This window comes from Bidens hawaiensis, unplaced genomic scaffold, assembly GCF_021521415.1.
Source record: "Bidens hawaiensis isolate Kalapana, Puna unplaced genomic scaffold, B.hawaiensis_p1.1 tig00005587_1, whole genome shotgun sequence".
Lineage (NCBI taxonomy): Eukaryota > Viridiplantae > Streptophyta > Magnoliopsida > Asterales > Asteraceae > Bidens > Bidens hawaiensis.
Window position 1 is genome coordinate 828,868 of NW_027491361.1, and position 72,089 is coordinate 900,956.

The 72,089-nt window shown below is 38.1% G+C and overlaps 1 pseudogene; it reads left to right on the forward strand.

Annotated features, from left to right (window-relative positions):
* Window positions 1-25,283: 25,283 nt before the first annotated feature.
* On the forward strand, window positions 25,284-39,833 carry LOC143630165 (THO complex subunit 6-like; annotated as a pseudogene).
* The last annotated feature ends 32,256 nt before the right edge of the window (window positions 39,834-72,089 follow it).

Here is a 72,089-nt window from a genome sequence, read left to right on the forward strand (position 1 = left end):
TAAAAGATTAAATAAAACCTGTTATGAACTTATGCATGGTAGAAAGCCAAACTTGAAGGGTCTTGAACCTTTCGGGTCCCCATGTTCGATATTAAAGACTAACTCTAAATTTAGTGAGAAAGCTGACGAAGGAATCTTAGTTGGCTATGTTGTTGGGACACCCAACAGAAGACTCTTTAATCTATCGAACAACAAGGTTGAGGTGGTCTGTAACACTAACATTACTAGTTACAAATCACCAAGGCCTAGCATGGGACCGGCAGAGGCTTTCGACTATGATAAGCTATTCAAATCTTTTAATGTGCCCTACTTGGATTTTGCAGACATTGATGAGAAAATGGCCTCACAGATACTGTATGACGAAGAAGAGACCATTGTGCAACGACCACAATATGATGAATATCAACCAACCTCGTCAAGTGCGGTTGAAACTCCTGTTGTCTCGAATGAAGATGAATTCTACAATACATTTCACACTCAACCTCAGTCTCACACTGATGAACTCTCTTCAAATCTTGAGAATGATCTGGAATTCGGTCCGGTACAGTTCACCAAAATTCACAAGAATCATCCTTTGGAGAATGTGATCGGTAATCCTTCTGATGGTGTACGTACTAGAAGAAGTTTGGATGAACACACATGTGTTTATGCAAGCATTAAAGACACGGGTGTTATAAATGAATGCTTGTACACCTGCTTCATCAGCCAGACTGAACCAAAGAATTATCAAATGGCACTGAAGGATAGCTTGTGGGTTAAAGCCATGCAGGAAGAACTGGCACAGTTTGAGAAGATGGAAGTATGGCAATTAGTTGAAAAACCGCAAGAAGTGAACGCTATCGGTACAAAGTGGGTTTTTAAATGTAAGAGAGATGAGAAGGGTATAATCAGATGCAACAAGGCAATATTGGTAGTGAAAGGGTTTAATCAGCAGGAAGGAATCGATTACAATGAAGTGTTTGCTCCTGTGGCGAGATTGGAGGCAATTCGACTGTTTTTGGCATTTGCTGCACACAAAGGGATGGAAGTGTTCCAGGTAGATGTGAAAAGTGTCTTTCTTAATGGTAAAGTCGATGAGGTGGTATATGTTGAGCAACCTCCGGGTTTCCCTGACCCAGATTTTCCTGATCATGTGTACAAACTGAGCAAAGCATTATATGGGTTACATCAGGCACCTCGTGCCTGGTACGCAACACTGTCAGACTACTTGCTAGATAATGGGTTCGAGAGAGGAAAGATTGATAGTACGTTGTTTGTCAAGAGAAAAGGGGGAGATTTTCTACTCGTTCAGGTTTATGTGGACGACATCATTTTTGCTGCCTCAAGAGTTACTATGTGTCAGGAATTTGAAGCAGTCATGAAGAAGAGGTTTGAGATGAGCGCCATGGGCGAATTAACTTTCTTTTTGGGATTGCAGGTAGATCAGAAGAAGGATGGCATGTTTATTCATCAAACGAAGTATGTCCATGATGTGCTCAAACACTTCAAGATGGATAATAGTACCCCATTTGACACTCCAATCTGCGTCAACCACAAACTGGGTGCTGATTCCGACAGTGATGAAGATGTGGATCCCACTCAATATCGGGCAATCATAGGTTCTTTAATGTATCTAACTGCATCTAGACCTGACATTATGTTTGCAGTTTGTCTTTGTGCTCGTTTTCAGGCAAACCCGAAAGAATCACACATGAAGGGAGTGAAGAGAATCTTGTGGTATCTCAAAGGAAAGCCTAAGTTGGGACTATGGTACACGAAAGGGGGAGAACTGGATTTGGTAGCATACACCGATTCTGACTATGGAGGTTGCAATCAGAACATAAAGTCAACAACCGGTGGATGTCAGTTTCTCGGAGGAAGATTAGTGTCGTGGCAGTGCAAGAAGCAGACCTCTGTAGCCATTTCCACCTGCGAAGCAGAGTACATGGCAGCATCAAACTGCTACTCCCAGGTTTTATGGATACAACAACAAATGCGCGATTATGGTCTGAATTTCACTCAAACTCTTATTTGCATTGATAACACTGCTGCTATCTCAGTAACTAACAATCACGTTAAACACAGTAAAACTAAACATATTTACATTCATCATCATTTTATACGGGATTGTGCTGAGAAGAAATTAATTGTGCTTGAAAAGGTTGATTCACTGGATAATTTTGCCGATCTTTTTAATAAAGCGTTTGACCGATCCCGTTTTCAAAATCTTGTTGAGATTAATGGGATGATCAATCTCGAGTAACCTTGTTTTCTATATTTTCGTATATATATAAAAAAACGTCACTATCGCTTAAAATTATGTCGGTTGCTCAAGTTTGAAGGACATATCCAAGGATATGTTTGGTCCTTACTTCTACATGTAGATTATAAGGATAGCCATTAACCAGATGACTGAAAATGACCGGGGCGGTTTATGATGGGTTTTTATTCTTTTGCTTAAAATTAGTCGTTCATACTTCGTCAGAAGGACACATACTCGTGTGTGGTCAGTCCGGCTGATCCATTGGATCTTCAGGATAGCCGTTTACCTAAAGACTTTGACTTGATCGGGGCACTAGAATTTAAATTTTTTTAGGGAGATGATATAATTTTTCAAGTCTATAACTTCGTAAGAAGTTTCAATACAGTGTTTAAAAGAAAATTGATCCAACCTTGGAAAGTGATAGATAAACTGATTTTTTGTGCTTAACTGGTAAAGTTATTAGGCCTAAAAGACTCTAGAACAGTCATTGTATGTTATGGTAGCTTTCTATGGTGCGTAAAAGTAGAAGTGATATAAACTAAATCTTCTCGATTTACTGTGGAGAGTCATTATGAGTTGTGCATGTCTCCACATACATCTTTCCGGATGATAGGTAGAAAAGTGATTACCCAGTCATACACGAGCCCGGCAGTGTTCTGATTCCAGCGAAGATAGTGTTAAATAATCTGCAGTGATCCAGATTCGGGACTTGCAGTTGTCTTTGATTTGCAGATGTATTATTGTCTTTAATAATACGGGTCGAAGTGTGATCATTGATTAATCAGACACTACGGGTCGAAGTAAACTCTTGGTGACTTGGGGAAAGCCAAATACGCTTTGAGAATAGATAGGATGCATCATAATCTCTCATGTGATGTCCATCTAAATTTTGAGCTTAATTGAACCTAATCCGTATCACAGAAGCGATGAAAACCATACTAAGTTTTATACCTGCCTACAACCTGCTTCTTTATGTCATAATACCACTGAACATGGATCTGAGTAACAGCACTTAATCAGTATGATTCCTGTTCGGATCTTTTCTAAAACATGCAGGTTCTCGTCAAGACTGAAATTTGATCCTGTTTTTCTAATATTCAAATTTTCTTTATGTATTTCGTATTATGGTTTAAATATCTAAACTTTTGGTTACTTGGTTCTTTGATCGTTAAGCTTAAATCTTTTTTTGGAGAAGTTAAAGGCGAAGTTGACCTTTGGTCAAATTTAAGTGTTTTATTTATATGTTATATAATGGGCGAAGTTATCTTAATGGCGAAGTTAAATGATGAGCGATGTTACCTATGGGGCGAAGTTAACCTCACTTCGCCTCCTGGGTTTTTCTAAACTATATATATTTGGAACAGTGGTCAAACTTGGTCAAATTTTTCCAAACTCAAATCCTATGCGAACTTATTCACCTGAATCAAAAACCTTTATAATTTGTTTTTCGTTTGTATTAAAAGTTCGTAGCATCATTGTGTCTCATAATTTTTTTTATTGTTTGTTAATCTGGTCTACAATGAACGGTTTTGGACTCGTCTTTCTGAAAATCCTATCAACACACGGTTGATCGATTGGAGGATATGTTAGTAATAATGAGTCATCCATCATCTTAATCGCATTCTTATCCTCCTTTGCTTTCCCTCGGATCTCACCGTGTTTTGATGAATCAAAAGTTTGATGTCTTTGTTGAACACGGGCGATGTTAGGGTTAGGCGAAGTTGATCTTAACTTCGCCCACTTTAAGACTTGTCATTATTGATCCTTATGTTCAATATGTGTAACTTCGTTTGGGTAGTGTTGAACCTGGTACATTCTATATTTGATTTCTCCTAATCCAGCGAAATTCTTTACCCAGCGAAGTTATCAACTTCGCCACAACATAACTTCGCTCCTGGTAAACGGCGCAGTTACGACATGTTGTTGCACTGATCTAACTTGACTCGTTTGTTTTGCAGAGATGGCTGTTGTGGCAGGTGCTGGTGGCGCTGGTGGTGATGAAGGTGGAGATAATAACAGACAATTTTTTTCGGGACACAACATGTATATCACTTTGGATCCGGATGCTCGTGGAATAGACGACTATCGTGAGATCATTTCATTTCTCGTTCGCTCACGTATTTTTCATGCCATCACTACTACCCTTCCCATTTCACTACCAAATATTGAAGACTTTTGGAGAACCGTTGAATATGACTGTCGGGTTGATCCTCCGGTTATGCGTGCTATAGTTAACAATCAAGTGGTACAGTTCTCGGCCGATCAAATAAGGGTAGCCTTACAGTTTGGGGTTGAAACTACTAACGATCCTACCGAATTTTCGGCCACTTTTCGAAATGGTGCTTTTGTTCGTATGGGGTACTCGGGTCATTTAGAAGATTCTCAGAGACGAAAGGGGTTTCTGTTAGATCAGTGGAGGTTTCTGATGCATGTGATGATAGTGTGCATATCTGGTCGCAAAGCTGGTACAGATGGAATTGGGGCGACAATGCAATCGGCTATGACTGCTTTAACCTACAACAAGCCTTATAGTTTTAGCTAGATGATTTTTTATGAGATTGATCGTCAGAGACGTGCTGTTGCACGGGAAAGATTTTTGATGTATCTGAGATTTATTCAGATGATTCTGAATCATGTAGCTCCTAATCTGCCACAACGTCGTCCTATTTCGTATGTGGAAAATGTGTCAAAGAGAATCTTTACGCAATGTAAGTCGTCAAGTGCTCGTAGCAAACCTGACCTTCGTCCGAGGCACACTGCCTTATTTTGTTTTATAGTGAACCTGGCATATGTTTCTCCTCCGGAAGATGAGTTTATGGATCCTCCACCGCAACAGGCTAATATCCCTCAACCACCTCCTGTGGTTCAACCACCACCCGTGGTACAGCAAGCACCGCCTACTAATCCTGTTGCAGCTCCAGAAGAACAGGTTGATCTTGAAGATGCCTTTGGAGGAAAAGGGTTCTTTGATATGGAACGAATTGATCCAGCTGCTGAAGTTCAAGCCTTAGTACCTGAGGTGTCAGGTGTGAATATTTCCATGGTCGCTACCTTTGTGGCAGATTCTGAAAGAACTGACTCTGACTCCTCTACTGACGATATCGTTGAAGCACAACAAATCCTTGCCAGACAAGAGAGGATTCATGGCAAGCGAAAGAAAGACTCAGATGACAGTGAATCAGATTATGAGGAGTATCTATATTGTCTGGTACGACGATCAAAGAAGGGAAGGGTTGGTGAAAGCTCTAGAGTTGATGAAAGTTCAAGAGTTGTTCGTTTTTCCCCACCATCGTTATCCGATATGACTATGTTACCTGCTGCTTCAACTGTCACACTGCCGATAACCTCAAGTGTTCCTTTGGTAACCACGTCGTCATCTTTTGGTGTTCCTCCAACAACATTTCAGTTTAAAGCTCCAGAGATTGTTTCATTACCGCCTCCGACACTTACTGCTTCAGAGGTGGTTGCTAGGTTTGTTGAATCCACTGTGGTAGCAACTGCTGGGTTACCTGTCACAATACCACCCACGATTACTTTTCACCCTACCTCAAACATTCCAGCCACTTTGGGAATTCCACCGCCGCATGCTCAAGATATTTCCCATATGCGGTTTGATTTTGATGCCACTTTGTCTGACTCCGAGAGAATTGCGGCTCTTGAACGGGTAATTGCTGAACAATCACGTATCAACCTCATCCAGACACAAGCTATTCAGCGACTGGTGGCAGAAAATCAGATACAATCCTCACTCCTCGTTGAACACGGTAAACTTTTTGATTCTCTTAAACAGTTCTTAGCATCTCAGGGGGAGACGAGCTGCAAGGGTTATGAATTGAGAACTAAAAAGAGGCAAGACAAAGACGATGATCCCAATGCATCGAAAGATGCAGGTGGTAAGTTGCCAAGAACTGAACAAACTCTTGGGACTTCCACATCTCAGGGGGAGTTTGCTGGTCCGTCAGGCGGTACAGGTGGTGAGAATGTGGTGGTTGTAGATGATGAAGAAGTGTTGGGAAATTATGATGATGAGTTAATTGATGATGTGTTAACGGTTGATGAGATTGAAAAGATTGGGGAACAGATAGAGATTGATAGTGAGTTAGAAGAAGGGGAGATTGTTGATGATGGTGTAGAGCATGATTTTCCAAATGTTGATAAGGTGAACTTGAGTCAAGATGCAAATGTGCCAGATGAGTCTGAGTGGGAAGAACAGCCGAGATGGAAAGAAGGCTGTGCTCAGTGGTTCTTCGAGACAAAGAAGCCCGCGGTACCAACAATGTTCAAGAAGAGTTACAATATCAAGGGCTACGCTGAGTCAAAGAAAGGTATCATTTGCTGGTTGTATGACGAACAGTTGAAGTTGTTTGTGATAAAGCGTTATGATGGGATTCAGTACTTTAAGAAGGCTTTGAGATCGCTTAACACTTTGCCTGAGTGTGAGGTGAAATATTTGGCTCGCTTGAGATTGATTAATAGGAGTGATGACAATATGGCTAGAATAATTAGAAAGATAGTATGGAAGGAAGCTATTAAAGAGAAAAAGTTTGAACTTCTAAAGCCTCAAAAAGGAAAGTTGGTTGAAGATAAGGAACGGGGAATGCGGGCTGACGGCAAACCCTGGATGGTGATGAAGTATAAGCCGATTCGTTGTTTGAAAGAGGTGCCGATGAAGATGAAGCCCAAGGATGTGTTAAAAGATCTCATGTGGTGGTATGTTGACTGCCAGACTGCTGAAGCTGTTATGGAAGATGAGGACGAATAGGAGATTCTGAGAGTGTATGATCCCATGCACTTGGTTAATTTGTCTCAAGCTGATTTGCAGGTACTCCATGATAAGAAGATTTTCTACATTCCTGCGTGGAAAGAGGAAGCTAAGAAGTACCAGAGGGTGGTCTCTATCTGCGTAAGATAGGGTGTTCATGCTTGAAGACGAGTGGTACGAGATTTTTGGATTACAAGACACGAGAAAGAAGATAGAGATATGAAGCTACTGCCAAGGGGGAGTCTGTTGGTGCACGATGTCAGTAGTTCAGTATCTTGTGTTTGTTTGTGTTTGTAATCGTTTAGTTTGTTTGTTTTGTGTTGAATAGTGTTTGTTATATGTTCGCCATGTGTTGGGAGAACTTGAAGGACAGCGAAGTTATGACAACATCGCCTAGTGTGTTAGGCGAAGTTGTCGAGTATTATAAACCCATAACTTTGGCTGAGTTGGTTAACTTTTGAACGATTGTTTTGTGTGATTCTCTGTATCACGTGTTGGTCTTTGCAATATATCAAGTGTTATCCTATGTTCTTGTGTGTTTGCTTAGATTCAACGTACTAATTGTATTAACACTCGTATCGTATACGTGGGGATTCCGTACCCTCGTGTTATGAGATACTCCTGTATAGATCCGGCTGGGAACCTACACTAAGCCATCTATACGCTTTCCTTGCATGTCTTTCCAGCTTTTGTCCTCGGTTTCTGCATCCTCTTGCTGCGTTACTACCGATTTCACCTTCGTAACACTTGCGGTTGTTCTTGTCTGTGTATGCAAATTATCCTATCCTTCCACAACTATCACATACCATGAACTCATCTTCACTTGACTTCCACTTAAGGTTTCAGCTTTAATTGGTATTTGCCTTATTGTAACTGACATCTTTCCTTTCGAAGCCTCGATGTAAACCGAGTATCTAGACTCATGAGCTTTATCTTGGATTTGGCCTCAAAGATCTCCATGACGTGGAATCCTCAGGCGACCAAATATGAGTTTTCACATTATAAGTATTATCTTCCAAATCTAGGTGTAACCAGAAAATTTTTATTTCTTTTTCATCTTGCTCTCATCCCTTATAACATCTATTGTGTCTCGTATATCTCGCTCATGAAATCTGAAGTTCTAGCTAATTTATACAACACAATCGTCGTGATAATCTCTCCACCTTTATGACTTAGTGCGTCAGTGACCTCGTTAGCCTCGCCAGGATAATATTTGATTTCACAATCATAATCCTTTATCAGCCTTACCCATCTTCTTGTCTCATATTCCATTCTTTCTACTTGAAGAGATATCCAAACTCTTATGACTTGTATCAATGGTACACCTTGAAAACCTAGCATACGGTTACTCTTTCTTCAACGTCTCCAAAACTTCTCTCAAGTGTTTATCATGGTCGGACTTATTCCTTGGATATGTCAAGATTATCATCAATAAAGGCAGTGACAGATTTGTCTAAAATCTGATGACATACCCTATTCATCATAACCATAAATTTTGCTGGAGTATTCTTCAACCCCAATGATACCACGAGAACTCTTAGTGTTCATATTGTGTCTGAAACGTTGTCTTAGGGATGTTTGCCTCTTTCACTTTCAACTAATGATAGCCTGCTCTAAGGTCTATTTGCGATGACCAACTAGCACCTTGCAACTAATCTAAAAAATCGCCAATCTGTGGCAATGAATATATATTCTTATCTGTATGCTTAACCAACTTGCGGTAATCTAGACATATTCTCATGCTTTCGTCTTTCTTCTTCACGAACAACACCGGTACACCTTGTGGGGAAACACTTGGCGTTAAAACACCTTTGTTGAGGAGTTCTTGCGGTTCGGACATTAACTAATTCATCTCAGACGACGCCAAGCGGTAATAAGCTTTCACGACGGGTTGTGCTCATGGTATTACTTCTATCTATAATTCTACTCCTTGTTCCAGTGGTAACCCTGGAGGGCCTCTGGGAACACTTTTGGATGGTCACACATTACAGTAACATCTTTCACTTCTTTCGTCTCGGCTGTAGCTTCGACAACATACACCAGGTAGGCATTGCACCCTCGCCTTAACAAACCTTCGGCTTTTATCATCGAGAGGTCGTTAAGCTCTGAGCTTTCTTTAATACCATGAACCGTCACTATACCGCCATCTAAAGACTTCAACCTTATCAACTTACTCTTACATGTTGTATGAGCCTCAAACTCAAATAGCAAATTCATTCCCAAACAAAATCGAACTCTCTTAAGGTCAAACATAAAGAGTAACGAGGAACTCACGTCCCTCTAGTTCTAATTTACAATTCTTAATCATTCTCATACTTTAACGAAAGTATCGCTAGTGGTGTCTTCCATAAAGTCTCAGGTACACAACTATATTATTCTTAGCATCTTCCTTTCATGTTCGCTACACTATGTAGTCTCATCCTTTCATGCATGTTCCATTAGGATATCTTGATAATAACCTGTCTTTCTCTATCATCTCTACTTTCTCCTCGTTCTCTTCGTTGCTCACGATCCCAACAAGTTCCCTTATGGAGTTAACTATTGTAGCCCTAATTTCCCAGTTTGGGCTGCCTTTGATGCTTCAGCGACTATTGAGCAACTCCCTTAGTGTATTTGACTACAAGCTCCAAGTGTGATCCTTCTCCACTACTTTCTACAGTCGAAGACCTACTGCTTTCGTATATCTCTTTGTCACACCTTCTTCAAAAAGGTGTCTGGTTGGCACGTGTCTAACCACATCTACTAGTACGACCTCCTCACGCTTGTGATTTCTCTTGTGATAGTTTCTACTTCTCACACAATCATGTAAACATGCATATAACCTACGTTCTTATCCCTAGAAATTAAGCTAGCATACACATTCTTTTCCTAGCAATTAAGCTAGCATACACATTATTTTCCTAGCAATTAAGCTAGCATACAAACATTCTTTCTTTAGCAATTAATCTAACATCATATATTATTCCACTTTCATTTAACATGCATGTACATATATTTCTAAATCTTTACATGAACTTAATCATGCAACTTATCGTTACAGAGCTTGCTTGAGCGACACATGGCTTTCTTGAATTGGCATCTTCTTTCTTTTCTAACTTAAATCCCATTCTATGTTCGAGTCTAAGAATGTAGGATGCTTAATTCTCTCAAACATATGCTCTTATACCAACTTGTAAGGGCCCGATCCATGTGCCCTATTTTAGCGTCAGATTTACTCATAAACACAGTTCTACAAATCAGAGTTAAAAACCTTTCGCGGAAATGTTAACTTCAATAATTCAATACAAAATATCCAAATATTGTCTTTAAACATAACATAAAACATCGTAAATTTTTTTCATTAGATGCTAGTCAGCTCAGTCCATGCCATGTGTTCCCCTCAAGCCAGCTCCATCGTCCTATTCACCTGCGTGCATACTAAAAGTAAGCTATGCTGAATGAGTTCTAGTTAATCATGCAACATAAATTACATTCTCCTAAATACGTATCCGAAGATACATATTCATACTTAATCTGAGTTCCAGCTTTAATCTTAACACTTCACAACTTTTATAAATATCCATAAGAGGAACGTTACATAATATATGTTAAAAGAACATTTACTATTATCCATACGAGGAACACTATATACTATCCATCAAAGGAACAACATGTATATTATCCATAAAAGGAACACTATATATTATCCATAGAAGGAACACTGTATACTATCCATAGAAGGAACATGTATATTTTCCATAGAAGGAACACTATATATCATCCATAGAAGGAACACTGTATACTATCATAGAAGAAGCATCTATATATTATCCATAGAAGGAACACAATATATTATCCATAGAAGGATCTTCTATATATTATCCATAGAAGGAACACTATATATTATCCATAGAAAGAACGCTATATATTATTCATAGAATGAACGACATTTATTATCCATATAAGCAACACTATATATATTACCCATAGAAGTAACAATGTGTATTATATCCATATAAGGAGCACATACTTTATTATATAATATCCATCTAAGGAACACTAATAGGGTCCACAGTCCTTATCTACGTTGTTACATTCCACGTCTATGTCCAAAGGAAGTTAGAGGGATTTTCCATCCTAACTTACTATGTCGAACGTAGAATGTACCCACGTAAACAATCATACCACATCATAATATACAGACGCATTGGGCATCCTTCACATAAATCTTCTAATGATCACCTTCCCTGGCAATACGTACAATATCCGAAGATCGTTCACGTACTGACAAGCATTCATTTATATCTTCAATAACTTTCACGTAAATCATATATGGCATACACTTACCACTTAAGGTAAGCATATTAACTAATCACATTGAGTATACACACAACCCTAATAACATAACAAGGAAATGGAGCTAGAAACTCACTTGAGTCCTGCTTCTTTAGGAATTGATTGTAACACATTTCTTCATTTGGGCACGGCTAATGGTGTAATAACTATAAATATCAATTATTTACCTCTAACTATATCATCTAATCGAATCACCATTATAATCGCATCACAATTCTAATTGAATCGCAATTCTATTCGAATGGCATATTCTAATCACATGACTGTTCTAATCGAATAACCATTCTTATCGAATGGAAATTCTATTTGAATGGACTTTCTATTCGAATGGTAGATTCTATTCGAATGGACTTTCTAATTGAATGAACTTTCTATTTGAAGCGGAACACACATTCGATTCGATCACTTCCCCATTCGATTCGATTACATTCCTTTGATTCCGGTCTCCTAAGGACCCAGTTAGAATATGATTAAATTTTCATCACTTTCCAACCTTTCCTTTCGTCTCGGCTTACCCGTTTGGCATAAGGAACTAGCCTTGGTCTATAACTACCTTGTTTCCTTGTGTTAACATGGTCCAAACGTCTCCTGTTGGTCCCGTCTCATTCCAAACAACTTGTTTATGTTCAAGTTTACATTTTTCTCACATAATAAGGTCCGATTTACTATCCTACTAAGTTTCATGCAAAACCGACTTCGTTTACCCGTTCTTTTAACAACCAGAACACGACTCGTTTTACCTAAAACGAACCAACTAACCCGTTTACTCACAAGTTCATTACTTTATCAATAATCATGATCCGTTCTATCATCTTATCAATTTTCATGAAAATCCGTAAAAGAAAAGTAAACCTTTTGAACAAAAATGTACCTTTGAGGTTTATGTTTGAAATCACTCGAATAGACAAAAACCATATCAAACGAACTCGGAATTGAGTAATTCAAGTGGCCACGGAACCGTCTCGCCCCGATCTACAAACGCATCTGCACTCTGTCACCGGAAAACATATGTACGGTGGCCGGAGGAGCTGAACAGTCGCCGGAATCTTCGTTTTTTAGCAGCTACGGTTTTGCTGATAACAATCGGACTTCCCGACCTCTGATCGAAGACCTGATAGGTGAAAATCTTCATTTGTATGCCTTGAACAAGTAGTTAAAATTTGGGATCAATCCAACAGTTAGTGTCACACCCAGACCAGCGGCGGAACATACCGGGGCGTAACGTATTGATTGGACAGTAGCTCAAAAGAAACTAATTAAAGCGACAATAATTATTTAATTTCATTAACATTAAAACAAGTACACAAATTCAATATACATAATAAATACATCATACTTTTTGTGTTTAGAATAAATATCCTAAGATCAAACTATTGTATTCAATCTTAAATAATATCAATTACTTGTACCTGAAACATGAATGAAAATAGAGTTTGTCAACACGAATGTTGGTGAGAATACATAAGTTTTAGTTATATATATATATATTTATATATATATATATATAGATGAATCACAATTCATATGTAAATCTTGAGTATTACAATTCTTATGAAAATGTAAACAACTAAATAGATGTGGACCCGTACTTATTGATACGAAATGAAAGTACTTGGGTAAATGTATGATCATACTAGATGAGGATAGATGAGGATGAGATACCAACCACCAAACATAAAATAAACAATTAAGCACATAGTACATTATCATAGAGCATGTATTAATCACACATAAACATATATTGAATTGTGTTTTGAATAGATGTGGAAATAAAAATGATGAATTTAAATAGGGTATACATGTCACCCCCAAATTTAAAAGATGAAAAAGGGGGATATGTAAAATCACCTTGGAGGTAAGGGAGAAGCTAACGAGGAGGCGGTTAAAGCAACCAAGTTAGTTAGTTCCACGGAGAGTCTCAACAATAAGTCTTAATTAAAGTTATAATTAAATAAGCAATCTAACGACACAAACGAACAAGAAAAATACATGATGGGTTCATAACGGATTTGGGATCGATAGGGCATTAATTATATTATACGTTACCTTTATAGGAGTTGGATTAAAAGCGTAAATAATATAAATATTTACACAGGCTACTTATCTATTTTTAGACAATAATTTGTTAAATTATTATCATAGAAGTATCATATAATTATTTATATACATAAAAAAAGGAAAAAAAAACTCATTTTGTAAGTTTTAGCGACGATAGGTATGCTTAGACGAGTTACTTTATTAATTTCTTTATTTATAAAGTTAGGTTAAGTCGGAAACTATATTGATTTTATAATTACATATGTGTGTGGACGTGAGTGTGTGTGTGTGTGTGTATCTTCATATACAAAAAGTTCTAAATGAAAAATTATTTTATAGTTTGGTTGGTGTCCGGATCGTTAAAACGACTAAAGAAATATACATATTAAAATAATAAAAACAATAGTTTAAATAAAGAAAAAAAAGAATCTAAAAAAAGAAGGGTTGCAGGGACTCGAACCCGGGTCTCTGGGTGGCTGGGTTTTAACGGGGTGCTCCAACCAACTGTGCTAGTGGCTCACTTGATTAAAGTGTGAAGCAACAAAATATTTAAACAAACACTGAAACAGATCCCAAATCCATAATAACCCTAAATCACTAATTCCCAATTGAAAATCAATTGCCCTTTGTTAATTAAAACTTATATAGGGTTTTGATTACTCGCTTAATTCCAAACCAGGAGCACACGAGCTTATAAATCACTGCTGCACTACTTCTGAGTTACGATTGGTTTTTGGGGTTGCATCAGGCAAGGAGTATGTGTGACGAGTTAATCGAATTATAGGTACGTATTTATAGCATTACGAGGTCTAGGTCAGCCGCGATTTTTAACACATTGATTTAGTTGTTAATTACGTGATTATGGTATGATTCAGACGCGTTTTTGACCAATTAACAATTTGGCAATAGCAATTCCATGATTTCTGGTGTGGATTACGAGTCAAGAAAGCAAAGGGGGGGGGGGTTGTCTTGAACGCCGGAGGGAAGAGCGGGAGAAGAGAAAGGGAGAGAAAAAAATTATATAATATTTATACTTTACATATTGGTCCTTGATATTTGAGTGTGGAGATAGAAGTTGCAAAAACAAATGTTAGGGGTGGTTTTTCGTACTAGTAAAATAGTTATAACGATTTAATAATAAACAAAAATCAAAAACGAGTGTCGGAATATAAAATGATTAATAAACTAATGATGAATAACAATAGTCCGGGTAATAATAATAGTATATATAAAATAAATGGGTCGGGTTTCGGGATTGAAATCTGACGAATGTTATAGTTGGATATTCGGGAACGTCGTGTCTTCATGGGTGGCTTTCTCGAAAACGGGATTTGGGTTAAGAATGAAGAAGTGTGTGTTTTTTAAGTTGTAGGCTCTGGTTTAGAGATGGATGTAAATGGAAAGGATTAGGGTTTAAGCAGTATTTATCCTCCCTTAAGCCCATGGACCTTAGGACCATCTTTCCCTTTTAGTCCATATTTAATTTCATCTTTAAAGCCTACTTAACCTTCCGTCTTTATTATTTTATTATCTCATTTACTAACTCAAGTAAACTTTTCCACCAGAATTAAATAATATATTAAATATCATTTCTAGAAATTTCGGAATGTTACACAAAAAGCAAGAGTAAAGTGGGCGGTGGACTGGGACGATACACCGCATACTTCCATGGTATTCTAAACGTGAATCTTGCATCTGACAGGATGTATGGATTAATGATGGATGAGGAGTGGGTTTCTAATTCAACCATTGTAAAAGGTGTGGTTTTTTTTTAACTTTTTTCCAGAATGTTTTGTGGAGCCGATAGAAAATAGGCGAACGATCGAATGTCATTAAATTAATTATGTAACATTTCGTAATTTTCATACTAGTATACGTTTGCGTTTACCCGATTTATGAAGGTAAGTCAGATTTTTCGTATTAATAAAATCTTGAAAGTTTTATATTAGAGTAAAGTGTCATTTTTGTCCTTGTGGTTTGACAAATAATGCAAATTTAGTCCAAAAAGTTTATTTTTCGCATATGGACTATATACGTTTCCCAGTTATTTTCCAGTTACATCCAAATCACAAATCACAAAACCCGGGGGTAGACTTGTGTTTTCACTCTTTCTTTATTATAATTCTTATTTAAGTGAAATGCGGTTTTTGTCCTTATGGTTTGTCAAAATCTGCGGTTTAATTCCAGTAGTTTCAAATTTGCAATTTTCTTCCCTATGGTTTCATTTCACTTGCAATTAAACCCTAATTCACTAATCTCATTATATCTGGTCATTAAACTCATCGGTGTGTGCCTTTCACGTGAGGGGTAGATTTGTTCCTTCTTTTTTGTTTTTTCCTTTCTCTCGAAATGCACTCAACCCCTCATGTGTAGGGGCTTGCAAATTAGGACTGAGGTTTATTTGGGAAGAAAAAGGACAAAACTAGTCGTCACGAGAGGGGCACGCAGATGGGTTAAGACCAGACTTAATGAGGTTAATAAATTCAGGTTTAATTTCAAGTGAAATGAAAATACAAGGATGAAAATTGCAAACTTGAAACTGTTGGACCAAAACCGCATATTTGGACTTACCACAAGGACGAAATCCGCAGTTCACTAAAATAAAGAAATAGTAAAAAGACATGTCTACCCCTGACTTAATGATTAAATTTAACCGGGCTAATGATTGGGATGTAATTGGCAAGAATTGGGACACGTGGACGGCCCATATGAAAAAAATAAACTTTTTGGAGTAAGTTCACATTATTTGCCAAACCATAAGGAAGAAAATGACACTTTACTCTTTATTATATTGCCATATACTCATTATACAATCCTCAAAATCATAAATTTTATGTTATTATTGCATTTAACCAAATGTACAGGAACAAAGAGTGTCAAAAATGAAAATATGAAACTTAGCATTTCCTCATGTGTCGCTACGCCTGAGGCTCATTCTCTAACGACGCGCTACAACACCCAAATCAGCAAACATTGCTTTTGTTCGTTTATTTGTTTTGACCCTCCAAATCTTTTCCTAAATGACTGAAATGGCATGTAAGCTCCAATTAAATATACCTAGACTTACTTTAACTCTCTAACTCATTTTCTTGTTAAATAAGGTTGAACCTTTCGGGTTATTGATTTATTTACATCCTGAACGAGCCCGTTTACCATATAAATGAATTATGAATTTATGGACTTAATTATTTAAACTAACATAACCTAAAACCCTAAAACACTTCTCCAACTCAGCCTCCATCTTGAAATTTTGATCATATAATGTTTATGGTGCTTTTCTTCAAGAATCTTCATTATACGGTTTGACTTTCAAGCTTCAAGACCCTTTGATTCGTATTTCTTCATCGTTCCTTTATCTTTACGGGTAAGTTGCCTTCTGTGATGTTGTATGTTTTGAGTCCTTAAAAAAAGCCCTAAATCAATTTCAATTATTTAGGGAGTTTGGTTAATCAATTTCTCTCTGACCCCTTTAGGGTTAAAAAAGTTGATTTTGGTACTTTTTTAATTACAATACCTTTTGTTCAAAACTAGCTTTTGGGCCAGAAGAATTTTATCTTTGTTTTGATATTTTGAATGTACTGGTCAGAACCCGACTCCCTATTCGAAGTCCAGATTCTGAACTGTACAAGCTCGCTTAAACGTTAAAAATTTCATATCCTGAGTTTTATTTAGCCGCTTGACTTGATTCCAGCGACTATGTGTTCATTTTTAATTCTACTTTACTATATCAAAGTTTCAGGTTCATTCATTTTAGATCAGTTAACACGTTAAAGACTCTAGCTTCGTTTAATCTTTATTTTATTATCTTTGTCTCACCTAATTAATAAGGTGAGTAATTACTACCCTTATTTTACTGTTTTTATACAATTCTGGTGACTTTATGCCTACTTATTCATATTTTCATACTACATAATAACCATAAGTTACAAATCATGACTATTGTGTTGTCACACCCTCAATTTTTTACATTCGGGGTTTTACCGCGATGTGTGTGACAAACTAGGATCTTAGTCATTAGTTACACCAAATGACATCTAAGTTTATTTAAAAACCATAACTTGCCCAAAATGGAAAAATAGTTTTCATAGTTTAACGTTTAAGTTGTGGAAGCATAACATATGGGAATAAGTTTAATCGCAAAACAAACGTGTCAAAAAGTATACATGTAAGGCCCCAATCCCGGTGTCCTACTTTTGCGTTGGATTTACTCATAAACACAGTTCTAAATATCAGAGTTAATTAAAACTTCGCGGAATAAATAAAACTTCAAAAAATAGTTACACAACATTCAAACTTGTCTTTAATACATAACATAAAATAGTTTATTAAAACATCATTCTTACTTTCATTCTTTATTTCTTTCATACGTTCATAGTTTATCTTACTTTACATACATACATATACGTTCTAAAGAGCTTTTAGCCTTATAACCTCACATATATTATTAGTGTCTGCCACCCTTAAAGAGCCTTTCTGTCACACCCCCATATTAGGCCTAGGGGTGTGATCAATAGTTGGTACCACATTTGTGAATAAATCTGAGTAGCGGGTTAATGCGAAAGACTTATAAAAACATGTGGATTGATATTATAAATATTTACAACAAAAGAGACGAGACAAAAGCCTTGTTTAGTATTTACTTGTTTATATGTTTTACAAAACGATCATATTTTAATATTCAAACAAAATTATCCGAGCCATCGGATTCTTTAGCTTCTTCGTCTTCACAAGCTCTAATCTTGATTACCTGCAAAATGTATTAAAATACGTCAACAACGAATGCTGGTGAATATGCTGACGCTAAAAAATATTTTCTTTACTTAATTACTCCTCGAGACCACGCAAGCCTCAGCCCATCCTGGCTTAGGAATAATCAAGTTAAACTATCATTATAAACTCGAGTCTCTACACTAGGTCACCTCAACAAAACACCGCAGCATTTTGACGTACTTAGGTACCATAAATATACACAAGGTCATTCTCATTCAACATACTTTGGTTCGGCCCATCGTGGCTGGAGGTCATGACCAAGCGTGGTGTGATGTGCCCACGGCGTTCCACATATGTAAGGATCCAGACAAACGTATATCACAGCCTGAGGGCTAGGCTCATACTCTTATTTATAATGTTTTTAGAGACACTTAGTCTTATGTAAAGTTTTACACATAAAACGTTTGTTTGTTTGAAAACAAATTTGTAAAAGTGGGGCGTATTCACCTTTCAAATGGGATCGGCTTCCAACACCGTACGTGAGTCTTTCTCTTGCTATCTCGCACCTATAGTACGAGTATAACTTTTGTTAGTTGGATACACGATCCGTCTTAAGACCTTTAGTCTTCTTTTATAATCTTTACCTCGACGAACCTTTAGTTCGTAAATATCTTTTACTTTAAAACCTTTTGTTTTAAACTTAATTTATAAACCTTTAGTTTATTTGTAAAACCCTGCGTTTCTTCTTCTTTAAGAAACGTATTCCTTTCTATATTATTTAAGTACACTTATTATACTTAAATAATATCTATAACAAAGAATTTAACACACATATATATTTCTTTTCTTTCTTTTCTTTGTTATATATATATTTCTTTTATTCGAGGTATCGAGTATAATCTCGACTTAGGGTATTAAGTCTTTATAATATTTTATTTGGGCATTATGCCTACCTTGGTTGGCTTATAGAACCCTATTCACTTGAACAACACTTTGTCGCCTCTTGATCACTTACTCTTTCTACACTTGGCACGCTTCTCAAGGCAACAACACTTCTCGGCACGTACTTCAAGATGATCGTCGGGACGTCGGGACAGCACCTCCTTCTTGTTTGGTATGTTTTCGGGAATTGGCACGTTTATAGAGTTATAGCATGTTTATCGAGGAATCGGGCACGTAAAACGAGGTGGATCGAGGGCACGTATTTCGAGGTAGTGAGAGAAGTTAGAGAGAGAGTAGTATGTGTATTTTGGGTGTGATGGGAATGAATCCCGTGGCCTTCCTATTTAAAGCCAAAATTGGATCCTGTCGTGGTACGCGACGGGCCTTGGCTTAGCCTGTCGCGGTACGCGACATAGGCATGGCCAGTCACCACTAGACCTGCCACGTGGCGACACGTGGCAGGTGTTGCGCGACGTGGCGACATGTGGCGGACGTGTTGCCACGTGGCGGCAGACATTGCCACCATTTGCTACGTGGCACACGTGTCACGTTGTGTCAGATACCCCATCGCGGTAAGCGTAGGGGCGCTCTTCAGGATATTCAGAATTTTCATTTTAGCCCTTGTAGTTTGGAAATTGATAGTTTTGGTTCCTTGACTTTGATTCTTGATCATTTTGGCCCGAAATTTTTCGTGATGTTACATCCTCTCTGCATTGAAATAAATCTCGTCCTCGAGATTGCTTACTAGAACTAGTGGGGGTATTTCTTTCTCATTTCGGACTCGAGTTCCCTAGTGTACTCAGGTCCTCGTCGGGAATCCCATTTCACTTTCACGATTTTCAAAGTTCGTCTTTTAAGTTTATTTAATATTGAATCTTCTATTTGTATTGGACGTTCTACGAATTTTAAATTCTCGTTAATTTCTACGTCTTTTAATGGCATCGCAAGAGATTCATCGGCTAGACATTTTCGCAGAATTGAGATATTGAATACGTCGTGTATCCCTTGCAATTCCTCGGGTAGTCGCAATCGATATGCAACAGTACCAATTCGTTCTAGTATCTCGAAGGGTCCAACGAATCGAAGACTTAGCTTGCCTTTCTTGCCGAAGCGGACTACGCCTTCCCATGGCGAGACTTTCAAAAGAACTTTGTCACCAACATTGAATTCTAACGGCTTACGACGGACATCGGCATAATTCTTTTGGCGATCACGTGCCGTCTTAAGTCGTTCTCGGATTTGAAGAACTTTGTCGGTGGTTTCTTGGACTATTTTGGGTCCAAACAATTGATTATCTCTAGTTTCAGACCAGCACACAGGCGTCCAACATTTTCGACCATATAACGCCTCGAATGGTGCAGCTTGAATACTCGTGTGATAATTATTGTTATATGAAAATTCCATCAGTGGTAAGTGGTCATCCCAACTTCCACCTAAGTCAATCACACAAGCTCGGAGAATATTTTACAACGTTTGAATTGTCCTTTCACTTTGCCCATCAGTTTGCGGATGATAGGCGGTGCTAAGGTTCAACTTTGTACCTAACGCTTGTTGGAAGCTTTTCCAAAAGTGGGATGTGAAACGACTGTCTCGATCAGAGATTATAGATAGCGGTACTCCATGCAAAGTAACAATGTTGTTCACATAAATACGCGCTATTCTATCCATTGAGTACGACTCATTGATAGGAATGAAGTGAGCGAATTTGGTTAATCTATCAACAATCACCCAAATAGCATTATGTTGCCTAGTCGTCTTCGGGAGTTTAGTTATGAAATCCATGGTTATTAACTCCCACTTCCATACGGGAAGTTCGGGTTGCTGAAGCAGTCCCGAAGGCTTTTGATGTTCAGCCTTGACTTTCAAACAAGTTAAGCATTTAGCAACATGCGAAGCAATGTCCTTTTTCATCCCATTCCACCAGTAGTTCGACTTAAGGTTTTGATACATTTTGTCACTACTGGGGTGCATCATGTACTTGGTTTTATGGGCTTCATTCATGATTTTCTCACGTAAGTCCCCAACGATTGGTACCCAAATCCGGTTTCCCATTCTAAGTATACCATCGTCACTTATGACTAGCGAGTCAATAGTGCCGTTACGTTTTTCGTCGGAGATCTTGTTTTCATTTATCGCTTGTGTTTGAGAAGATTTGATTTGGTCAATAAGATTGATTTGAAATTCTAGCCTTAACGCTCGGACTCTTTATGGCTTTTCGAGCTCTTTGCGACTTAAGGCATCAGCCAAAACGTTGGCTTTGCCTTCATGATAAACGATTTCACAGTCGTAGTCGTTAAGAGTTTCCATCCAACGTCGTTGGCGCATGTTAAGCTCTTTTTGATCAAAGATATGTTTCAAGCTTTTATGATCAGTGTACACGATAAACCTTACTCCATAGAGATAGTGCCTCCATATCTTAAGTGCAAAGATTATGGTGCCCAACTCTAGATCATGGGTTGTATTGTTCTTTTCGTGCACCTTGAGTTGACGAGAGGCGTAGGCGATTACTTTATTTCGTTGCATTAGTATACATCCAAATCCGGAATGGGACGCAGCACTAAAGACAACGAAATCCTCGGTACCTTCTAGCAAGGCCAGTATAGGAGCTGGGGTAAGCTTTTGTTTTAAGTATATCGAACACCTCTTGTTGCTTTGTTCCCCATTCATACTTAATGTTTTTACGAGTTAAAGAAGTTAGAGGAACATCGATTCGGGAGAAGTTTTCGATGAACCTTCGGTAATAGCCGGCCAATCCTAAGAAACTTTGAATCTTAGTTGGCGACTTTGGGACTTCCCATTTAGATATAGCTTCAATCTTAGCGGGGTCCACTTGAATACCATTAACATTGATGACGTGACCAAGAAATTGCACCTCGTGCAACCAGAACTCGCATTTCGAGAACTTAGCGTACAATTTCTCGGTCCTAAGGATTTCAAGTAAAGTTCGAAGGTGATTTTCATGATCGTCCTTAGACTTAGAATAAATTAGTATGTCGTCGATGATGATGATAACAAATTTATCCAAGTAAGGCTTAGAGATTTGGTTCATCATATCCATGAACGCAGCTGACGCATTAGTAAGTCCGAATGGCATAATGGTGAACTCATAATTTGTTCGAAAGGCGGTTTTCGGAATATCTTCGGATTGAACTTTGAGTTAGTGATAGCCGGAACGAAGATCGATTTTTGAAAAGAAGCTAGCACCTTGAAGTTTATGGAATAGGTCATCAATTCGAGGGAGTAGATAATGATTCTTGATTGTGACATTTTTGAGAGCTCAGTAGTCAATACACATACGCATGGATCCATCCTTTTTCCTGACGAATAGTATCGGCGCTCCCCATGGTGATGAACTCGGTCGTATAAAGCCTTTCTCAAGAAGCTCGTCCAATTGTTTCTTTAGTTCCTTCATCTCGGTTGGCGCGAGGCGATAATGAGCTTTGGCGATTGGAGTAGTACCAGGAATAAGATCAATCCTAAACTCTATTTCACGATCGGGAGGAATGTTGGGGAGTTCATCAGGAAAGACATCGGCATAATCGGAAACAACAGGAACATCTTTGATTTCTTTGGGTTTTGATTCCTCGGTGACGTAGGCCATGAATGCTAAGAATCCTTGATTTAAACATTTGTTAGCCCTTAACATGGAAATTAGGGTAACTCGGCCAGCGTCTTTATCCCCTCCAATTCGAATGGTTCGTTTATCAGGGGCTCGAAGTTCAACGGTCTTGCTATTGCAAAGGATATGAGCATGGTTGTCGGATAACCAATCCATACCCAATACAAATCAAAACCAGCAAGAGTCATAGGTAGAAATTGAATAGGTAAAACATAACCGGTTAATAAAATTTTTCCGTTTTCTAAGGCTTCGGTGATTTTAACAGTTTCGCTATTAGCGGTCTCGACGCTTAGAGTTTTATTGAGTTTGATTAAAGGTTATAATCTATAAAACTTAAATTGGCTCCTGAATCAAACAAGACTCTAGCATAAGTGTTGTTAACAAGGAACGTACCGGTAATGGTTTCCGGTGCGTCGGCCGCTTTCTTCGTATCAAGTACGAAGACTCTTGCATTGCCCTTCTTGGGCTCGTTCTTTTGACCGCTACCACCCGCACCACCAGTCGCGGGCTTGTTCTTAGGGCATTCAAAGCTGAGATGTCCCATCTCCTTACAGTTGTAGCAGGTCATCTTCTTCTTCCAACAATCGGCCGTAGCGTGGCCGGGTTTGTAGCATGATTCACAAAGACATGGAGTTAAATGGCCTTAACCCCTATGATACTTCTTACCGATCTTGCATTGTGGGATGCCAAGGTTGAAGCCTGACCTTCGTTGGTCAACTCCCTTACCCTTGAAACGGGTATTCCCTTCCTTTTTCGAGTCTTGTGTCGTCACGACCTTCTTATCTTCTTCTTTATTGCGGATCATTCCGCCCATCAAGTATCCAGCCAACTCCATCGCGGAGTCAGCGGTTTGAGGCAAGTGTGACCTCACCATGTCGTGAATCTCTCGTGGAAATCCCCAAATGTAACGAGTAACTTTGTTGGATTCAGTGGTAACCAGCTGGGGAACCAAACGACAGTATTCGTGGAATTTCGTGTTATACTCACGAAGGTTCGTTCCAACAACCTTTTGAGCCAAGAACTTAGTTTGAATTTGGTCCGTTTCATGCATCAGACAGAATTTTGACATCAACAACTCCTTGAACTCGTTCCAAGACTAACTATACATCACCTCCCTTCCTCTACTCATCATTAACGTGTTCCACCATTCAAGCGCTTCGCCTTTGAACATCAGGGCGGAGTATTGAATTTTCTCCTCATCAGAACACTTGCTAGTAATCACAATAGTCTCCATCTCTTCAAGCCACCTCACGGTTGTGATGGCTCCCTTGTCACCATGAAATTCTTTTGGCTCGTAGTACTTAAAGTCTTTAAATGAACATCCTCCTATCTTGAGTTTCTTAAATTCTTGTCTAACGCCTCCATCGGCATTTGACTCATGAACGCTTTCTTCTAGATGAGAGGGTTTCGGACGAGACTTAACAGATTTTTGAGAAGGGTGAACAGATTGGGAATGTTTTGTTTGTCTAGATTGGGATCTGAATTCAGATTCTTCCCTAACAGCCTTTTTAATCATTTGTTGTATTTGATTCATATATTTGTTGGGAATTGGTTCCACTTGTTCTTTCTCGAGACCTTTCCCTTTTTCTTCACGTTTATCGGCTTCCTTTCGGGAAACCTCTCGATTATCACTTTGTCTAGACATTCTTTTATTTTATTCTTTTTATCTGAAATTTAACATATTTCTTTTCTTAATATACAAGTTTATTTATTTCATATACATATACATATCATGAAATGATATGTATATTATTTACAACATGTTCATACATTGTTTTTTAAGCGATATATAACTCCTATCCTTATTACATCGTATGTTACACATATCATACAGACTATCTTAACACACAACTTCGTTTCTTGAAACATGCCACCATCATCATCATCCTTGTAATCTTTCATGAATTTCTTTACCACCTTTGTTAGCTTGTTACATTTGCGAAGAATCTTGTCTCCTATCTTCTTCTTTTTCTTCTCATCGACATCAATCTTCTTCCTCAACTCATCAGTTTCCTGTAGGGCTCAATCCAAATGCTCCTCTTAGGACTGAGGTATGTCAGTAGGATACCCGTATCTTGGAGGTGGGTCGCGGTAACCCATCATCACAATGTCGTAGTGGTTCTTGGGATCAGGGTATGGAGACGCAGTCACATCGGAGGGATAATTGAATAATGTATCTGCGGCTTCATTTTGTTCACGGATCTCATTGGCCTGCTCTTCAATGGATGGAATTTCACCTTGGTATGGTGGGAAACTTGATGATGCCTTACCATTGAGGTTCATGTAGGAATTGCATATAAGGATCGGCTGAACCATAGCTTGGGGTTGAGTGTTCTTCTTCTATTGGTGTGGTTACTTCGTTTGGATTTTTAGGATATTCCTCTTCGGGGTCAGTTTCCTCTTCCGGTTCCTCTTCTAGTTTCTTCTCGGTCATTACCGGCATGTGAATCTTTTTGTGCGGCATTGCCACTCTCATCTCGGGCTTGTGAGAGACCCTTCTTTGTTGACATGAGAATCGGCAAAATCCATAGTTGAAGTGCCGGTATGCCACCTTCGTTGATCGGAGTGGCATTGCATCCAGTCGGATGAAAAAGATTTGGGTTCCTCCTTGATTGGTAAGTTGGAGAGGAAAGCATATGAAGGGTGAGGATTCAGCGGTAACTGTGTTGGACCTCCGGATGGGTAATATGGCGGAATTTCAGTCGGTTGATAGGTAGGGATTTCAGTAGGATGATACGTGGGTATTTCTGATGGTTGATATATAGGTAGACTTGATGGATGGTAACTGGAATGCCTTGGTGCTTGGTATGTTTGATGTGGAGTGTTATCTAGGTGGTAGATTGGAATTGGGTTGGGGTTTTGGTTATGTTCTTCGTTTGAATTGAAGAATGATTCAAAGTAATCTTTACTCATAATGCCTCTTGGAAATTTATAATACTTCCTTGCTCTTCTTGCTTCAATATCATAATACTCCATTAATTTCTCGAAAGACATCTTTGGGTGGTATAGATTGAGGAGAGGGAAAGAAAGGGTTACCAACCAATCTTATCCATATTCAAATAAACAAATAAATATTTCCTATGCTTGGATCGAAGCTTGGGTATTGTTTTATGATACCCAATTCGCTAAGATCGATGGCTCTGATACCAACTTGTCACACCCCCATCTTAGGCCTAGGGGTGTGATCAATAGTTGGTACCACATTTGTGAATAAATCAGAGTAGCGGGTTAATGCGGAAGACTTATAAAAACAGATGGATTTATATTATAAATATTTACAACAAAAGAGATGAGACAAAAGCCTCGTTTAGTATTTACTTGTTTATATGTTTTACAAAACGATCATATTTTAATATTCAAACAAAATTATCCGAGCCATAGGATTCTTGAGCTTCTTCGTCTTCACAAGCTCTAATCTTGATTACCTACAAAATGTATTAAAATACGTCAGCAACGAATGCTGGTGAATATGCTGATCCTAAAAATATTTTCTTTACTTAATTACCCCTCGAGACCACGCAAGCCTCGGCCCATCATGGCTTAGGAATAATCAAGTTAAACAATCATTATAAACTCGAGTCTCTACACTAGGTCACCTCAGCAAAACACCGAAGCGTTTCGACGTACTTAGATACCATAAATATACGCAAGGTCATTCTCACTTGAACATACTTTGGTTCGGCCCATCGTGGCTGGAGGTCATGACCAAGCGTGGTGCGATGTGCCCACCGCGTTCCACATATGTAAGAATCCAGACAAACGTATATCACAGCCTGAGGGCTAGGCTCATACACTTATTTACAATGTTTTTTAGAAACACTTAGTCTCATGTAAAGTTTTACACATAACACGTTTGTTTGTTTGAAAAAAATTTTGTAAAAGTGGGGCGTATTCACCTTTCAAATGGGATCGTCTTCCAACACCGTCCGTGAGTCTTTTTCTTGCTATCTCGCACCTATAGTACGAGTATAACTTTTGTTAGTCGGATACACGATCCGGCTTAAGACATTTAGTCTTCTTTTATAATCTTAGCTCGACGAACCTTTAGTTCGTAAATATCTTTTACTTTAAAACATTTAGTTTTAATAGTAATTTATAAATCTTTAGCTTATTTGTAAAACCCAGCGTTTCTTCTTCTTTAAGAAACGTATTCCTTTCTTTATTATTTAAGTACACTTATTATACTTAAATAATATCTATAACAAAGAATATAACACACATATATATTTCTTCTCTTTCTTTTCTTTGTTAAATATATTTCATTTATTCGAGGTATCGAGTATAATCTCGACTTAGGGTATTAAGCCTTTATAATATTTTATTAATATTTTATTTGGGCATTATGGCTACCTTGGTTGGCTTATAGAACCCTATTCACTTGAACAACACTTTGTCACCGCTTGATCACTTACTTTTTCTGCACTGGCACGCTTCTCGAGGCAACAACACTTCTCGGCACGTACTTCAAGATGATCGTCGGGACGTCGGGACAGCACCTCCTTCTTGTTTGGTATGTTGTCGGGAATTGGCACGTTTATCGAGGTATAGCAAGTTTATCGAGGAATCGGGCACGTAAAACGAGGTGGATCGAGGGCACGTATTTCGAGGTAGTGAGAGAAGTTAGAGAGAGAGTAGTATGGTATTTTTGGTGTGATGGGAATGAATCCAGTGGCCTTCCTATTTATAGCCAAAATTGGATCCCGTCGCGATACGCGACGGGCCTTGGCTTAGCCTGTCGCGGTACGCGACAGAGGCTTGGCCAGTCACCACTAGACCTGCCAAGTGGCGACACGTGGCAGGCGTTGCGCCACGTGGCGACACGTGGCGGACGTGTTGCCACATGGTGACATGTGGAGGCAGACGTTGCCACCGTGTGCCTTGTGGCATACGTGTCACGTTGTTTCAGATACATCGCGTAGCGCGATGGGTCAGGAAATTCAGAATTTTCATTTTAGCCCTTGCAGTTTGGAAATTGATAGTTTTGGTACCTTGACTTTGATTCTTGACAATTTTGGCTCGAAATTTTCCATGATGTTGCACTTTCACCCAATAACCTCACAGATATTATTAGGGCCTGCCACCCTCCTTCACATATATTATTAGGGTCTGCCACCCTCTTACCGTCAGTTCATACATACCTTCCTTTTCGTTTATATTTATATACTTTAATATATACTCTTAATATTTTCTACATCATTCATATATCATACATACATCATTCATGTATATTCATATATCATACATACATCATTCATAAACATATACATAGCATGCACTTACCACTTAAGGTAAGTGTATTAACTAATCACATTGTGTATGTACACAGCCCCAAAAACATAACAAGGAAGTGGGGCTAGAAACTCACCTGTGCTCGGTTCCTTTTCGAGTTAATGGTAACTCCTCTCTTTAACTGGGGCGCGGCTAACTGTATAACAATTACACGTATCAATTAACTATCACTGCCCATATCGTATTTCTAAATCAATATAACCCTCAACGAACGGGGTTCGGGGGCAGCCCCTTGCGTGGTCCAAGGGGAAGAGCCCCTGGCTGGGGTCATCAGAAAATTCTAAGACTTGATTAATCTAATCGAATTCTCAGTTATAGTCAAATGACCATTTCTAATCGAATGAGCCTTCTATTCGAATGGACCTTCTATTCGAATGGCAGATTCTATTCGAATGACAGATTTTATTCGAATGGTCCTTCTATTCGAATGGCAGATTCTATTCGAATGGACCTTCTATTCGAATGGCAGATTTTATTCGAATGGCAGATTTTATTCGAATGAAACATCAATTCAAATCAAACTCCCATTCGAATGGACCCTCCATTCAAATCAACCCCCTATTCGAATGAACCCTTCATTCGACTCAACCCTCTATTCGAATGAACCCGTCATTCAAATCAACCTCTATTCGAATGAACGCTCTGTTCGATTCAGACATTGTATTCGAATGGACCCTTTGTTCGATTCAGATGGTATCTGCACCTTTCATTTCTTTTCTAATCGAATGCTTTCCATTCAAATGCTTGCTTTTCATTCGAATATACCCAATGTAGGGTATTAACATCTCTATCATCATTATTACCTCATATGTTAACACCCATTCTCATTTTTCAGTGTTGTATCATCTCCTAAACGTTTTCCTTTCTATCTTAGACCAAGATCTAGCTTACTTATCAATAAAGTTTACACCTTTATTGATTTCAAACTCGTTTAAGCTAGATCTAGGGTTATTATATGAACCGTTTATACTAACGAGTCCATTAAGTCCACTTTTAACATCAAGTTTATACTTTTATGACATAAAAGTACCCGATTTGCCTTAGTACGAACTCTTAGGACAAACCGTTCTGTAAAAAACAATCTTTATACATAAAACATACTTTTTGACGTATGTTAAGCTACAGGTTAGCTTCTTGTATAGCTACGGACTTGTTCTTGCTTTCTCATCTAAAGATCTAAATAAATGTAAGCTTGGTTCTTGAATTTCGAATCTCGGCTGTAAGGTTGAGAGTGTTTGTGTGTCTTTTGAGTGTGTAAGGAGGCTTATGGATAAGAATGAGAGATTTTGGGGTTTTAGGGAGGTTTAAGGAGTACTTATACACTCTTAAGGCCATGGACCTAAGGCCCATCTTCATCCATTATTCCATCTTTCATTAATCAAGCCCACACTCTATTATTTTATTTATCTTAATTAAATATTATCACAATTTTAAACAAGCACATTTCCTTTTATTTATTAGAAAAAGCAGGATGTTACATAAATACTTGAAAACCAAATGTTCTTTATTAAATATTTATGCGAGACATACATGAGACCTCCTATCCGTGCACCAAGTATTAGCGACCTGAGAAAGACACGCTAAAAGTATCAACACAATGGTTGGTAAGTTTACGTGTTTGTATCAAAATCGAGTTCTTTAAACAAGTGGATAATGTAAGCATTTTCTTATCACCAGTTAATTACGGTAGTATTCATGATACAATAGTGTAGTGTCCATTGCGACCAAATCTTGACAATAGTGTAGTTTCCATTGCGACAAAATCTTGACATATTGGTTTGTGCCTTCCACTGAGTCTTATCCTGACTTGGCAATGTTTAGGTCAATGTTACACATGTCCGACATCCAGTCTAGTTTGAGCGTGGGAGGGGTTTGTCAAACACATTAGTACTACTTAATATTTCCCGCCAGTTTACCTTAGTTAATGCGCGTAAGGATTTTCAGTTTATAAGTTCACTATGTATAGGTTCGATAAATAACAATCTACAAGATCCAAAAAGTTCTTATGCATGCTTTCTCCCTAAAGGAGTAAGTAAAAGAGAGGGGTCGTGAAACTCACCTCGAAGGCATTCTAAAAGAAGATGACTTGCTAAAGCTAAATCCCGTACATAAAGTATTACAAGTATGTGAGTAATGTGTAGTGGTTCCTAAAACCCCAAGTATCCAAACAATACCATTGTTTAATAATGTTTGACCAAGGTTTGACTTTTGTTAACATTGACCAAAATTTGACTGAGTTGACCCGGCGACCCTTTGGTGACTTATTATCAAACATATTACTTTACAAGATGTGAGTGTCATTTTAACTCATGAGTTAAAACAACTAAACACGACATGTAAGCTAAGTCATCTTATTGCACTAGTCATGTAGCAACCAAGTGTTCACTTCTATCAAGTGTTTTAAATAATAACGGTCATGTTGACAAATTAGTTTTTAAGTGTCAAACTATGTATAATACATCTAGCAAGCCAAATAGTTCACAATTGATCATAACACATATTATACATCATACTTAGCCATATTGAATTTGCGAGGCAGATTTTGACCATCAAAACCTATTTTAATACAACATCAAATCACCAACTTAAATTATGAAATTATTGCCACAGTAAGTTACTAGTCTAAGTTTATCAATATATATATAGTTTTATTTTTCCAAAGTTCAAAAAAATCATGAAAATTCATACAAGACAGCAACGTACATGCAACTATTTCAGTGCGCAACAAAAAGTATAAATTCGGCTAAAATTATATATTAACCCAAATCATGCAAGACCAAATGGGTTAGATTTCTAACTCAATCCATGGTATTCCATAAATAGAATCAACCCAATTATCATTGTTAAACTCAAGATATATAATTAAAATTCAAGGCCAAAATATAATCTTTCTAAAAAGCCTTGATATATCAATTTGTAAAATCATAAAAATGACTAATCCCGTGTCCAAAAATTATGATTTTTTATTTTTCGCAAAACTAGACTCATAAAAGTAAATCACAGACTCAAGAATTAGTCACAGACAACAATCTAACATTAGTTTACAATACCAACATTACACACAAACGAATATGTCAGAAATCTGTTTTCAATCTTTTCTCATACAAACTTGTTCCTAACATGTGTATGAACCTAATTTACCAATTAATTATCTAATAATCAAAACACGTATTTTGTCATATTACTATAGAGAATCCATGAACCATTTAGGGTTGTTCTTATTCAATCAAAATCAAAACAACAATAACAACTATCGAGTTCAAAATCTCAATATTTAAGTTATGGTTCCATAGATTAGGCTTGATTTGGATACCAAACCTATATCCCAATAATAAAACATAAGAATAATCAATAACATTACTCACCTAGATGGTCGCTAAATAATCAAAACAACTTTCTTGTAGTTGATCAAATTTTTACCAACTTGAAGATGAGTATTTATGTGTGTTATTTGAGAGGAAAGAATAACAAATAATATGTAGGTGTGTATGGGGATAGGGCCGGCCAAGATAGGAGAGGATAGGGGAAGATATTTTGGCAAATTACAAGTTTTTTAATTTACCTAAACCAAATCATCTCATCAATTTCTACTGATTCTCTATACTTAGAATTTGACTTTAATTTAACTTATAATAAAATATATTATTATATGAATGAGACATGTAACGTCTAAAAATTATTCCTAAGTATTCCAAGTACCATGGACATGTAACACCCAGGATTTAAGGGGAATACGTCCAGGTGCAACGTACAGATCACTCATAAGCTCGTAACATTATTTATAGTGACAATATATTTATTTTATTCCATAATTTCACAAGTATATAAATAGTTCGATAATGACACAAACGACATTACATCTAAATGAAACAAATATTATTCATTGAAGTAATCCTAAGGTATTACTAGTTTTCTTTTCATGTCACTTCATCGAATCAACCTGCAACACATTTAAAATAATATATTTTGTCAACAACACATGTTTGTGAGCTTTCATAAGTTTTGATAATTATAATACGAAATCTTGTTCGATTCACTTGTCACATGTAATAAATCTAGCCATAATGGAAATGATAAAAAGTATGAAATAATGCCCCAACCTAGGGGAATGATAACCACCATTTAATCCAACCAGGACATAGTACAGGTGGCGCCGGTACACATTACACACAATACACATATGATAACCATAAACATTATCAAAGAATATTATTAACATGCATGACATAATTGTGAATCGGTTTGTAAATAGTAGCATAACTAACGAGATAAAATTCGTGACGTGCTACACCCCAAAATATTGAAAGCGTAAAAAAAGTGGTTATGAAAAACTCACTTGTTAAAGTAAGCGAGTGAAGCGAACTAAGCGTTTAATCGAGCTGAACCAGATAAGTTCATTTCGGTGAGCGGTCCTAGAAAATAAATTCTTGATTCAAAATAATGGACATAAAATATCAAAGATGGCGGTAGGTTTTGTTCAAAGTTTGGTTTTTTTAGAGTTGATAATGAAAAATATACTTTTTACCTCTATAATTGGTTTAGTAATGTTTTTGACATAATAATTATCCAAGTTGGTAAAATCAATAAGAATCTGGGTTGCGATATTTGTTAATCAATTTTTATGAGTTCGGTCGTTCAAGAAAGCTAAACGACCTAAAAAGTAAGAAAACGATTTTAGCGAGTGGTTCGTTTCTATTCGGAACCGAACCCGGTATTAATGTTGGATTCGTTTCCTTCATGGTAAAAATATTATCCTTTGGTTAGAACTTTGGTGGTTTAGGTTTCAAAAGTTATTTGTTGAAAATAACCAAATTTTGTCCAAAATAGACATAAGCGAGTTGAGTTTGTTTTCAGTCGGACAAATGCCACTGGAAGATACTTTTATCATAGCATAATGTCCCAAAAAGACTAAACTCGCAGAAAAATCAACATACTAACCCGAGGAGTGACCACAAGACAACAAGAATAATCTTGAACTTGGGCGGGTTGACTTTCCTTGATCAAACTTGGACTTTACGTAAATTAGAGAGATATACCATTATTAGGAGTGAAATGAGTTGTGGTGCAAGATTTGTAGAAATGAAGTGATGTTTATATAGGTCAAAAAACGTTAAAATGAATTAATTGGATGGCTTGTCAAGTGGCTAGTCAAAACGCATAAGACTAGCAAAAATTAATGCAATTAAATGATCTTTGACCAAAATTGGTGAAAGGCAAAAATATGAATCTTAATTTATAGGAGAAATAGTCCAAGGATGTTTCAACCTTGTTAAATTAGTCAAAAAAGTTATTAGAATTGAACATGTATTTAAAACTTTGGATAAAATCATAAATTGAAAATTATAACATAGTGTCACACCCCAACCTTAGGCGGAAATGCCGGGGCGTGAGCTGATTGATCACAGCTCTCAAGGTACTATCATGCAATATTTAAAATGGAAATATTTATTATTTAATTTAAATAGTACAACAAATTCAAATAATCAAAGTATATAAAATATCATTCAAACAAGTAAAGACAAAATAAGATCTAAATTCTTGTTTCTTCTCTCTAGCATGCAATCCTAAGTGTCTTCAAACAATCTTGAAAATCATATCATGTGATGACCTGCATATGCATTAAAAATTCAAATAGGCTTTGTCAACACGAGGTTGAGTAAGTAAAACACCAGATAAACGAATATATAATAAGTATAGAAAAGAGCAAACTGTGTCAAGTGGTATAAGAAATTTAACCAATAAGCAAGTAAGTATTTTGTCGGTAAGCTCGATGTTAGATTAACACGACGAACGTATGATCATACTCTACTGAGAATATGTTGGACCTCTCCGACATGTATTCAAGTAATATATGTAAGCATATAACACGTTAGGTATAAACTGTTAAACATACATGACTAACAGTTGCAAGTTTGAGTATTAGATAAAAGGAGAATATATAGTAACGCGTACGCCCCCAAAATTGTAAAAATAAGTGTAAAATGGGGAAGGTGATACTCGCCTGATTAAAGGAACAAAATTAAAATGATGATGATGTGAGAATGATGAACCCTTCGGGATACACCAACAATGATTCATAGTTAAATAGTATAATATTATGAATTAATTAATAATGAAATAACACATATAATGAATTTAGGATTTTGATGTTATTTAAGTTATGTTTGGAATTAGGATGTTTATTAATTGGTTAATGGATTTCTATTATGATGGATATTGCGGAAACATTATTATTAGCTTAAGTAAATAAACATGAGTTAAATATAATACCATCAATTATACTTGATAAAATATAAAATCAATTACTTAGATAATTTTAATGAATTAAGATATAAGATGATTACAATAATAATATCTAAATAAATATGTAATTAAATATACAAATTAAATAAAATTATTTAATTAAATATAACTTGAAGTATACTTATAATTATTCGAACGAACAAATAATTAATTATGTGCAAAGAAATACGTATAATATGCATTAAGATATAAATAAATATTTTGTTTGAATCTTTTAACGAAAATCTATATAATACGTTTAGTTTATATATATAATACACACACATATATATCTATACTATATTAAAATGTATATAGAAAGGACAAAGATGTAATTTCACATAAAACTCTTAAAATTAAGGGGGTGTTTGGTAGAGGGAATTGAGGGGTGAGAAATGGAATTGGAAAGAATTCTCTTGTTTGTTTATGAAAGAAAGAGGTGAGAAATGGAAATAAACCATTTCCATTTCTTTGATTTTGTTTCTCTAAAAAAAGCGGAGAATTGGATTTCTCTGCTTTCATTTCTCCCATTTTCCTCCTTCATTTCTCCCATCTTTCATTCAGTCTCAACTCCTCCACGGCCATTTTTAAGATGCCTACAGAGACAGCATACTAGATGACCTGGAATCCAGTTCACTCACCATCTTCCGTACGGTCTTCTCTCCTCCGTCTACTACTGATGACCGAAACCCTAATTACATCGTCGCCGCCTCTAGCGACGGTTCAATTGCATCGTATTCGCTATCCTCTCTAATATCCTCCGTCGTATGTTGTAGTTACATCAATCTGCTATTACTCTCTAATTTTTTTATACTTCCCAACCAATTTTATATGCATTTCTTTGCTTTTGTTTACAGTCACCAGCTGTTGGGAGTTCTAGGGCTCAAAAGTAAGTAGTTTATATTTTATGATTGTTTATTTATGAATTAAGTAGTGAATGCGGATAAATATCGGATATCGGTCAAGGATTGATATTTGAGATATCGATCATCGCGATGGGATTTCGCTAATTCTAATATCATGTAAAATTCAATATATTCTCTTACTATTAACAGATTAACCTTTTGCAACTGCCAAAACACTAACCATTGTGGCAAGTAGGAACTAATTAAGACTTAAAATACTAACATTGAGCACTAAAAATGGATAATGAAGAATTTAAACACTGATATAGGGAATATCGGTGATATATCAATCAATATCGCCGATATAATCGGTACTGATATTCTGGCCAATATTTTACCAAGGGACCGATAACTGATATAGGTGATATATCACCTATATCGACTGCATAGTTTATGAATTGAAAGTGATTATACAAAGCCTTTTGAGGATGCATTTAGATTGTGTTTGTTGAATATGTGATTATTATTATTGTTACAGCTTCATGTTCTATGATCATGATTGAGTATCTGATTTTGATTAGTCCTTACACATGATCACTTTCAAATTTTAAAATTGTGATTCCAAACACCCCCTTAATGAGGGTGTGTATTTGCGGCTTGCTTATGGTAGTTTTCTTTAGTTTATTTGTAGCTGAACCAGATTGTTTAATTAATGGACACGATGGGCCTACTTATGATGTCAAGTTCTATGGCGATGCTGAAGATTCCTTGCTGTTGAGGTAAACATCTAATGATGCTTGCTAGTTATATACTTATTATGTGTCGGCAATTCCTTTTTGTTTGCTTGTTTGTTTAGACTTGTTTAGTTTTCATAGTATCCATTCAACAATCGAGTCTAGTTTGTAAGAAAAAGTATAACTATTTTACTTTGAGAACAATACAAACTATTATTTCCTAAAGTGGACCATATTCCCGGATTGATGATATGTTCCCTTGGTCGGAAAAGATAAATTGATGAACGCTGTAGAATTACTTAGAACTAGTTGTTATTAAGATAATGTCTTTCTCATGCTCGTTCTGTAAACAATTTATGTTGGATTAACATCGTCTTATATCTGTTAACTTATGTTTTTATTTAGTTGTGGTGATGATGGTCGGATTCGAGGATGGAAGTGGATGGATATGTTTTAAGCAAAGCAGAATGGTTTGTCACACGAAATTCTATTCATTATCATTTTATTAAGTTTTGAGTTACAGTCCAATAAATGTGATATATTCGTTCTTTGACAAAATCTTGATACACTTTTTATTCACTCTACACATTATTCTTGCAGGTGGCCTTTTGAAGCCGCAACTTGACTTAGCAAATCCTCAACATAAGTTAGTCACATAAACTTAAAACGATGATAAATTATGAGTGTGTTAGTTTAGTTCTAAGTAATGTTTTTTTTCTTCTCCTCAGAGGTCCTTGGGGTGCACTTTCTCCTATCCCTGAAACTAATGCTATTGCTGTTGATACTCAGGTCAGTAAGCTTTTCCTTAAAAAAAACATTTGTCGGCATTCAGGAGAAATAAATCAAACTGACTTTCAAAGGGCATTCTGGTTATCTACATTCTGTTGTTGCCCGAAATTCTTGTAATCAGGTATATGCTGATACGTTTTTTTTTCTCTTCTCACTTAATTTTGTTTTCAGTAAATGTATTCTTTTAGTTAATCTTGTTTTCCACTGCTCTGTTTGTAGATTATAACTGGCTCAGAGAATGGAACAGCCAGAATTTGGGGTACGTATCCCAAAACACTTTGGTTAAATAATTAGATTGCTATTTTTTATAGTTTCTGCAATCGAATTATAGGTATTAGTTATCGACCGGCCAACTCTTAATTTGGTTAGTTTATTGCAGATTGCAGAAGTGGAAAGTGTACTAATGTTATTGAGCGAGGAAAAGATAAGAAATCTAAAGAGTTCTTTTCATATGTCAGTTGCATTGCTCTTGATGCTAATGAAAAGTGGCTGGTAAGGCAACAATCTTTATATATATTCTAGTTTTTTGTGACCACATGCCTTTACATGTGTTTCTGTTTTAGTTTTTAAGTAATACTGAACATATATTTGTAGGCATGTGGGTCTGGGCGAAATTTATCAGTGTGGAATCTTTCAGCTTCTGAAAGAATTTCAGGGATCACGACACGTGCTTGCATCCAAGATATATGCTTTGATGATAATCAAGTAACTACTTTTATTTATTTTAGTTTGTGGGCCATATACTCTATGTGAAAGTTATCTTCCCTTTGTTTATTTTACTTATGTTGTTTCGATCATTTCCAGATTTTAGCTGTGGGTGCAGAACCAGTTTTGAGTCGTTATGACATAAACGGTGTTATGCTGTCTCAGATACAATGCGTACCTCGGTCAACATTTTCTGTTTCCTTGCATTTATCGGGTGTATGTTCCTCGTTTCCAGTTCCTTTTTTGTATTCAAATCCGAAAAGATTTTTAACTATTTTTAACCATTGAGATGGTCGAGTTGTATACCGATGGTTCAATAGGATAGTTGTGTATGGTTGAAGTATGTTTTGTATGTGAATTGGTTTTAACTATGGTTGATGTTTTTTGCTTAAAAACTATGTTTTGTATGTGAATTGGTTTGATCAATGCATATTTTGGTTGGAATTTATGCATCTTTTTATATGTTTTTTATTTTTTAATAAATATTTGTTATGAAAAAAATACTTGTGCTAATGATAAAGTTAATATAATTCTCTGTTTATTTTCTATGTACCAAACAAGAGAAATGATTCTCAGCTATATTTCTCTACTGAAATCTCTATACTACCAAACAGAACAGTCAATTCTCATTCTCCAGACCAATTCCCTTTCTCTGCAATTCCATTTCTCTATTCCATTTCTCTACAATTCCATTCTCTGTATCAAACACCCCCTAAGAGTTTACATATTCAGAAACATAATGTACAACCCCAATAGCATAAAACCAAATTCAAATTTCAAACCATCACAATTTCCCTCGTTTCCCTGATTTCACATCACAATATACGATGCACAAAACCCTAAATTCTTCCAGCCGCTACTCACTTTCAATCTCTAATCAAACATGCCCTCTCTCTCTCTCTCTGTGCATCTCTCTCTCTCTCTCTCTCTCTCTGATCAATATTATCAAACAATATATGGGTTTGTTGGTGGTGTCGGGTTGCGTCAAAGCTTGTCGATCTACAAGTCAGAATTTTCAAAACGTTGCCTCTGAATGTTTTGGAGGTAATTCTTTTTCTCTCTCCTAAAATTACATTACAGAAAGCCCTAATGTATCTGATGAAATTTGTTAGCAACAAGAAGATGATGGTGGCAGATGGCATGATGAATATACCGGTGCAATTAGAGCTAAAGCAGGCTTCAAAGATTTGTACAACTATCATTTCCATCAGGCCTGTAGAAGAAACCTTAAGGTTACCACTACTAACAAACATTATAATTTATGTGACATTGAATTGAATAGTGATTCGTTTAATTTTTTTTTTTTGTAATTTGTTATTGTTTCAACATGTTTGGCAGACTATTTTACGAGTATGAAGACTACGACTTTACTTTACTTCCATGTAAGTTTTTATGATGAGTTTACTTCTTATGAATATGTCATTTAGGGTTATGTTTATGTTTTTTCAAACAAGTCGCCTAAAAACTGAAGCTAAAGCACCAGATAAACACATAAATCAGTTTCAGTCAAATATTGATATTTTTATTGCATATAAATTTGAATTTTTTTGACATGAATATATTATATGGCTTTGATTTTAGTAATTAGCACAAAGAATGTGACGACGGATTTTTTAATATTTTGGTAATATAAATTAGAGAAACAATTATATACTGATGAATAAACATTAATTCATGTAAAATATTCTATTATTTAGCTTACTTTGGTTGCATATGCTCTCAAAAATTCGGATTTGAAAAAGGATATGCTATTACAATTCATATGCCTGCGAGTATTAAATCTGTAGTGACTTCAATTTTTGTTGATTGAAAAAGAGTACTATTAAATCTAAAACTGAACTGAAACAAAACTAACAACCAAAAAAATCAAACAAAAAAAAAACAATGTCAAAATCTAAAAAAACTGAACACAAAATGAATCAAAAAGTTGAAAAAAAAGCAAAACCAAATAAAAACCTAAAATATTGAAATTGAAACTAAGATAAGACCCAAATAAGTAGAAACCTAACAGAAATGAAGCTTATAAACCGAAAGCTTATAAGATAAGACCCAAATGAAGCTTATAAATAGAAAGCGAAACCATAGATTGAGTAAACTGAAACTAGACAGAAACTAAGAATCTGAATAAAGTGTAAACAAACTGAGACAAAGCTTAAAAACCAAAAGCGAAATTGAAAACTGAATAAACTGCACATTTTGATTTTGGAATGAAAACCGAGGATTTGGGCATACACAATTATTATATATTTTTATTAGTTATTCTTTATTTTACCCTTTTTATGATTTATATGATTATTAGTTATAACTAATATCAAAATGTACAGGTGATTGTGAGGAGAAAGCCAAAAGTGGATATTGTGTACATTGGTTCCAAAGGTAATTAATTACCTGGGTTGAGTTGTTGAACCCTAATGTGTACCAATATTTAATTATATTTTAAAAGTTCAAAATTATTGTTAATCTGACCAATTTGTGGAATAAATGTTCTTATAGGGAGCCATTGCAGTCAGAGAAGATACTCTTTATGTGCTTAATAACATAGTGCAAAAACTTTAATACCTCTAGCTAGCTAATATCATCATTTAAATATTGTTATCATCATAGCAGGGGCACTAATATTTTGTTGGCATCTAATATTTTGTCATTCTACATACACGTTGATTCTATAATCTGCTCAGCAACAGAAGTCATACAATTTTTTCCCACTGCAAGCTGAACTCATAGAATGCACAGAACAATATTGCAAGTATTGGATTGGTTGCCAGAGACAGGTTTGTTAGTTTATACTTTATACTAAGATTATTGTGGTTGATTGTTTATTTCATACATCTTAGACATGTCAAATGTGTCAAACATGTTGAAAGCTGCTCAATTTATTTATAATGTATATATAACTGCTCTTAGTCGCATAAATTATGGTGTTAATTTGTACCAGTCTTCTGAGATGGAGAGGCATCCACACATATTACAAGATTTTTATCAGCTTTATTATGGTATTAATTTGTACCAGTCTCTTATAATTTTGTTTGTAGGATTTTGTTTTAAGATAATTATCTTAATTTGATCACTCATTACAGGCTGAGCAATAAGCACGTGAAGAAAATGAAAGATTGAGGCTTCAGGAGCGCAAGCAAATTGCAGAATAAAGACGAGATTTGGTATTTTATTTCGATATTATTTTTTAATTTTAATATTAAATTGGTCAACTTATTCGATTTATGAGTTTTTGAATTCTGTTTGGTAACTCTGTTTCGGTTTTATGTTTTGCGTTTGTCCGGTTTTGGTTTAATGGTTCGGTTTAGATTTTTTTGGTTTTACCATTTGGACACAGAGTTAAAAAATTAGGCCAAAAAGTCGTTACACTCTTTTTAAAACTTGCATGAAATCTGGTAATGTTTTTAAAGTCTTTAACGGTAGGAGTTTAATGTTGACATTGATCTGAGAGTTCAAAATCCTAGAGCGCCTTGACCACAGGTGAAGAGGTAGGTCCCAGCAGAGCCCAGTTGGACCCGCAAGACTCACCTTGAAGAGGGACGTCTGCGCAGAAACCAACTGGATCCGCAGGACCAACCATGCTCAGAGATGTGACGTCCTTACGCGCAGTACGCAAGCTGGTCCGGCAGGAAATGCCTCCCGATGGTGAAGGACTCCGCCTGTTCCCGCAGCTTCAGATACAAGCCATCAGGGAAGGCCACCCGCGCAGCAAGGCTACACGCACAAGGCACTTAGCTCTCAATCACTCAGTGTCACATGAGGGAATGAGCAAAGCCGGGAACAATCCCGTACAAGGGCGGGAGGGGGAATACTCCCGCCCAAATAAGCCAGTCCGTACGATACGGGAAAATCTTCTGTACTGTACCTGACGAGGTATGGGAAAAAGATCTGACTAAAGATACGACAGCTTACTGACACAGTATGGCGAGCAGCATGCTCCTGTACTGTATCACTATTAGCCGCTGCCTACTCACCAACTACTGCCATACCACGTGCGTAGCCGGCAGTTGGTGGAAAAGGAATAGTACACAGCAGGCCTGGTCACTATCAGCCGCTGCCTACCCACCAACTACCAGCAGGGCACGTGCGTAGGCCACTGTTGGTGGAACAGGAACACTGTTGCAGCCGGCCACACCTCCTTGGAAACCTACCTTCGGCTATAAATACCACAAATGGTATGACCATCATATCTCAACATATTATCATCATATTATACCTGATATCTGCTCTAGCAATCTCTTAATATACATTTATATTTAAAGAGCAATCTAGTCTGATTCTCACGCCGGAGGGTGGTCACAAGGAGGAACCCCCCCCCCCTTCTCAGTGACAAGCTCACGGTGTCTGTTTTGCAGGTTATCAGAAGAACCATCTTCTCAGGGTCTAACCCCTCGTGGGAAACATCTATCTAACCCCCAGGTTACCAGTAATCTGCCCGGGGTTCGGTTAGTGTTTCTTCATTGGCGCCATCCGTGCATAAAGCTAGAACTTTATTTTTCTCTAGTTCTTTTAAACTTCTAAGATGGTTAAAGAAACTCCGGTAACCACAACCCCTGCTATTGGGGGGAATACCGGCAACACAGTTTTTACAAACACTACCCCGGCTACCCACGCCGGGGCAAGTGAAGTAAATTTTACGAACACTACCCCAGTTACCCAAGCTGGGGCAAGTGCAGTAAATAATCGCTTACTGGGATTCACCGATGCCCAGTTAGAGAAACGAACAAGACTCCCCCGCCAAACACTCGATGAAGTTAAGGCATGGGCGGAGGCACGTCAGAGGGAATTCCAAGCTGAGTTGGACGAACGCTTGCGTTCCGTCCAACAGGCTGACGAATTCGAAGATTACTTGGATGACTCGGAGGAATCCGACTCTGACGCGAACCCTCGCCATAGGGCAAAAGGGAAGCGTAAGGAAACGGATTCCCAACCGAGAAGGCATTTTGGACAAGCCTTCAAACCAAAAAGCACAGGTGGAAGTCCACGAGACTTCTCCAAAACATTCAGACCAAACGTTGCAAATGCGGGAACGTCCAAATTTGCAAGGGACATTGCAGAAGCAATCGCCCCAAAAAGTGCCAAACAAATGTCCAGCATAGGCACATATGATGGTATATCTGATCCAGACGATCATTTGAACAGGTTCATAGCGGGGGCAACCGTCAGTAGTTGGACGGAACCTACGTGGTGTTACATGTTCCAAATGACGCTTGTGGGGGCTGCTAGAGCGTGGTTCGATCGTCTACCGGTCAACCACATCTACGACTGGGCTGACTTCCAACAGAAGTTTAGCCAACACTTTAGCCAGCAAAGAAAGTATACCGAGGAGCAATGGACGATCCTCAAATGCATTCGAGAGAAAGATGAATCTTTGCTGGACTTCATCACTCGCTTCAACTCGAAGAAGCTAAATCTGGGTAACATTAGCGAAGATCTTGTTCGCGCTGCCTTTATTCAGGGCGCGAACGACCCAGAACTCATCCGCACCTTAACGGGTAAAGATGGCATGCCATCCACATGGGATGCCATCATGACAGTAGCAAAACGCTTTGCGGAAACAGAGAAGCAACTGGGTAGAGATCTCCCACAGAGCACAAACCTCTACACCCAGAAAACAAGGGAAGACAACGTCCTTACCGCCCGTTTAAACAAAAAGCGAAAGCTAGGCATTTGGCAGTCAAGGGTAAACTTTGACACCTCATCCGGCTTGCAAAATCGGTTAGGCGGAAGGGATAACGTACAGCCAAATAAGAACTCCAGATGGACGCCGCTCACCAAAAGCGTCACCGAGATATTCGCCACCGAGGAGCTCCCATGGCCAAAGCCTCAAATAATCCGACATCGCCACAATGCTGATCGGAGCAAATACTGTGAATTTCACAGGACAAAAGGCCACAACACCGAAGAATGCATAGACGTAAAGGACATGGTCGAGGCATTCGTCAGAGATGGGACGCTCGCGCACCTCGTGGCGCAATGAACGCTGAGCAGGCTCATGCGTGTAGAACCCCAGCTGGGGAAAACACGAATAAAATTCCAGCTTCAATATGGAGACTACATGCTGCGTAAAGAACGAGATCCCGAACCAGGTGCGTATCGGCTCGATGGCACTCCCATCCCAACAACATGGAAGGGAGCTCATTTACACAGTTTGCATGTAAATCAATTCCAAATTTGTAAAGAAAAGGCCAAGAGCCACTTCTAATGGAAACGATTCTCCTTAAAACATTGACGCTGATGATTTTACATTTTTATGAACTATCAACACGGATATGCCGGTTTTCACCGCATAATTACGTGAAGTAGTTGCGTGGGGAAGGCGGCAAAACCCACATAAACCCAAAAAACGACAAACCTTCACGTAGGTCAGTTGAAGGGGAAAAGTTCAGTCCCATTAAATGAAAGTGCCGGTCTATCCGCATGAATCATGAAAAAGGGAACTGAACACTAACCTATTGACAACCGCGCGTCGAACGGTTCAAAACAGAATTTCTAACAAAAGGATGAGGAAAATCTACACACAGGTCAGATGGTAAAGTTTAGCCATCCTACTACGTGCAAGTGACGGTCCTACCCGCACAATCACGGAAGAGGAATCAAACTTCACACCTATCTACCACGTTCAAAGGTTAACTTATCCTCAAAAGATGAGGAAAACCTACACGCAGGTCAGATGGTAAAGTTTAGCCATCCTACTACGTGCAAGTGACGGTCCTACCCGCACAATCACGGAAGAGGAAGCAAAACTTCACACCTATCTACCACGTTCAAAGGTTAACTTATCCTCAAAGGATGAGGAAAACCTACACGCAGGTCAGATGGTAAAGTTTAGCCATCCTACTACGTGCAAGTGACGGTCCTACCCGCACAATCACGGAAGAGGAAGCAAAACTTCACACCTATCTACCACGTTCAAATGTTAACTTATCCTCAAAGGATGAGGAAAACCTACACGCAGGTCAGATGGTAAAGTTTAGCCATCCTACTACGTGCAAGTGACGGTCATACCCGCATAATCACGGATAAGGAAGCAAAACTTCACACCTATCTACCACGTTCAAAGGTTAACTTATTCTAAACACTTGGAAAATTGCTAATTTAAACTAAAGTATGCAAGTCATACAACGTTTACAAAGCAAGGAACCCAACGAAAGTAGCGGTCTTACCCGCAAAAAGATTTATATTTCACAATGATTCATTACAAGAATGGCCGGGTAACTACCCGCCTACAAGAAAATAAATCTATAAAAGCTAAATCTATCCTAGCAGTGGGAAGGGATCTTCAGGATCAGGCTTCAGGGCCACTTCCACTTGGACCAGCACCGTCAGTAGAGCGTGGCAGTTCAAGGAAAGCCTTAAGGATAGCTAGCCCATCATCAGCAGCAGCAACTTCATTCACCTTCTCCACCACCGGATGCGGGAAGGCGGCGTACTGATTCACTGCTTGGTCGTAAACAGCTTCAGTATCAACATTGTACAAAGGGAAGTTGGAAGGCGGGATGCCTTTCTCAACAAACCCTAGACCAAGCAGGAAGCCGACCTTTTCCCCATCCTCGTGAGAAGCGTTGAGGGCTGCGCTCATAGCATCATCGTAAGAGGTCTCAGCAAAGACCCGATGCACAACCTACAAAAGAAAATATACAAGTGTCAAAACCTTTTCTATTTACAAAGAAAAGCGTAAAGACAAGAAAAGCTTACCTGAGACAACGCTTCTCGAAGAAGCCATTCCTTGGCAACCAGGGCTTCTTGGAGGGCAGCTTGAGCTTCGTTACGGGCGCGATCGGCTTCACTCTTGTTGAGGTTGGCAAGCAACACTTCTTTAGCCGCAGCCTCTTCGACGCCCTTCAGCTTACGCTCAGCATGGTCAAGCACCCCCCTCTGGTCCAGGATTTCTTGGAGCTTTTTGGCGTCTTCCATCGCCAAGGCATCATGAGCCTGCTGGAGAGCCTCCAATTTGGCTTTAAGTTCTTCATTCTCCACGCGTAGAGGCTCAGCAACAGCTTCAGCCTTGGTGGCCCTCTCGGTTGCGTTCCTTGCAGTTTCCTTAGCCAGCCGAAGCTGTTCATTAACAGCTTGGGCAGCCTTGGAACGGGCCTCAAGTCGAGCCTGAACTTCAACCTCGAGGGCCTTGAAGGCCTTCTCCTTCTCCGCAGCCACTGCGGTAAGTTTTTGGTTCTCCTCCCGGACATCCCGCGCCTGAGCTACTTCCTTAACGCGAGCTGCTTTTAACTTATCGTTTTCACGACAAAGCAGCTCGACGCGCGGCTGCATCCGGGCCAGGAGAACCCGAAGCTCATTGCTAAGCCTACCCTCCTGGTAGCTAGCCATGGCTTCCCCCAACGCACCCATGGGAGCAGCGTGACGAGCCCACTCCACGCACTCCACAGGGGTGCGAAGGGTTGTTCCTCGGCGAATGTTCCATCGTGGAACATACACTTCATTGGAATCCGACACTGCAAAAAATAAAGCAGTTAGGAAAAGATGATAAAGAAAAAATATATAAAAGGGCCAAAAGAACCCTACGCACCTGTAGGGTCAATTACAGGCCGATAGCCGCCGAACCCATCACCTGAACCCAACGGAAATCCATCCAAGAGGTCAGGCAGATGGGAAGGTGGCAGAGATTGGCGAGAAGACCCATGCGTACCTGATGGATCGGCCGTCTTGGCCGATGACGGGGGCATGGTAGCAGCCGCCGCGGTAGCCGCCGCGGAATCCGCAGCAAAAGTTACGGCCGGCTCGGTGAAAGATGCTGTAAAAATAGCACTCACAGCCGGCGGTGACGTCATCACAACTGGAACAGTCGGCTCAACGGAGTGAGCAACTGAACCAGTGGAAGCAGGCGCAGGCGCAGCCGCCTGGGTTGTCGCCTCAGGTAGGCTGACCGGGCCTACCGTCATTGGCGGGGAGGTACTCCTCTGCGCTCCACCCTGGAATGCGTCAACATCCACGCCTACACAAAGAAAAGTGTTAAATGATATTAAGCTATGAAGATAAAAGCTAAAGGAAATTTGTACTTACGGGTTTTCTTGAGCCTGAAAGTACGGACGGGCGGGGATGAACCCGATGGAGCCGGCCTCTTCACGCCGGTCACCGTTGTCATCCTGGGCTCTTCGGTGACAGTTGTCACAGCCTCCGGAATGGTGATCTTGTCACCACCGGGATTCCCCGCCACCTCTTCGCTCTCGGTCTCCGAGTCAGACCGAGGCGCTGGATCGGCTGTGGAGGCCACCTTCTCCTTCCCCTTCCCGCCGGCAGCCTTCTTCTTCCGCACCAACGGAGGACCATCTGCGGATTCTTCATCAGAACATACGATTAGAGGAATTCCAGCAGAGGTTGCAACATTGAGGGGTTGAGGGTCGAATAGCGCCTTACCTGGCCGACGGGCGCTAAGGATCTCATGGCCTAGCGGATAGACCTCCACGAACCGATCCGCCGTTTGTTCCAGGATGGGCAACTCGTTCTCGTCCAGAGCGCGAGTACCCATCCGAGCGGGACCGTCAGTCTCCCGCGGGTTCAGGAGCGACTGCAAGTCGTTCCCCTCTGAAATAAACAGGAAAGAAGTTAGAAAAAATTCTAAATCAACAAAAAGAAAGAAAGCATACCGTAAGGAACAGAGTTCGAACCGTATTCGAGGACGATTGGGATCTTATGCGCATCCGCAGCCTTCCACACCCGGCTCATCCCCAGCATCACCATCCCGGACTCCGCAAACCGGTAAACCGGAGATTGGACCCGAGATATCTTCGCAAACCATTCCGCCTCCTGGTAGCTGGAGGCGTGAAGGCTTGGGAGAGCTTGCCCGTTCTTGAATTTCATGGCAATGGGGATGGCGCGAGCGGATATGAAGAAGAACTCCCGCTTCAACGAGCGAAGACTGCGCTCGGTCGCGCAGATCTTTAAACCCTTGATTCGGGTTGTCAGGGTATACCACCCCTGGATGCACCTCCAAGTGTAAAAGGTCATCAGGCGGTCAACATAGGGCTCAACGCCCAAAATCCGGCACACCCACTCGAAGTGGCGAATCTTGGCGATCGCCATGGGGTGCAACTCGGTCAAATGAACACCGTGCCTCTCGAGGACACGGTAAACAAACTTTGTCAATGGGAACCTAAGATTCCCATACACAAAAAATGCAGCATATACCCCGATCTTGCCTCTGGGGGCATCGTACACCGTCTGGTGGGGTTCAGGAAACTCAGGCTCGAGAGACTCGAGCATGAACTTCCTGACGACGTACCGAAACAGATCGCCAGGCAGAGCACACTGGCACTCGCCAGCAGTACTCTTGTCATCGACTGCAGATTCGAGATCACGAGACATCTTGTAAGAGAAGAAGAAAACGATTTCGGGAGAATGCTTTCCTGAAAAGGTGAGTATTCGCCGGAAATCGCAAAGAAGATGAAGAGAAGAGTGAAAGTGTGGATTACAAAGAGCCCTCTACCCCTTTATATACTAATCGCAATTAATGCAATGAAATTAATGCGGAAGAGAGAGAAAACGAAGGTGCAATGAAACTATGACACGTGGCAAAAAGCAAGCTGGCAACAGCTGTTGACAGGACGCATACCATTAATTTCGCGGCCACGCGCCCGAAAAATCGCGCCCACGCGCCTGAAAAAGCGTCTGGAATGACCATGTACTGTCACGTCACCATAACTTCCTGCACGATCTAACACAGTCAGAAGAAACCGTCGCACGACGTTTCAGAGTTTTGGACTGTTCTTTCCACCAACTCTTCGAATTTCAAAATTCAAAATTCAAAAAGATTAAAAAGTAAGCGGGAAAATACCCCTTACCTTGGCAAACAAGTAACCGTAAGACGGATGCGGGTACAGTGTTAAGGCGAAACCCTTCACATACCTAGCACCCGCAGGGAATTGAAGCCAAGAAAACCTTGGCAAACAAGTAACCGTAAGACGGATGCGGGTACAGTGTTAAGGCAAAACCCTTCACATACCTAGCACCCGCAGGGAATTGAAGCCAAGAAAACCTTGGCAAACAAGTAACCGTAAGACGGATGCGGGTACAGTGTTAAGGCAAAACCCTTCACATACCTAGCACCCGCAGGGAATTGAAGCCAAGAAAACCTTGGCAAACAAGTAACCGTAAGACGGATGCGGGTACAGTGTTAAGGCAAAACCCTTCACATACCTAGCACACGCAGGGAATTGAAGCCAAGAAAACCTTGGCAAACAAGTAACCGTAAGACGGATGCGGGTACAGTGTTAAGGAAAAACCCTTCACATACCTAGCACCCGCAGGGAATTGAAGCCAAGAAAACCTTGGCGAACAAGTAACCGTAAGACGGATGCGGGTACAGTGTTAAGGCAAAACCCTTCACATACCTAGCACCCGCAGGGAATTGAAGCCAAGTATACCTTGGCAAACAAGTAACCGTAAGACGGATGCGGGTACAGTGTTAAGGCAAAACCCTTCACATACCTAGCACCCGCAGGGAATTGAAGCCAAGAAAACCTTGGCGAACAAGTAACCGTAAGACGGATGCGGGTACAGTGTTAAGGCAAAACCCTTCACATACCTAGCACCCGCAGGGAATTGAAGCCAAGTATACCTCGGCAACCAAGTAACTATAAGACGGGTGCGGGTACAGTGTAAAGGCAAAACCCTTCACATACCTAGCACCCGCAGGGAATTGACGCCAGGAATACCTTGGAAGTAAAGTAACCGTAAGACGAGCGCGGGTACAGTGTTAAGGCAAAACCCTTCACATACCTAGCGCTCCGCTGGGAATTGAAACCAAGAAGGATCTTCTGGGCAATGCTTGCGGAAACGGAAATAACATCCCCGCATAGCGGGAACGTCGAGAACTACGTTGTTTGAAGCTCCAGGATGGAATTGGTGGTTTTAACATAATTGATCACTATGTTCAAAACAACCAAAACCTCATGGAGAATCCACACAAGTGGGACTCAACGCTCCTGGCTTGCGAGGAGGTTACAGACCTACCCGCATCATAGCCAAAGACCAAGCAGGAAACTCGGGAATTTCTGCAAGTGACAAGGACTTCCGCGGGAGGAATCCCCATGGAAAACCTTAAAAAACCCTTTTCAAAACCCTCTGCTTAAGTCCAAAAGTTCACCTCACTTTATTAAACACTCATGAGAAGAACATTGGACTGGGGGGACTTGAAGAGGTAGGTCCCAGCAGAGCCCAGTTGGACCCGCAAGACTCACCTTGAAGAGGGACGTCTGCGCAGAAACCAACTGGATCCGCAGGACCAACCATGCTCAGAGACGTGACGTCCTTACGCGCAGTACGCAAGCTGGTCCAGCAGGAAATGCCTCCCGATGGTGAAGGACTCCGCCTGTTCCCGCAGCTTCGGATACAAGCCATCAGGGAAGGCCACCCGCGCAGCAAGGCTACACGCACAAGGCACTTAGCTCTCAATCACTCAGTGTCACCTGAGGGAATGAGCAAAGTCGGGAACAATCCCGCACAAGGGCGGGAGGGGGAATACTCCCGCCCAAATAAGCCAGTCCGTACGATACGGGAAGATCTTCTGTACTGTACCTGACGAGGTATGGGAAAAAGATCTGACTAAAGATACGACAGCTTACTGACACAGTATGGCGAGCAGCATACTCCTGTACTGTATCACTATTAGCCGCTGCCTACTCACCAACTACTGCCATACCACGTGCGTAGCCGGCAGTTGGTGGAAAAGGAATAGTACACAGCAGGCCTGGTCACTATCAGCCGCTGCCTACCCACCAACTACCAGCAGGGCACGTGCGTAGGCCACTGTTGGTGGAACAGGAACACTGTTGCAGCCGGCCACACCTCCTTGGAAACCTACCTTCGGCTATAAATACCACAAATGGTATGACCATCATATCTCAACATATTATCATCTTATTATACCTGATATCTGCTCTAGCAATCTCTTAATATACATTTATATTTAAAGAGCAATCTAGTCTGATTCTCACGCCGGAGGGTGGTCACAAGGAGGAACCCCCCCCCCTTCTCAGTGACAAGCTCACGGTGTCTGTTTTGCAGGTTATCAGAAGAACCATCTTCTCAGGGTCTAACCCCTCGTGGGAAACATCTATCTAACCCCCAGGTTACCAGTAATATGCCCGGGGTTCGGTTAGTGTTTCTTCAACAGGTAAAACAGTTGTGCTTAATGGGCCGGGTTTGGGTTACCTTGATGTATTCGTGTGTTGGCCCATTTAACCCATAAGTTAATTGTTTTGTTTATTTTTAAATGTGTTTTGTGTGAAGAGCTCATCGAAAAAGAAATTAAAAATTTGTCAACCGTTTTAACAAATTCTTAAAGTAATCCCACAGTTACCATGAGTTATTATATAAATTTCTTTTATATAATATGTAAAAACAAGAAAAAAAAGGTTTGGGTCAGGTGGGCCGTGTTTGAGTTAATCGGTGATAATGCGGAACGTTCTCGAGTTCACTTGTCTAACACGACTTTCTGGACCGGGTTGTGTTCAAGTTTGTGAAAAAAATTCAGGTTGTTGTCGGGTTGGACCTGCAAACTTAACTTGTTAGACACACCTATAGAATTTATCCTCCATTTTACATACTTATAAAGTTAGTTATTGTTGTTGTGCAGATAAGTTAAGAGGATTCACGTTTATCCTTTGACAAAGAAACTTTAGTTAAACGTTACTAGGTTTTTATTGTAGGGTTATATCTTGAAACGTGTGAGAAATGTACATATATATTAAACGATTTACTGCCTGTATTAGTTCTTTGTTGTTTTAGCTTGTAATCATGATTGGCCTTGATTTGACATTATAGTGATCTTGCCCACTTGTCCTTTAATTTAAAAAAAAATATATCATTTCAAAAATTGTGAAGTTTGCATTCTTGAAGTGTGCATTACAGAAAATACTTTAAAACTCCCACCTTTGACAAGATGTATCAAACCTGAACTGTTCGGGATTGTTTTTTTTGTTTTTTTTTGTTTGAGTTAGACAATTTTGTTTTAAAAGACTTTGTTGTGTTTAGGTGGAGTCTGCAACTCATGTATGCTGTGTAAACTGGATCATTTGTATGTTGAGGTTTGTGGCCAAACAATTAATTTTGAAATTTTAGTGAAAACTTGACCTAGAAATGTCAAAGTCTACCATGCATCTAAAATTAACAATTAGCATGTTATTTATTTTGTTTGTTAGCAAGGCAATAAAAGTCTGTATATTATTGAAGCTTGAAGCTCAAGATGAAGCAAACCCTTTTTTTAATCTTAAAACCGTAGAAACAGAAAACAGTATATGCCAAATTCTTAGTGTTTTACATCTAATATTTGATATCCTATAAGTAGCACAAGAGTAACTTGATCCGCCATATTACAATTTAATTTTTGTGCTCTATTTCGGTGGTTATAACACAGCGCCAATATCATATCGTTACCATCAAGAACCTTAACGATATTGGCGGAATTCACAGCGTGCCGCTGCCGCATCGCGCGGGTTTTTCACTAGTATATATATATATACATATATATATATATATGTATGTATGTATGTATGTATGTATGTATAAGTAAGTTTATAAAGACGTTCAATGATGACGAAACGTAAATCAAAGTGTCGGGTTTTAAATAAATAAAAAAAAGAATTAAATTTACTACAAATATATACTTTTAATCTATATACATACATGTACGAAAGTTTGAAACGGGATTATCTGGAAAGAAACGTAACCTTAAAGATGTTGGTTAAGTGAAATAATGTTTATTTAATATTTATTAATAATTATAACTAGTTAATAAGGCCAATAAAAATAAAAAGATAAAAACGGGGATGCTGGGACTCGAACCGAAGTGGACCAGTAGCTCCAGGATTAACGTTGTTTAATAGGCCAACCAACTGGCTGGGATTTCAGTTGTTTAATAGGCCAGAAAGAAAGTTTATAACAAATACCTGCAAATCTCCCAATTTGATTTAAACCCTAGAATTTGCAATTGACGAATCTGTTGTTTGTTTGTTTGTTAAATTAACTATAGGGTTATCGTTAAACAGTTTAATACGAGTATGATACATGTACTAATTACTTGTTACGATGCTGATTTGAAGGTGAAAGGCGATAACCACTGTCGCGACTCAAACATGGATTCAAATCCTTATACGCGGGTTACGATTATAAAATTAAACATGGGGGTTAAGATTGCGATGGGTAAAAGGGTGGTTTCTGCGAAATTAATTGAATTATAAACATTGATAGATCATAATTTGAAGTTAGGGTATTGACGGTTTAAATAAAATAATCAATACGTATTAATATTATCTCGTTTCCAAATTAACAGAGTCGGTGAGTCGTATATGGTATAAGGAACCAGAACCACAAATCCATTCCAATATTACAACGATAATTTTGGTCCAAGCAAACTAAACGGGTATGCGGGTTGAGGTTTAAACAGGTATATGGGTATGGGTTAACGGGTTTAAGGTTAATAATATAATAATAATACAAACAATTGCAGAAAGGTCCTTATAGTTTAGGTTAAGTTTGAAAATTAACGAATGTTACACGACATGTATCACATTAGGTCAAGTAACATGTAACATGTAACATATATAACAAGTTGATGCATCATGTACATATAACTCATGTAGCAATGTTAATATCAAAATATATACAATATATACTTCGCATTTTATTATTTGTGAATTATTTTTATGATAGGTCATCAACGTATGTGGATAGACTCATATGTGTACTCACATGACATGTGACAAGCATGTGTGTTTTCTAACAGGGTTAATGAAAGTAACCAAGTCGAGTTAAAGAAATTAAACAAAAAATTGGCAGTTGTCACATAATCCCTTTGTTAAAAGAATTTTCATCCCGAAATTGCATAAGGTTACTCAACGGTTGGAAAGGAAAGAAGGGAATAGGAAAAGAAATGTCTTTAGATTGTCACATCATCCCTTTATTAAAAAGAGTTTTGTATCAAAATTTAAATCATACCTAGGGTTTGACATTGGGTTTGATAAGTGGGGATACTTTTCTTTTTTCACGTTCCCATTTGAACTCTAGTCCACGCTTAGAGTTACAACGAACATGAATAATTGGATTTTTTTTCTATGCCTACGAGCCTTGACTTCTCTATCCATGATTAGAGGTGTTCAAAAAAACCGGTTACGGAACCGGTTTGGCCGGTTCAACCGGAAACCGGTTTTTTAAAAACCGGTTTTTTTAAAAACCGGTTTGACCGGTTTACGTAACCGGTTTACGTATCGGTTATACGTTTTGGAGCCAAAACCGGTTTTATAACCGGTTTTTTTTATAACCGGTTTTTTTTAATAACCGGTTATTAAAAAAACCGGTTAACCGGTTTTTAAAATAACCGGTTTATTACCGTTATAAAAAAAACCGGTTAACCGGTTTTTTAATAACCGGTTAACCGGTTAAACCGGTTTTCGAACGTTACCAAACGGCTTTATAGCCGTTTTTTTTTTTTTTGACCGTTTTTTAGCCGTTTTTTTTTGTTTTTTTACCATTTTACCCCCACAAACATCTATATATAGTTTAGGTTGGGTATTGGTTAGATCACACTTGATTATACAACTCCAAACGCTCTAAACGTTTATTTCATACGCGATTATACAACTCCAAACGCTCTTCTTTCGTAGTCGTTTATTTCATACTCGAGTATACCACTCTTAATTCGTAGTCGATTATCATGGCCTCCCAAAGTGCTGCTTCATCGGTCAACATGGGTGCCTCGAACACGGGAGAAACCGTCGTTCGGGTCATCCCCACGAAACGAAACCAAGATATTTGGCAACATTTCGACCTATGCGAAATGTCTAACGGAACCCAAAAAGCTAGATGCAAACATTGTTTGAAGTTTTATAACAAAGAAGCAAACTCCAGTTTAAGAGCTCATGTAGAAAAGCCCTCTTGCAAGGTCTTGAAGGACGAATCCGGAAGTAGTTCGCAGCCGGAGATGACGAATCAAGGAACGGTGTTTACGTACGACCTTGAAGCGGTACGTCAACAGTTTGGCAACTTTGTGATTCAACAATCACTTCCTTTCAACCACTTCGACAACCCTCAATTCACGGAGATGATGCAAAAGTATGTTCAACCACGCTACCAACACGTAAGTCGTTCGACCCTTAGAAGAGATTGTCTTAAAGCATGGAAAAACGCTAAATCCGAACTAATTTCATACTTTTCAAACTTACAAACTGGTGTGAACTTAACAACGGATGTGTGGTCGGTACCTAATGGTTCGCCCGACTCATACATTTGTGTGACGGCTCATTGGGTTGACCCCCGGTCGTGGCAAATGATGAAACGAACCGTTGCGTTTCAATTGTTTGATTACCCGCACACGGGTAGAAATATTTTTAAACTCTTGGATAAAGTCATTCGACAATACAAGATTGAAGATAAAATCTTTTCAATATCGTTTGATAACGCGTCCAACAATACGGCCGCGGTTGGCCATTTAAAATTAAAGTATAAACCTATCTGTGATGGAGCGTTTTTTCATAGCCGATGCATTGCACATATTATCAACTTGGCCGTGCAAGATGGGTTAAACGTGATCGAAACGCAAAGAAACTGGTTATTGATTGAGATCGTTACGGAGGTTCTTCAAATTTTTAAATCTTGCACAACTAGTTTATCCGGGGTTTACTATCCAACAAGCCCCATTGCTTTACCAAAAATTGCTGTCATGTGCACAAAGTTGACTGAAATTCATTGTAGGGGTGCACCTTATTTTGATATGGGTGCAAAAATGAAAGAAAAATTTAGAAAATATTTTCAACAACTACCCGCTGTTTTGACCTGTGCGGCTGCGTTAAACCCTTGCATCAATGTTGGTGGTGTTGAAGCTTTAATAGAAAAAATTTGTGATGAGCTAGAGTTAAACGACGATCAAAACCCCCATTATAACCAAACTTTAAAGAATGCTTTCAACACCACCTTGGCAAACATGTATGATGTTTACCTTACAAAACACGGGTCGTCTTCCCAAATTCATGACTCGTTAAGAGCTGTTGCCCAATCCCAATCCCAAACCGACCTTGAAATGGGGATGTACTACATGATTTGGGAAGACGCCGGTAAACGTCAAAGGGTAAACACCCCAAGCAGTGAACTTGGAAGGTATGGTGGTACCAACTTTGTGAAACACATGACTCCGGATGAATTTAGAAGTCTTGATATGCTGGCTTGGTGGAGAGGTAAGGAGGATGAGTTTCCGATCCTCGCCGCCATGGCCAAAGATTTACTAACGGTCCAAGCTTCCACGGTAGCTTCGGAGTCTGCTTTTTCTGTTTCTGGCAGGGTTATATCGATTAGGAGGACTCGACTCACTCCACCAGCTGTAGAGATGTCGATTTGCTACAAGGATTACTTGGACTCTTTAGATAGGGCACAACATCAACGCTCACTCGAGGGGGAAATGGAGTATGAGGCGGCCTTGTATGAAGACGAGGTCAATCAAGGACACACTCAACCAATGACCGATGAAGAAGCCGCGTACGACGATTACCTAAGGAATAGCTCGGGATCGGGTAGCGAAGAAAATGAGTAACAAACATCAACTTGTTAATGTAATCGTGTCTAAGCATTCTTTAATGTTTGTATTTTTGAGTTACGAATATGCGATAACGATTTAATGTTTGTATTTTTAATGTAAAAGCTATAAATGAAAGTTATGTGTTTTTAATCTTCCAAGCAAAGAATGCTAACAACGAAACCCTAAACCCTAAACCCTAAAGCAAAAAAAAAAAAAAAAAAAAAAAAAAAAACCGGTTAACCGGTTAGACCGGTTATTAAAAAGTGGTTGTAAAAAAACCGGTTTAATAACCGGTTCTAACCGGTTTCTAAACCGGTCCAAACCGGTTTGGCCGGTTTGAGTTTTCATTGACAAAAACCGGTTAATAACCGGTCCGGTTATTAACCGAACCGGTTTTTTTCTGGATAAAAAAAACCGGTCCGGTTAATAACCGAACCGGTTTTTTCAAAAAAACCGATTTGTGCACCTCTATCCATGATGTCAAAAAGTTCCTCCACGAAATACATTTTTTTGTCAACTTCCAGTTCTACGAGTGGAACTACGAAAGTTTCATCTGCTAAACACTTCTTAAGATTTGATACGTGGAAAACATTATGGACTCCATGGAGTTATTCAGGAAGATTCAATCTATACGCTACTGGGCCAATCCACTCTAAAATATCGAACGATCCAACGTAGCGCGGGTTAAGCTTTCCTCGCTTCCCAAAGCGAATGACACCTTTCCAAGTCGACACTTTCAAAAGTACCTTGTCTCCAACCTCGAATTCCAATGGTTTTCGAGGCTTATCATCATAGGTTTTCTGGCGATCTCAGGCTGCCGGTATATGGTTTCTGATCTGAACTATTCTTTCATTTGTCTCATGGACTATCTCCGGTCCGGTTAATTTACTTTCACCCACCTCCACCCAATGGAGTGGCGATCGACACTTTTGCCCATAAAAAGCTTCGAAAGGTGTTGCTTTTATACTCATGTGATAACTATTGTTGTAAGAGAATTCGACTAAGGGTAAGTGAGTCTTCCAACTATTTCTAAACACAATGACACACCCTTTAAGCATATCCTCCAATGTCTGTATCGTTCGTTCACTTTGACCATCGGTCTGAGGATGATAAGACGTGCTCTTATCAAGTCGCGTACCCAACCCCTTTTGTAAATATTGCCAAAAGTTCGAAGCAAATCTAGCATCACGGTCCGCTATAATCGAGATCGGCACATCATGACGTGCAACAATTTCCTTTATATAAATCCATGCCAATCTATCCATCTTTTCATTCTCTCAAATAGCTAGGAAATGCGCTAATTTCGTCAAGCGATCTACTATTACCCAGATAGTATCACACCCACTTGTAGTCTTGGCTAACTTAGTTACAAAACCTATAGAAATCGGCTCTAATTTCCTCTCATTGGGATAATTGGTTGTTGAAGTAAACTAGACGGTTCCCTACACTCTACTTTTACCTTGGCACTGGTAAAACACTTAACCACGTAACCAACAACTTCTTCATTCATACACGACATCCAGTAAAGTTCCCTTAAGTCTTGGTACATTTTGTCTGAACCAGGATGTACCGAATATCAAGATTTGTACACCTTGTCCATGACCAATTCTCGCAAATTTCAATAACGAGTTACCCAAATCAGCTCGTTATAATATCAAACGCCGTCGGACTTAACTTCTGACTTTCCATAAATTCCACGCAAAGATTCAGAATCAAAATTATCAACTTTTAAGGCTTTGAGCTGAGCCTCTCGAATTCTTTCTGGTAATCCGGTGTGATTATCCTTGCGACTCAAGGAGTCAGCAACAACATTAGCCTTGCCCGAGTGATACTTAATGGCACACTCGTAATCGTTAAGAAATTCAACCCATCTTCATTGTCTCATATTCAGCTCCTTTTACTCGAATATGTGCTGAAGACTATTATGGTCAATGTATATAGTACACTTGGTTCCATATAATTAGTGCCTCCAGGTAATTGGCACAAAAATAACGGCTCCTAGTTTGAAATCGTAAGTTGTATAACTCCGTTCGTGAACTTTTAGTTGTGAAATGCTTCTGCTTTAGTGCGTGAAATGCCGCTTCTTGTTCTTCACCCCACTTGTATACATACGATACCCTTTTGGGTTAGAGCAATGAAAGGTTGATCAATCTTTGAAAATCCTTCAATGAACCTTCGGTAATAACTTGCCAAACCAAGAAATTGGCGAATTTTGGTTGGCTTCCTTGGAGTCGGCCACTCTTTGATGGACTCAAATTTTGACGGGTCAACGTGAATTCCTTTCTCGTTAACCATGTGGCCTAGAAACTGTACCTCTCGGATACAAAAATCACATTTCAAAGACTTACTGTATAGCTTCTCTTCATTGAAGAGTTCCAAAATCAAACGCAGATGCTTTTCATGGCCCTCCTTGGTCTTAGAGTAGATTAGGATGTCGTCGATGAACAAAATGACAAACTTATCTAGATAAGTTTACAAACTCGATTCATGAGATACATGAGAAGCTGTGATTAAATTGATTACGAGTTCATTGCATTAACGAATGTAGTCAATGATTTATATATGTTTAGGTTTGGAATGATTACGTTAACTATGTGTAAATGTGTGTGTTGAGACTAGATTTGGACAGAGTAACGAGGTTTAATCGAAATAATTCAGAACTGTTAATTAGAAAATAACTTACAGGGTTATATATAGACAACAAGCTCATCCGTTAGACACTCCCTAATGAATGAGCCTCATTCGCTATCAGATCACATACGTTACCCTCAATCATTAACACATTCAAATGAACGCGGACGAATAAACATGCAGAGCTCATTCGTTATTAGCTACTCTCGAATGAGCTTTACATTAGCAAATGTAAATTTAATACAATTACCAAAAGACCTCTATAATATATTCTAATGACAAAGTACTTTAAATAAATACCATGACGCAAAACGATGTATCAACAAACTCCCCCTTGTCCTAAGATCTTTGTACCTTCATTTTATAGAACCTTCTAGTCTTCTAGTCAGCAAATCTATGTATCCCAAACGCATGACTTACATGTGCAACCTTCTAGAACTGCATATCCTGCTCGTTGTCGTTCACGTTCTCCCATATGATCCAATACTTGTAAAATACTTCATTATTGGACTTAGACTAGTTGACTAGCCACATAGGATCAATAATCCTTATAAACCCGATCTTCAAACATGTACCCAATACAATTACAGCCTCGCCGGTCTTGTTATCGTGTTACCACTGATTAAATTTCTTATAAAGACTTAGAGGAAAAGTCTTTATAGGAACTTTCTTCAATGTATGCGGAGACTTTATATTAAGTACCTACTTTATCCAACCAGTACGTGGATCAATCTTATCAATATACCTACGCGTCGGCACCTGCGGTTTGCAGAATTTAAATACACAATTTCCTCACGAACCAAGTGTTGATAGAACCAATCTGCTAATTAATTTCCTCCACGATTCATGAACGACTTGATAGCTAACTCCCAAACATCCCAACGTGACATGATAAGCACATCAGTAATGATTGAAGTACATAAACCCGTGCTCCCCCTTCATGATGCATACTTTAAGATCAGATTCGTACATCAACGAGATGATTTTTCCTTTGACTGTCTTCACTGCAAAAAACTTCTTCATCTGGTATGCTGATTCACGAGCCTTTGATTTCTTATAATCTTTACGTTCAGCGTATCTCAGGGTCTCGATCATCTTGTTCGTCATTGACATGTTGTGTGTACACATACCATCCGAAGCTTGTGATTTGGTCTCGAATACTTTATCTTTCCCCTTTTCTTTATCTTTCTCCTTCCTTAGACGTTCTTCAGTTTCTTGAAAGTTATCAGTCGTGAAGAATCGAATCCCTTCGTCAGAGTTGTTCGACTGAGTGTATAAATCAGGGTATTCTTAAACTGTCACGTTTTTAACCTCAACATCATCATATTTAAAAGACGAATTCCTTGATGGAACACTCTTATCAAACCTCACTTCCTCACTGTTAGTCACGTTAACATCCTCCTGTCTCTCCAACTCATTTACCACCTCTTAATTTAAATTAAGAAACAAGGCGATTTGTTCTTTTGTTAACGAGTGGTAAACAAATTCACTTTCTTCTATATCATCGGCATCCACCATACTAATTACTATCCCTCTATAATTCATATATAACACCATATTCGCCTGGATAGAATCCACGGGCTGCAAATTTATGGAATCATGGAATACCACTAATTGCCTATCCAACTCCACCTCAGCTGCAACATTCCCAGATGGTGAGGCACTACCACCTGATTGTTGATCAAAACCTCTAGCCTTGGGTTCTTTGTCATCATCATTACCCTTCAACTTTTTGAGCATATAATCTTTACATGTCTACTGAAGGATAATCTCATCCTTCTTGTTTAGTCTCTTAACCTAAACAATAACCATGGCCTTTATCTCCCCATTCTCATTCTGAACATATTGCAAATGTCTTATCTTTGCCTTTGATCTAACCTCATATGCTCTTAAAACTGTCTGTCAGCAGCCATATGAGTTTCCTGAAGATGTATCAAGTTCATCATCTGGAACATCTATTTTTGAACCGGCAATTTATAAGCATTCGGATTAATGAGCTGCATAGGACCAGCAGGTATGTTAAATGGCATAAATGAGAAGTCTACCCTCTGCATAGGACGTACAAGAACTATTGGACTTTTAGTAGCCAATACCTTTTGTGGAGAAGGCATGAGAGACAAAATTGATTGAGGAGTCAATGCTAATCGGGGATCTGGCGATATCGTTGTCATAAGTGTAACCACTAGTGTACTTGGTGAAGTAGTAAGTACCGGTGTTGGTGGAGTAGATACATTAGAAACAGCAGGAGCAGACACCACAATCCTTGTAACTTGTGATTGTGGCTCCTATCTCAACACCAGAACCTCTCCGGGTTCTCTTCTTCTCTGGCTTATCTACCGCGATAGCCTTTCCCTTAGCCTTACGCTTACATGCTGCCACCACAGCACCACCACCATCACCTCCCGGACCACCATCACAACCTTCATCATTCTCACCTTTAACACCATCACATTCTGAATCCGAAATCGTCATGGATCCAACGATCATCAGGTGGAGCTGGGTCTTTGATTATATCTGGTTGTAAGTGGTTTTGTCTTCACGGGCCAAATTTACAATCAAATGGTTGAACCGTAGTTTTTTCTAATCCGTCTGAACATGGTAAACCCTGATTCTCCTCATCGAGTCTTCATTCATATGCTCCAAAACATAAGATTAGTTCGAAGCGATTGGTCTTTGATTATATCTGGCTGTAAGTGGTTAATGATCATCTGGAGAAATCTTGGATACATTAGGAAATTATTCTTGCGTATTGTCCGGTTCTCCTTCAAACGGTAGAACAACATTTCTGAGAAATTGAACAGCTTGTTCACTACGAGTGCAACAAATGCGAATTGGATCATAATCTTGAACTCGTCATACTCGCGTTTTCGTCCTCCGACGAAGTGAATAAGTACGTGTAGCAAATACTTATATGGTTCACACAAGTTCATGTTAGTGCACGGTTTTGCGTCTTGAGTCTTTGTATTTATCATTAACGTATTTGTCGTTTTATTTAATGTAATATACAATTAATATATCTTGTTAGTTCGTTAATGTAATGTCTAGTTTGCTAAGGTTGTTTAGCGAACTAAGACTTAAGTTAAGTTCCCCTGATTCGTTAAGGATGTTTAACGAATCAGGAGGTGATTCGTTTAGTTTATTACTTTGTAATGTATGTAACGAAGTGGGCTCTAGTTTGTTAGGGGATGTTAACGAACTAAGCCCATCTTCTATTTATCGGTGAACACTGTTCACGATTAATTTAAGTTTTGAGAGATAATTATCGAACCTCCGTCCAAATCGCTCTCGATCTTCATCTTAATATTATTCACACATACACATACTAATATTGATAATATATATACATATAACATACAATCAAACGTGATAATGAGCTAGATCCGAGATATAGGATTAATCGTATTCATACAGATCTAAGATTTGTTTATAGTTAAAGGATTGATCTAAGTTCCAACAAGTGGTATCAGAGCTTTCGGGGCTCAGTTACACTTGATTTGGTTGTTTATTTGGATTATTGGACTATTAATTAGTATTTAGTATTGTTAAGGTTCTGTTTGATTGAATTAAGATCAAATTGAGGTTAATTGGTTGAATTATGGAAGGGTTGGACTGGATTTGAGGTAGTTAAGGTATAGGTAAGGTTCGGATAATCGGAATTGGAGTTTGGTTTGGTTTTATATTGAATTGGTATTGGTTCTGGTTTGTGGCCGAAACAAAGTTTTAGTTTTGGTATAATTGGACTTGTAATCTGGGTTAATCGGTCACGAGTATAGTTGATTTGGTGTGGTGATGACGAGTGTTTTGGTACTTGATTTGTGAGATTTGGTTACGGATTGAGTGTGTATTACGGATTTGAGTTTCTGGGTTTTGGGTTCTTCATTTCCAGATTTCTGGAAATCCTCGTTGAAGATTTGAAGATTTGAATACTAGATTGATTTGTTACCATATTTTCATTGATTCGTTATCAAATTTCACCCAGTTTTCTATGAGTTCTAGTTGATTCGTTATCCATTCGCTATGAACTATAGTTAATTTGTGTAATTAGTTCGTTAATCTATCTGATTAGTGTTCACAAATTCGTGTGACATGTGGTCATCTTGGAATTTGTGTTATAACAACCTTTGCCATGTGGCATTAGGTGTCAGAGTTTGTTACAAACGGTTGTAACAACTTGATTCGCTATAGTTTGATTCGCTATCAACTGTAGCTGGATCGTCATCTTATTTCACTAATCTTAACTTAGTGATTCGTTACAGAAAACTTTTCAATTCGCTAAGCTTGTACTTCGTGATTTGCTTAGTCAATTCGTTGACCATCTGATTCGTTACCTGATAATTCTAATTCGTTATCTGATCAATTTTAGCTTCGTTAAGATTTGATTCGTTGTTTACTGTTTACAGTTCGTTACATTCACTGTTCACCATTCGTTAACATTATTTTTCAAAAATCTCATGGCTGGTATGTATGCATTAGCTTCTCAAAACATGTTGATGCAACAAATGTTACAACTTGATACCGAGGTAGGTTCGCATTCGAAATGTCTAAGGTTGATGAGGTTTAGTGACTTTACCAAGTGGGAACCTCGGTTTCGTGCTCATGTAGGATTAGTTCATCCTGACTGCTCATATTGTTTAGATGAAGTTTATACCGTTCCTATGATTGGGATGAGACTATCGGTTTCAGACCTAAAGCTATATCTCAATACTCACAGGAAGAGAAGAAAGCATTAGAGATAGAGACAAAAGCCTATTCTACTTTAACCATGGCTTTACCTGAGAATATCTTTCACCAAGTGGGTAGTATAAAAATTTGTGCTTCTTTGTTTCAACATATCCGAATGTGAAGTATGGGAAACACGGCTGAAAGCAAAAAGGTTATGCTTAAGTTTCACTTCAGAAACTTTAATTTACTCAAAGGTGAGACGGTTGAAGAAATGACAACGAGATTCAATCACTTGATTGCAGAAATGGATAAAATGAAGTTGGAAATTTCTGAGATTGACAAGATTGATACTATTAAGAGTGCACTACCAAGTTCGTACTCTACTTTTCTAATGGTATTAAAAGAAAACAGTTATTTCAACGAAGACTTGACTGCAAGTGAGTTCTTACAAAAGATTGAAGCTTGTGATTATGACCTTAAGTGTCAAAAATCATCCAAGGAAAGTCAAGATCCTGCTTTCTATGGTGGTAGCATGCCTCTGAGCTCAACTATCTCACCGATTACTTCTTTTCTTACACAGAATGCAAAAGAAAATGAAACAACCATTTATAGTGATCATAGAGCATGTTTTTATACTGCTGGTAATCCTGGGTCACCAAATGTGTCTGCTGGTTCAGGAAGTTCATCTACTACAAATCATACTCATCACCTCCAAATGTCAACATGAAAGAAGCTGAACAAAATTTTGCCTTTTTATTATCTTTCATGACTTCTTATGAAAATCTGGTGAGTAGCAAAATTGCCACTAGTAATTTGACTGATGAAGACTATGATCAGATTGATCCAGAAGACTTAGAAATTATGGATTTAAAGTGGAACATGGCAATGATTGTTCGTAAGGTGAAAAGGTTTATGCAAAGGACTAGAAAATATCTTCCTGCCCTAAACAAGAAATTGGGATTTGACAAGTTAAAGGTGAAATGTTACAATTGTCAAGAATTTGGACATTTTGCAAAAGAATGTGACAAACCGAAAAAGGAGTATACTGGTCCTCGTGGTCAAAATCAAAATTCTTCAATACCACGAGGTAATGACGCTGAGAAGAAACCATCAAGTTCCGGGTCACAAGCAATGTTAGCTGATGGAGATGATTGGTCACAACGACTATTGTGTAATGATAATCAAGCTAATTTGGCTTTGTTTGGGTTGACTCAAGATTTTCATGATGCTAGTGGAAGTGAGGTGTCTTCTGATAATGACTCTGGATCGGATTCTGATGACTCCTGTGACAAGCCTACAACTGTCTTTGCATGCATGGCTAAGATCAATGAGGTTAGTCATTCTATTTCTGCTACATCACCAGTTAAAGTAACTTGTGTTGAATGTGAATCTAACAACAAGTTAGAATCTTTAAAGAATCACAATGACAATTTAGTTAGAGAAATTGCTTCACTAAAAGATACTTATCGACAATCTCTCGAATCTCAAATGAGATCATGTGAAAAGATTGAAGCATTGTCGACAAGTAATAATGATCTCAAAGCTGAGTTATCTGTGAAAATGACAATTAATGACCAAAAGTTTCAAGAAATCTTAAAACGTCGTTCAAAGATAACCGGGCTTGAGAATGAGGTTCTTGAGTTAAAGAACAAATTGGGTAAATTTAGAAATTCTTCTTTTTTGTTGAATGAAATCATTGAAGTATCTGGAAAACAAAAAGATTCAAAGAAAGGTATAGGCTTTGTTGAAATTCCTCCACCGTTTCACAATGATTATAAAATTAATCCTTTTGCTAAAATAGAAGAGGAGGTAATTATGAAAGAATCTGAGATTTCAGAAAAACCTAAACTTAGTAAATCTGAATCTGTTAAAATCCAATTTGCTCCTCAAAAATCTCATGTTCAGAGCAACAAAGTTTATGTTGAAAGTGTTGACAAAGTTATCATTGAGGATGTGTTCGAACCTGAAATTATACACAAGAACAAGAGCATTCCAAGTTCTAATCACATACTTTGTGAACCTCATGAATTTGAGGAGGCTGTGTATGGTTCGCACACAACTAAGGTGAAACAAGATGCTCATGTTAATGTAAAGCCAGTGAAGGCTAAGAAACCAGAAAAACCCAAAATTTCTGATGAGGATTTGTTGCGTTTTATATCCTAATGCATCTAAGCCGTCATCTGCTCGTGTGTTTAATAAATCCTAATGGACACGATGTTCACTGAGAAAGACATTCCAATAAGTATCATTAAACCTGAACTAACTGAGAGTATGTTTCACAATGAAACTTCCAAGACTCTTGAACTTGAACGTTTGTATGCTCAAGAGAAAACATCAACTCCATCTGATCAATTGACTAAAACAAAGAATGTTTTAAAACAAGCTAAGAAAGTTCAATTTGTGAAGTCAACTGGGACAGATACGTTGAAAATTTTTTCAAACTGTTCTAATTTAGATTTCTACTTGAAAAAGAAATCTGAATTATCTGATAATTTTGCGAATAATTCTCAACATCATCATGTGTCACATGTTCCGAATAATTCTCAACATCATCATGTTGATATGTGAAGTTGTTTTCTTTGCGGTCAACAAGGTCATGTAGTAAGAAATTGTGGCCAGAAGAACTATCAGAATCTTCATCCTTTTATGAAGGACCATTCCAAACCGGTTCCTTTGGTAAAGGAGATTCTGAAACGACCTGTGTCGTATGCTGATGATACTCACATTATGTTTTCTAATGTGCATCCTTGAAAAGTTGTTCATGTGAATGAAACTCATGGTTCCGTTAACCCTAGTTAATTCCAACCGAACCAATTTGTAAAAACGTTAATTCTAATGTAGTTCAAGCTGCGTATCTAAGACGAAAGTCTAAGAAACCTGTAACTTATTCTCAAGTTGTTGAACAACAATTGAATGCAACTAAGGTTAATTTTTCTCAAGAAAACCAAAAGGTGCCCAAGACCGAGGCCTGCGCTGCCTTTTTGAACTAATCACTTTTATTTGTGTGTAGGGTACATCCAAGACCATTTCTGGTGAAAACTGAATCATGGATAGTGGATGTTCTCGTCATATTACTGGGAATCTCGGCCTCTTAACAAATGTGAGAAATATTCAAGGGGGTTATGTGGCGTTTGCTGGAAATTCTGGGGGTATGATTACACAGGAAGGTGATGTTTCGAATGGAAAGATTACTTTTGAGAAAGTTAACTATTGTGATAAAGTGGACCATAATTTATTGAGTGTGTCGCAGATCTGTGATAAGCAATACACTACAGTATTTACAGATAAAGAGTGTCTTATTTTAAAACTGGGTTATATGATTCCCGAGGACATGGTTGTCATGTGATCACCTCGATCAAATGATATTTATGTCTTGAATATGAATTCTAAAGTATCTACATCGATCGAAACATGTTTTGTCTCGAAAGCAACCGAGAAAGATTCAGTGCTTTAGAATCGAAGAATGGGTCATATACATGTTCGAAAGATGAACTACCTGATGACAAATGACCTGGTAGAGGGGGGTGTCATTGAAGAATTTTAAATTATCTGATCACTATGTTGCTTGCAAGAAGGGCAAACAGAAGAAGAAACCACACCCATCTAAGTTATTAAATTCCATTGATACTCCGCTTGAACGACTTCACTTAGATTTATTTGGTACAGTGAATCTTGTGAGTATTTCTAGAGACTGGTATTGCCTAGTAGTTACAGATGATTATTCACGATATTCATGGGTCTTTTTTATGAGCTCAAAATATCAAACACCGGGTCTTGTTCAAAATCTAATCAATAAGATCGAATCATTATACAAACAGAAAGTTAGGAGAATTCGAAGTGACAATGGTACTGAATTTATGATATCTTGTGCCCTAACTGAACTTTAAATCATATCACAAAAAATTCCTGAAACATTGGTTATAAGATTTAAGTGGATAGCAATATCAGTGACTGACTTAACACTAGTCATAATAAAGCAGAAATATAAAACTGTTATGAACGGATTTTTTATCAATATGATTCACTGTTCAAACTCACAAAAATATATACCGATTCCGTAGTATAAATTTCAGTTTTTCTATTTTTTTTGTTTGTTTTGAAATATCTGAAAATACAAAAAGATTTTATATTCTTCTTTATTTTTTATTACCGTGCTAACTGGATAATGTTTGAAAAGAAAAAGATTTTCTCACGATTTTAAGTTAAGTTTGTCAAAGTAAGAATTTTAACGTAAATTTTTTTACCTTTGGGTAAATTTTTAAAGTAATTTTCATGTAAATACATTAAAATTTTTGTTTTTGATGGTTAAATTTAACGGTTTGAAATGGTAAAATTCCATTTTTAAATGTATTACACCATTCCTTACTATAGTGTAACGAATGACCACCCATTTGTTAATATAAATAGCAAATGTATCACATTCATTATCCATTCACATTCTCTTCCACTATCTGATAACGAATGAGTGTTGATTCGTTAAAATGCTTTAATGAATGAGTAACGAATCAAGAGTTATTCGTTAGTCTGAACATATGAGGGTTATTCGGTAACTTTTTTAACGAATGAAAAGGCGAATGAAATGTCATTCGTTGGATTATTGTAACGAATGAGGCTATTCGTTGCCATGGGTTTTGTACTAAGATATACATAATATATAAGCCCTAGGTGAACGAATGGACTCTCATTCGTTCACACATTGTTACATTGATGCACGAGAAAATAAAGAGAAACCCTTGCAAAATTTTCTCATAAATTTTAACATTCGTTTTAGCCTTGTTTGAGTATTACATCTTGATCAGAAGGTAAAAACGAGTACATTGATATACATATTGTAATGTATAATACAGATTTGATGGTTTAATTGGACAAAACTAGTGATGAACACAAATTTGCTAGTTGAACCTTAAAACTGATTAGTTGAATCAAATAGATGTTTAGGTTTTTCTATCGATATCATATCGACGATATTGATACCGATTTAAGGAAAAAAACATCGTGTTTAAATGAACTGCATATTCAAAATTACATGTTTGATGTTTTCTATTCATATTAATTTTGACCTTGACTAATTTGAGTCAAAGAGACCATTGAGTCAAAGAGACCATTCGTTGGCCTTCATTCATAATCAATAACGAATGACTTCTTCATTTGTGTTATTGATAACGAATGTACACATTCATTTAATGGTTAACGAATAAGTATCATTCGTTAGACTTTCTAACAAATGAGACTTAATGGTTCACGAATGTGTTCATTCGTTTAATGATATTAACGAATGTGTTCATTCGTTTTATGATATTCACGAATGTGGTCATTCATTTGTGGTCTAAAATATACATATTATTATATAAATTTTTCCCACACTTTGAGTACTTTTGAGCCAGACTTTTATTAATATTATTCTTAATTGGTTCATTTGTGAGTTTTTATGGTCCTAGGAGATAATGAGCTAAAAGTTGGGTACTTTTACTAAACTTGAAACCAATACTATTATCCTTTATTTATTCTTATTGACCATGTTTTTTTAACTCAAAGTTAATATTATAATTTTTTAATCGAATTTAAATGTTACACAGTTTAGAACCATGTTTCCTAAAATAACTATATCTTACGTTATGGTGAAATCATATTTAATATTAAATCAGGAATTGTTCTATGCGGAGTATATTTGCGGGCCACGTAAAGAAAGAAAAGAAAGAAACATAAATCGAGTGGCATATGAAATTAAAAAGCCGATATGAATTGTTTTGAGGTTCTAGAAATAAATATTACAAAGACCCATGTGAATAAGCATTTAACCGACTCCATTCCAATATATAAATTATGAGGGATGGCTGATTCAGTGGGAGGAGTTGGACGCAATTGGGAAGCTAGGCTGAAGAAGAAAATAAAGAAGGAAGCCGTTGGTTTGAGCATAGAGTGTTTGGGTTTAACACTTACTTCTTCAAGCATCATCACTATTTGGTGTGAGTTTATAATTTTAATTATGAGATTGGTTGTTAAACTTAATTATTTTTAATTATGAGTTTGGTTGTTGAACTTAATTATTTTGGTTTCTTTGATTTAAAGACGTTAGGCTAAACTTATTATACTACCTATGCTTGTAATGAACCATTGTTGAAGTTTTATTTTACTTGGAATTTGTTTTTCGTTATGGGTTTATGAATTAGTAAAAAGTTAAATACTATTTATTCAATGCCTATGTGTGCTTGGTTTTATTAGATGAGTTTATTGTTTCACAGTTTCCTTGGTGATTGTCTGTCATATAATAGGATTTTGTTAGGTCAATTACTGTGTGTTCTTGACTAGTTTGTGATTGATTTATAATAAGATCATAGAAACAGTATTATTAATTAAATAAATAAAAGTGTGATGCCAATCTAAAATGCTATATGGGGATAGGTTATTTGATAGGTCTTTGTTGATTAAGATTGCAAAATTTAGTTCTTCGTAAGGAGTCCGTCTAGGTTTGATTTATCAACTTTGTCTATTGCGTCGAATTAATTTATTAAACTACATTTGATTTGCGCGTTGTAAGGAATGATTTAGTTTAAAGGTACCAGTTCATAATTAATTAGATAACCTTAAGGAAGTCTAATATTAAAACTGGTGCTTTTAAAAACATAATAGAAATCCATAGGTTTCTTCTTGAGAAAGGTCAGGGGTTATGTTTGGGTATTTTTTTAAGTGACTATTTTATTATCCCAGTTCCATAACAAGCATTTTCCAATTAAATGATAACTAAAACTTTGGGGATTCCAGCCTAGGTGGTTTTTCATCGTTATCTGATTTAAATCAATTAAAGTGTCCTTTGTTTATTTTACTTGTTTTTCTTCATTAGTTTAAAGTTAGTTTTTACGTAACCCCCCCCCCATTAATAATAATAATTAATAGTCGTGTCGGTTAGTCGAGTCTAATTAGTTAATTTACTTAATTTTAATGCTCCTGTGGGTTCGATATCCGGACTTACTTAGCTTTACTAGATTCGATCGGTTCACTTGTCGGTTAGTAGTTTAGTCGAGTTTTATAGAGTCTAGAGTATTACTTAGTGTATAGATTAGTGTAATTTAGTTAATAATTGTTAGACTATTTTTAGCACACATTCGTTTAAATTGATTTAATGAATGAGTCCATTCGTTAATGATTATCTAACGAATGAACATGCCTATTCGTTAAAATTTAAAGAATGAGAAGGAAATTTTGATCAGAATAAATTTTTTTACCAAGTGTGAAATTGTTGGTTTTTAAAGTATAAAACCAATATTAATATGTTTGATTTTTACGATTATGGCATGGAAATGAACATTGATGCTCCTGCTCAAGAGCAGCCTGATGTTCAACAAGCAGAGGAGAAGGTTCAAGTTGATGAGCTGCCGCATGATAAGAAGCACAACATATGTGCATTCTTAACAAAATATTTCTCTGGATGTGAAATGTTCGATGACATCATTGCATTTCCTAAGTGTTCAAGAATTAATTATGCCATTTCTGCTGACGTACTTATCTACTTCAACATAATTAGAGCCTTCTAGAACACTGCTAAGTAGGTTCCAGAAGAAAACCATATTGAGGCTACGGTGGAAGAATAGAAGATTGTTATCGACGTGGCCTTAATTTGTAAAGTATTGAACTTCCAGGATTTTAATGATGATTGTTGTGAGTTCGACAAAGATCTTATTTGACGATTGTTTAGGCGTTTAAAGTAAAAAGGCGTGTTAATGAAGTCTCAATACAACAAGGCTTACCTTTGCCAACATTATAAGTATGTACTTCACGTAATTTTTCATTGTCTTGGTGGACCCAAAGGTGGGTTTGATGAGTGTCATATAATGCTGCAATCGGCGTCTGTTGCCTTGGTTCTAAACACGCCATTCAACTTCTCTGAGCTTGTATTCTATCATCTTAAGGAGAATTGTACGACTTGTCATGTGAATAACAAATTTCTAACGTATCTGATGTTCCTACAGTTGATGGTTAACCATTTGGAGCCGAATTTGGTCAAATATCCAGAGAACTCTGATCCTACGTTGATATTTGGAGCATATGAACGAAGACACGATGAGGCGTGTTAGGACGTATCATGGTCAGACAAATGAGAACAAGCCTGGGTACAAAAGGCTTATTAGTCATATCGCTCACCCTAATTATGTAGCTCCACCTAATGATTGTTGGATCCACGACAATTCAGATTCCGAAGTGAAAGTGGTGAAGGTGGGAACGGTGGTGGTGGAAATGATGGTGGTGGTCCTGATGATTAGGGTGATGCGGTTGTGGCATGTAAACGTAAAGCAAAGGGCAAGGAAATTGCAACTGAGAAGCCTGCTAAGATGAGAGCCTAAAGAGGTTCTGGTGTTGAGATTGTGGAATCCCAACCACGACCAACGGTTAATGTAACTCCTCAACAAACACCGATGGTTACTACTTTGACGAGTACCCTGGTTGTTACATTATCTATGACAATGTCGAATGATCCAAGATTTTCATCGATTCCACAAGCTATGTTATCCCCGATGACATCTCCTCAGCAAATCTTTGCAACTACAAGTCCTATTCAACGACCTATGCAACGACCAGACTTTGATTTCATATTATTCAGTCTTCCGGAAGGTCCGATACAGCGCGTCAATTCTACATTCTTCAATTTCCGATCCGGCAACAGATGATGCAGTTGTTGAATTTGATACACTTGCAAGAGAATCAAATGACGGATGAACGTTTATTTCAAGAACAAATGTGTGCCAATCAACATAGGATGGTGAGTCATTTATCTTATATGTAACGCGAGAATCGGGAGTTTAGAGCATTGGTTACTGTTCAGGGGGGAGAAGATAAAGAAACAGGACGAGGTTATCCTTAAGCTCGCATGTAAATATAATATACTGAAGAAAATGAAAGGTAATGATGATGATAAAGACCCTGAAGCTGGTGCCAGTGGTGATCAACAACCAGGTGCTGGTACATCTGCATCTAGTGTTGGTGCTGAAGCTG